The 72089-nt window shown below is 39.2% G+C and overlaps 3 long non-coding RNA genes across 4 annotated transcripts; 2 read left to right on the top strand and 1 right to left on the bottom strand.

The window, feature by feature from the left end:
* The first annotated feature begins 13697 nt into the window (after positions 1-13697).
* On the top strand, positions 13698-16314 carry LOC135298194 (uncharacterized). The gene is made up of 2 exons (XR_010360195.1): positions 13698-13957; positions 14520-16314. It is a non-coding gene; the product is annotated as an uncharacterized LOC135298194 (long non-coding RNA).
* Positions 16315-49416: 33102 nt separating this feature from the next.
* LOC135298192 (uncharacterized) lies at positions 49417-52250 on the top strand. The gene is made up of 2 exons (XR_010360192.1): positions 49417-50211; positions 51759-52250. It is a non-coding gene; the product is annotated as an uncharacterized LOC135298192 (long non-coding RNA).
* A 2900-nt stretch (positions 52251-55150) lies between these two features.
* On the bottom strand, positions 55151-69291 carry LOC135298193 (uncharacterized). Of its 2 annotated transcripts, XR_010360193.1 has the most exons (5): positions 69144-69291; positions 67617-67736; positions 55714-55845; positions 55581-55629; positions 55151-55426 (listed from the first exon to the last, which is right to left on the bottom strand). It is a non-coding gene; the product is annotated as an uncharacterized LOC135298193 (long non-coding RNA). The 2 variants fall into 2 exon arrangements; XR_010360194.1 differs by lacking the exons at positions 67617-67736; positions 69144-69291 and adding an exon at positions 57905-57962.
* Positions 69292-72089: the final 2798 nt, after the last annotated feature.

Raw genomic sequence — 72089 nt, 5'->3', positions numbered from 1 at the left:
GCATGCTAATTGTCACAAAAAGTGCATTTTATCAACATGCAGTCCTCTTTCACCTAAAATTTCCAGATGAAAAGTAAAACTTGCACTATTTGTCCAAACAATTCCCTAGCTGCATATTCTGTACTTCTGTTTTTCTCTTTATGAGAAATGTCACTGTGTCTAATGCACAAAAAGTAATTTCTTAAACAGAAGTTACTCCATACAAGTAATTCATGTGGCTTCTAAAAGCCATTGACATTTCATTACTCAGGAACTATTAATGAATTTCAGAAAAGTAAAGAAGCAGGAGAGAAATAATATCTCTTCACTCCCACTTATTCATGTGTTGGTTTTGATGTGGTGATTTTGGTTTGGTTTTATTGTCTGCATGGTACTATGAAGTAACTTGGTTTATTACTCAGAAGACAGAAAGCCTGGAGGAAAGGCAATTTCTTTGTCTACCCTGACAAACCCCTGAATTTGAATTTATATGATCCAGTGAAGGTACCACATAGTGCAACTTAAAGATCCTTCTCTTCATTTCAAGTATATGATGCTGCTTCACATCTGTTTAAGTCCTGAGTTCATAAGGTAGTCAGCAGACTTTGCTTATTACATCAAAATATGCAAATACTATTTGAAATATTCCCTTTCTTAGGGCACATTTCAGTGCAGTGTGCAGGTGGTACATCCAATGAGCTCCAGTTTTGATAGAGTAAAATGTTTCATGTGAGCTGGGATATGTTTATTGTGGTTTGGGATACAGAGCTGACCTGCTGGGCTCCAGAGCCCCTGCTGAGTGCCAGCTGATAGCAGATGAGAGCTGCTCCTTCTTCTAAAGCCTACCTGGCATTGGCAGCATTACAGGAACAAGGGACCCATCTGGGTGACACCTTCAAAATCTATGTACTCAGCTCCCATTCATAAGGGACTTTGAAGTCCCAAAAAGTATTTTACTAAAATTCTGGAATATTCTGGACCATGAGTCCTATTCCTGATGTGTAGAAATTATTTGAGTGATGTTAATCTCACAAACAGTAATTTATGACATATTTTTCCTAAGATCTCTATGAAATTACTGTAAAAGGTGGCTGCCTGAAGAAACTTTGGACCTGTACTTTTCTCAGGAGGATATTTGCAGTGTTCGGCTTTAGTGGTAGGCTGTTAATGTCCTGTGTGTGCCAGTGGAGAAAAGTAAACATAAATTCCAGGAGCAGGGGAGTAAGGCATACAAAAACCAACACCCTCTTGCTGGGAAGCAGATACAGAAGTTCATGTGCTCAAGTGTTCTCTCCCCCCATCCCTGGCCATTATTATCAAATCTACCCTGAACACAAATTTGTAACTTCTGCTCTTTTTTTGTCTTGCCCCTAGATCTACCATGAGGTCCTCTTGAAATGTGGTTGGTGGCCACATGTTGGCCTGAGCAGCTTTCCTCTGAGACCTAAAGGGAAGGGGGTGCTAGCAGCTCAAATTTTCTGCCCTCACCCCAGCAGCAAGTCCCTAAAAGATAGAGTGTGTTCATCAGCACCTTGGCAGGTTTACAATGCCTGCAGGAGGAAGGGGTTTGGAAGCACAGTCCGATGTGCAGAGTGGGTGCCTTCAGGAAGCAGTGTGGTACCTTAGGCTCCTGCTGGTGAATCTGGATAACATGGGGTCAAATTCTTTTTGACAGAAAAGGGAACAGGATTTTCCAGCCTGGGAATGTGCCCTCGCCTCATCTGAAACTTCAGTGAATCTGACTCCTGTTCCTGGCAAGTTTTGAATTTACCAAAAAATCAGTTAAAATTTAAAAAGGGTAAATACCAAAAGTATAACTAAAATCACTGGACACTTTGTAAAACTGGAACAGGGCTGAATGACTGTGTAGGGGAGGAATTCTGATTTTAACTAAATCATCCTTTATTAGCTGGATGTCTGTGGAGCAAACAGTGTGGTTTGATGTCAAACCAATTTTCCTCCTCTGCAATCCTCTCAATATGCCAAGTTCTTGCAACCACTGTTTTAAATTTTCTTTCCCTCTCTTAAGTCATGACTTAGAAGTGACATAAGCATTCAGACAGAAATCTGTTTAAACTCTCTTTGCAATATCCTCATGTCATTCATGTTGTCTGCTGTACTGTTAGATGCCTGCAAGGTAGAAGAATGTGCAGTACAACAGTACCTGAACATGACAGAAGAATTCAAGGCAGCTGTAACATAAAAGTCTTCCTTGTTTTGTTCCCTGTTTTTGTGGCATTTTAAAGGTCTTACTCTAATGCAGCAATCTGTGGTTAAAATTCAGTTGATTTTATAAGGTAGTAATAAGAAACTCTCTCAGCCACACTTCACATGCTGGATGGGGAAGGGTAAGACATTATATAAGTTGCTTTTTAATGGCATAAGAGTTGGGATTTCTGGGATCCCAATTCTATTTAGTTGTGAAGTTGCATGGTGAAATTTATAAGGGAAGAAATGTCTTTCTGCCAATATTGATGAGATTTATCTTCAAAATGTGTGGAAATGCAATTGCATTGCCTACCTACATAGAGGAAGCTATGATAACACAAGATTTACTGAAGGGTAAGTTACAATCTTACAGTGTAACTTCTAATATTCCTTTCTGTAGTTAGTAGGAACTTTAGCAAAAGTGTTATGTTTTGCATAAGAGCCCATTATAGAGACTGGCTAATTTCACTAACTGTGTGCTGTCTGGCCATTTTTAGGGCAAAAAATATAGTCAAAGTCACAGCAATGTGCTTTCAAATTCACCCAGATCATTGGTGAAATTTTTTTTCATTATCACCTCTCTGAATACTTTCAGTATACCCTTGAGAGGAATTTTTTTTTCAGTATCTTTCCTGTTAATTCAGTCTTGTGATTTCTGTGATGCCACAGTCAGTGGTTTCTCCACTAAATTTTAAATACATTGCAGAGTTTCTGCTTATGAAACCAAAGTCTGGAGCCATCAGCTTCTTATGCTTTCTTCATGAGTCTTCAACCCTTGGCTTTCATCAGTCTTTCCTCTTCTCTTCTATTTCAGCCCCTTTTTACTCAAATCATGCAGTACACACTTATTTTCATCAGTCTGCTCTGCACTTGAAGGCTTTTCATCAGTTTTTCTTCTTGGGTTTGATCCAGTAACCTTGTCTCTTTGTTTTTGTGGTGTCAACTGTCATGCTTTGATCTGCAGCTTTTTTCCATAAGTAGAGTGTGTGCTTTGAAAAGGTTATAACTAAAAGGGGAAAGATTCATGGAGAATCATACATCACAAGTGTTCCTCAAGTATAATTTTGACATGAGAGAAAGAAAGGAAGAATTTTTCCTATTGTTATAATTTTCATGCTCATCTCATTCCAGATGTGACATCAGAATTCAGCTGCTTTTCCATGTTTAAATATTTCACTGAGACACAGAGATTGATTGTGTGGCTTTAGAGTTAAAATTCACAGTCAAGGAGACAGAACCTTTTTTTTTTTTCCCAAGGATTTTCCATTGCTTTTTCCTGTAGGATCTCCAGACTAATTCTTGCCTTTCTTGTACAGATTTTATACAACCTAGGAAACTGGTTAAATTGTATCTATAACTATTATATGGTAAAAAAGCAAAAATGCCTAATAATTTTTGGGAAAAGCATTGAGCAATCAATGACAATGCTCCCCCAATAGCTGCAGAGAGCTAATTGGACAATTTCCAACAGAGTCCATGGAAAAATGCAGATCATATCAAGCAAGCATCAATTGTGAGAGTATCCAAGGTTAGAGGGAGACTCGTGCTTCATTTATCAACCAGGATTAAAGGCAGCAGAGAATGTTCATTGCAACTGTGCAAACATAAAACATATTAAAAGGCCAAGACACAGAAAATGTCAACCACTGCTGTTCTGAGGCTATCCATCACAGGGAGCTGGGAGTCATCACTGTATCCCGCAGAGAGTCATGAGTGAAGCAAATGTTACATAAGCATTTTTACCCACAGGGATTTCAATTAACTTTCAAGATAGAGATGCATTGTGTTGAATGTCATGCTGATACTGAAGACCTCCACAATGTTGTCGTGCCTGTAGACATTTTCAGATTATTTAATCAGCTTTGTCTGGAAGGAGTAAGGCAATGGGACTCTCAGATTTAAACAGCTTTGCTAAAGCTGTAGCTAGCAGCCTCCATATGCTGAGCAACCAGCCACAGTTAACCTGATAGTCACTGGTAATCCAGCACCTCATGGTGTGGAGAATGAACCCACAGCTTTGTGGCGATGATAGCATTATTCCCTTCTGCTCAGCCACAAGAATGGACCTTACTGGAGCTCTATGTTGTTGGCAGCTTGAAATCTCACTCTATCACATTCCCCAAAAGGCTGTTTCACTGCACACTGAGGGCCATGTGGGCTGGAAGGTGTTACTCATTCCCCTGTTATGTTCCCTTAAGCTATCAAGGGAATAATTTGAGGACTTAAAGGACTCAAGAAGAAAGTTCTCAGCTGAAAATCATATAGTGGGCATAAGAGGCCTTATCATCAACAAACACTGGATGTAGTTTTGAAAGAGTTAACTGAAAAGGATGCTCACCTATCTTCATATAGGGGAGAAGCGTAAACCTTGACAAGAGCATCACTTGACAGACTGGAGAAACTTCACGGACTGATGGACATGCTATTTTTTTATATGAAGCAATAAAAATGGGTTACACATCTTGATGTAATAGGAAGTTCAAACTCTACTTTTCTGAGCACAATCCCCTTACATCGTTTTTGGGTAGTGCTGCTGGTACTGCATCAAACCTTAGAGGAGGCTTCTTAAAGGCACTCTCAGACAGAATAAGTGGTCTGATAGTACATTTTCCTTCCCAGAGCCTTGCTTTGCAAGTTCTAAATATGTGGTGAGATTGATCCCCTTTGCATATCAACTTGAAGTCACTGAAGCAAAGAAGTGATAATTTTAACCATGTCAGTCTCGATGTCAATCACCTTCACTGTCATTACTGATCCCTGAATTATGACCTTGTGTGCTTCTCATGTGCTTCTTATCTTTTTTTACTCAGCTGTTGTCTTTCTCATTTTCTTTGTTTATTCAGTCAACTATCTCCTTTCTCCTCTTTTCTGCCAGAGGTTAGGGCATGGAGGAAATGGAAAGGCAAGATTCAGGGGCTAGGGCCATAAACTAGCACCTTCCTTGAGCATGCTGGATATATGCAGCAGTAGCATTAGAAAGTAACAAAGAAGAGAAGAAACAATAGGGATCTTCTAAACTAACAGTCAGTGGGGTATAAGGTGGTTATATTTGTGAGGAGAAGTCTGTGCAGGGCACAATCTGACTAGCTGTAGAGGTATGTAAGGAAAGCTCCATGGGAGGCACATACTGTAAATGAGAACTGCAGAGTTACAAGCAAGGTGTAAAATACCTGTGGGCTGCTAATCACAAGGTGTGGAGTTTTTTTGGTTTTGTGGTTTGTTGGGGATGTTTTATCCCAGACTTTCAAGCATCTACCAGCTGTTTCATTTAAGTGTAAGAGGGATCTCATTAACTCTTAACTTTGATGATCAGAGCCTGATTTGGTCCACTCACAATATTTCTTAATAAATTCCAGTTTTGAAAGAGTTTCTGTCACTGAACTTTTAAAATCAGTTTTTGACAGCTGATTGTGCAAACAGATTGCTCATCCACGTCTAAAAAAATAGACAATGGAAATGCCACACAAAATGGTTTTCTGGATAAACAGGTAGCTTAGAATGTCCAACTCTATAGTAATCTGTTGTTGAGATTTTATCTCTCCTCTTGTGCAAATTCCCCTGTCCTTTTGTGAGCATGAGAATAGACAGAAAACACACATTCCATACAAGAAAATAAAAACTTACATTTTTATGTGTTCCACATCTTTTCATAATGAAGTGCTTGTAGGCAGAATGTTGAAATCAAGACTGGAAACAACAACGGCTTGCAAGCACATGCTAGCACTATGCTGAAATTGAGTGTGATTTGACAATTCCATTAAGCAGTGAAAATTCTTCTTAGGATTTGCAAGGTAGAAATAAATGTTATAGGCTTTCTTATTAGTTGAGAAATAGCAGTGGAAAAATTGTTGCTTTTTCTATTTCAGGGTCTTCTGAATAACAGTCTCAAAATACACTTGAGAAAGGGATTTTTAAACACTTTTTCCTCAGGTTTCTCTCCTGATTTTAATTCCAGTTGAATTTCATACAAAGATCAAAATATTCTATCCTCAAGTACAGCAAGGAAGCCTTTTAGATTTGAATTCACTGCTTTAGCTCCCTGATGAAAATGCCTACTGCAGGGAGGGTGGAAAGAAAACAATCTTTGGCTTCCTAAGGAATGCATTAAATGGGAACTGCTGAAGTCTCTACAATTGTAACCATGTCTGACTTCAGGACTTTAAAATAGTGCCTTCTGTACTGACTGGAACTCTACAAAGCACTCAGATAGAACAATATATCAGTGAGCGAGTCAGCAAATCTAGAGAGGAATTCAGAGCATCAAGTTGGCCTTACCCTACAATATTTCAGCATTTTTCCATCATGACAACAGGGTAGGACTGACCCCTACAGCTGAGGTCTGTCTGCACAGATGACCATACAGCTGCCAACAGCTTTGAGACATACACAGGGCTTGATATCACAAGTTTTTCTTCCAGATTCTTCTGTTGTTTATGAAGTCTCCCCCTACTTCACCAAAGTTTTCATGAGTCACATCAGCATTATTTTAACCTGGAAGTCAGGTTAAAATGCACACATACAATCTCTGACAGATTGTAGCCCAGGAAAAGATGTAAACTTCTTAGTGCATCCAACATAAAAGGTCTAAAGGATGATGTTGTAAAATGTGATTTCACTGTGCTATGACAGCAGTCAGCAGTTCTGGGGGTAAGAGTCAGTGTGGTTGCCCCAAGGGTCATACTGCTGACCTGTCCTCCCACGGCCCCACATTGCTCCAAGTGCCATTCAATGGGATGAATGCCATATGGACGTCAGTTTATGCCAGACTCTGCATGAATACTGCAGGGAAGGGAAGGAGAATCAGCGGATTACTCTTATCAGTACAAAGAGAGACAACATGCCTCAGAAAGCTAAAGAGATAAGTGCACAAGCTGGAAGAGAAGCAGGGTAAAGCAGAACTGCCCTGGCAACCGTCCACTTTAAAAGCAGACATAAGGAACTCACTTATTTACTCTTTGAAATAAGTGAAAAGCATACAGAAAATTTCACCTAGATACCCTGCTGATTTTATCTTCTGTCTTTGGCAAAATTCTGTGCTTTAACTCAGAGTGGCATCAGATAAATCTGCCTGTTGACTGTGATTCCTATTCAGTATATGAAAAAAGGCCTACTAAGAGAAACAGTTTCCAGTGGACAAAAACAAAACCAAAATAATCTGCTTTCATGGTGTTAATTATGATTTTTCTCATCAATTTGAAATATTACAGTATAGATCTTTAGCAAGTCATCTATATATTCAACTAAAATTCAGATGGGAAATTAAAATAAAATGCCAGTGTTATTTACTGTCAGATTCAGTTTTGAATTGGTACATTTGGGCTACTCTATTTTTGCCTTATTTCCTAGTCTTTCTGTGTTTGTCTTTTATTTTACTTATATGGCAAATAGAACACGCATCACTGTATCAAAGCAATAGCCTCGCATCACTCCTGTGAGAAGGGTAACATTAAATTGATGGGGATAGGCAGAGGGACCAACAAAACAGACAAAATTTAATGGGCATACTGCAAGTATGACCCATGAGTTAGAGCCCCTGCTCCACATGACCTCCAGCAAACACAAGCACAGTGAGTTCAAAAGTCACCGCAGCAAGAACACAGAACAGTCTGTGTCACCCACCAGACACCAAATGCCTGAGTCCTCCTCACTCCTTTAAAACAAGATCTTCCCTGACTGAAATAAAACACAGAGACATATATCCTTGAGGTACTATTTGTAGCCTAGAGGATTGTGTGTTCCAAATAACAGCAGTTCTTAAAACATTTCTTCTCAAAAAATGTTCCCTTTCAAGGACCAAACAAGCAAATCTGTTGCAATGATCCCCAGATATGTGTATGTGCAACCCATGTGATTGTGTAAGTGTATTGGAATGGTGGCCTGCTTTTCATATCGCTCAGATGCTACTTTTTATTTTTAATTAAAATCTAAAGATATTATTCAAGTGGTCAGTCATTATGGTCAAGGGAGCTATGACTCATTTCTGACAGGGAAGTAAAGACTCGATTCTCCCAAGCCCTCCTCCTGTTGAGAAGCTTTGTTTTGGAAAATACTTTTCACCTGCAAGCTCCATAACAGTAGTAGAAAAGAAGATCATCAGGCAAGAAACAAAGCCCTTGGGGTGGGAATACTTGCAATATATCTTCAACCAGTCTCATTCATCTTTGTGCTACTTTTGTTTATTTCTGTTGTAACCACAGCTGTCAGTGGTTAGACTAATAGAAAACTGCATTTTGCAGTATGCAAAAAGGAGGGACTGATTATCCCCAAGGGCAAGGAAATTATACCACACACTTCATTTTGAAGACAAATCAGGGAGCTGGGCCTGTATTTGACAGTATCTGCAGTGTAGAACCACAATGTTTATGTGACTCCCACTACAGCAGCTACCTACACTTGCTAGCTGTATAATCAAGAACAAATGACAAAATCAACCAAGATGTGAAAATTAGACCTATTGCAATATAGGCATTTTGGGTTGTTTCAGAAGTCCATCACATGCTTATGTGGCGTGTGACAGTTAGACACACGTGTGCCTCTCACTGTGATGGGCAGAATTCTGTTTTACAGACAGCAAAGAGTTTTAAAACATATAATTCCTTCTGAGAGTATTTTATTTGTCACTTTCAAGGATTAGATTGGATTGCTTTAAGAAAGCTAAAGAGAAAAACCCTTCTAAATAATTATATTCTTCTAAACACAATGTGGTTGGTTGAGACTTCTGTCTTCTCAAGACCCTTGTTTAGTAATTGAAAAGAAACTGTTGGCAAAGACTCAGAGAAAAAAACACTGTATATCTAATGTCTGGTCTTTCTAGGTTTCCACTGCACACCCAGTTTCATAATATCTCAGGACTTGCATGATATTAAAAAAAGTTAAAAATTGTTTGTACAATCCTGGGACATTTTCATAGGGCAATCAGTTAGAAATTCTTTCTTATTTTTCTTTCTTTTTGTGTCAAATGTTCCAAGGAAGAAAGCTTTTTCTCCTGCAGTTGAACAGAAACCTTCACAAAGCACAGCCTGTTCGCGATAGAAAGAGCCCAAATTCAACTCAGGTGAACTCCTCCCATCTGCACACTGGGTGACTTGTTTTGCTCTGCAACAGAGGAAAGCTATCATGTAGGGCAGAGAGAGCTGCCTGGCTTCTTGTCTTTAAAGCCAGCTGTGAGGTCAGTCAGTTGCCCTTCTTGTACTGCTGTAACAGAGCTGGTTTTAACATGTAGGAAATGTTAAATATTAAATGTATTTGTCCTCCATGAGTAGAGGTAATAAAACCCACAAACACAGAAGCTTTCCTGCAGTTGTTTTTCACAAGGGTGCCCCAAGTGGAGCTCAGGGCAATCTGGCTGTGGATCTGGAGGCATCAGGGACTGTTTGAGCAGGGGATGGTTCGGCAGTGATGCCAATGGCCTGACTCCACAGCGGGGACAGACAGCACAGCACAGCGGCCTCCTTCATGGCTACGGCCAATTCTGCTTCTGAGAATAGTGTAGGTGTACCTAGAGAGTCCGTCAACCAAAGCACATACTCCCACCCCCACAAAACCCACGGTAAAAGTTTTTCATATCTGAATATGTCTCTGTTATGACAGGAACTCCTTCTGGTTGGTTTGAGTACCCAAAATGGCAGAGTCTGCAGCCCTAGACCAGGCAGAAAGCTACCTTGCCCTGTATCTTGCATGTTTACCATACCAAGCCTTGAAAGGCTTGGAAAGCTCAAAGCAGAAAAAAGCTTGAAAACTTGCAGGTCTTTCCTTTGGAAGGTTTTGACTAATGGTTTACAAAGAGCAGACAGCCTACTACACTCAAAGAACTGTTTCTTTTATCAATAGGAATGAAGCATTCACAGGGGAAAAAAATTTTAGGTGCATAGACTCAGTAAAGTTGTATTGTCTTTCATCAATGATTTGTGCAGCCTGGCTTCTCTTGACACTGCCAAGAGGCCTCTCTTGAGCTATTTTATTTTTTTTTCCTCGTAGATCCAATAGCCAAAGCAATACATTCAGCTACTAAACCTCCCAATTACAACATTAGCAAATACTAATAAGAAATTATTTTGGAGCACCTCTTTTCATTACATGTGTTACAACAATAAAGTCTGACATCCTGCAGATTTGAAGAGCTTTATGTTAGGTGTCCAGCAAAACATATAAACCTCAAATCTAACCATGGAAAAGTCTCTAGTAGCTAATGTTTGTCTGACCTTTTTATATACATTAAAATCTGGTTTAGATCATTGTTAGAAGTTTTTATGCTTTCTTCTGACCTCATATAGTTAGATGCAAGATATTTAGAGTTTTACAGTGAGAAACATAAACAAATAAAATTGAATCTCCTCTCCTCCTTTTCTTAAAATACCTCCAAGTAATTTTCCCACTGCTTAAGTGACAGATAGTGAGTACATATCTCTGTGTTGTAAAGAAGATGCATGACTTGTTTGGAAGGGCCGCCATCTCATTTTTTGCTCATTCAAACACTGTCTAATTTTACTCTAGGTTTTCATATAAGTGTCAGGCTCATTTATCCTGTCACAGCACTATAAAATTCTCCTGTGTCTGCACATTCTATATATATATGTGTGAGTACACACACTTATATATTGATAGATGTGTGTATGCATTTGTTTACATACCTTTAGACAGATGCATGTAAAAGTTCTGCAGAGTACAACCATGACCATCTTGTCCAACTTTAGCTGGTCAAAAAAATTTTATAGGGCTTGCAGGAAAAGGGCAGTCAAGAGTAGTGCAGCAAAATCTCCTTTCTGATCTCTTTCCTCTGGCTCTCAGGCTTCGTTTGTTTGCCATGTTCAAGCTTTGTTCTAGTTTTGTAGATTATGGCAGAGTGTGAGATGGGTGAGAAGTCAAGAGACTGCAGGACTTATCACAGTGTAGCAAACTGATGTGTCAGAGATGCACATTACAGAGCCTGAAAAGAAAAAACAATCCCTCAGGTGGACAGTAGATATTATACACATCCACAGTACAGGCCTAAACATATAAGCCCCTGGAATGTCACCACTGATATTGTCATTTGCTCTCCAAAACCCAAATAATATGATGTGAATCATGAGAGGGTCTAAAAGATTATCTTTTTTTTTTTATATTGCTGTGCTTTGGGCTAGAAATTAACGTTAGTGAGACAGACATTCATTGCCCAGAGAGGACACAGGACCGTTATGACACACAATGTGCCATGAGAACCACCTTGCAGGGAGGCACACAAACAGTCCCCAGGTACAGCTTACCAATATGAGGATGTGCACTTATCACAACTGGCTCCCACCCAGGCAGATTCTGACCATTCCAGGGGCAGGGAGAAAGGCTACAGAGGGCTGCCCCAGCAGCACCCAGCCCTGCCACGCCAGCCGCCCTGCTGGATTGCATCTGCCCTGCCATGAGAGCCTGAACATTTACTACCCATCATGGAACAGCAGAAAATCATACAAACCAAAGGCTGTTGGGGTTTTTGCAAGATGCTTTGGGATTATGAAAGATACACAAAACCTAAACCAATGAACTACAGCAATTCACATCGGTGGTTTTACTCCATTGCTGCACAGACAAATTTAGTTCTAATGGTGTGGAAACTTTGCTAATTAAAATTGTTTGGTAGGTTGATGAGAAAAGGTGGTGAATGATGGCAGCAGAGTGCATGTAATGCACCTTCTGATAACTAGGGCCAGCAAGAAAGCTTTTGTTTGTCAAAGAGCTTATTCAGCACAGTTAAGCAATGGGTAAACACTACACCTACTGTATTTGTTAAGAGTGTGTTTCAATGGGACCCCCGGTGTGTCATCAGGCTTATTCACAGAACTTAATGAGTGTAAATTGGTATTTGCTAGTGTAAAAATACTTTCCCATATGCAGATAAAAAGAACGGATCTTTTAATTGAGCTTTGAACTACGTTACAATTGACAGTCCTGAGATGACAGCATGCAAAGTTAATTAAGTTGACAAAGATATTTTAAGAAGCTGAGACTGGTTTTGTTGGAAGGTCTTTGTCATTTACAAATTTGAGAGAGGTGTTGCAAAGCCATGGGTGATGCTGGCACAAACAGAGAATGAAAGAGAAGTAGTGTTATCTCCGTCTTTGTTGTGGGTGAGGATCATCTCATTCCAGCTCTCACAGGACTTCTACATGATGCCAGGACTAAAAGCAGGCTTGACATCTACAAAACTTAATAAAATTGCTGACCAATGGAGGTAAGTGAAGAAAGCAGACAGAGGAATTTTATGCTATCTTCTAAATTTGGCATGTGTTTAGCAGAGGAAAGGAGAAAAAGAACTAAGGGAATTAAAACAAAATAAATAGAAAATATTAAAATTGCACTTCTACTGATACCTAGATTTTTTTAGAAGTAAGGCCCTAAGTAAGTATGCATTCCTTGAACATTTTCCAACCTTTGCTTCCTTCTTCTGTGCTTATGTGTTTAAAAGAATTAAATTATATTGACTTTATTCAATTAATAGAAATATGTGCAGAATGTCTTCTAAAGCAGCCCCACTTCAAGACTATAATTTTATTTCTAAGTGTGTCTGAGTGAATGTGACTGCAGGGGTGTGCCCCATGAGAGCAACATCTTTCATGAGTAAGATAGTTGTCAGTTTGTGGTTGGATAGAGTTATCTTCGAGGGAGAGTCTCTTCTCTCGGATGGGAACAGCAACTGCTCTCTTTTGTTTTATTGTCCTGTCATAAAAATACAATTTTTGTCTGGATCATTGTGAAAACATACTTTTTCTTGGAAATACAGAATAACAACAATGATGTGTCTGTCCTGCAAATCCTTTGTGTCCAAAAGTCCTTTCAACTCACAGGAGCTTAGGGAAGAGTATGTTTACAAGGTTTATGGTTAAGATAGAAGTGGTAAATCAGTAAGAATGGAAGTAATGGAATTTTTTTAGAGAAGTTTTTGTAGAGAAATTAAAACACCAGAAAAATGTAAGGACTATTGCAGAAACCATGGTTTTGCAAGTCAGAGGCCAAAGCACAGTAAAATCACGGGATTAAAATGAAAAATTAGTGTTCTGAGTAGTTGTTTTACAGGAGTGTCAATAATGCATGATTTAATTTACCCGATTTCTCATCAAATGGCCCACCTTTACAATGGAAGTATTTTTGCGAGGGGGATGATAATTTCAATGACAAAAAAAGTGCTGTAAAAACGTTAGTTTTGTGAATACTTGATTGCAATGAGGGGCTGGGATAACTTCTGTAGGAAAAGGCAAAAAGTTGCAGGGAATTTATTTTGTTTTCATAGTTAACAAAGAGCCACCTAGACCTTAATGTGAGAGAGAAGCCTTTTTCACAAATGTTAACAGACCAGTGCTGTTACATGTCTCAGTGAATACAATTATTAAAGATGTTCGAAACACAATCTTTGGACAGCTTCACTTAGAAATGAATTTAGCACATTCAGATAATACTAGTCCCTTGAGCTCCAGGGGATCAATAAATTCGTGTAGGTGGAGGCTGCTGGTGATGCACAGCAGGAGCTGTTTCCCAGCTGTATCACTGATTAGCAGGAATCTCACCTTGCCAAGCCTTTAAAGCCTTGCAGAAAATGCACCAATTAAGTGTTCAAATCCTTCAGCCTTAAGCCATATGTCAAGAGAAAATAATTCACTGGCACAGGGCTTTGGGTCAAGCTTCTTAGCCCAGCAGTTGATGTGATAATGCTTTAGTATTGTGCTGCTTGCCCACCCAGGAGGAAGGAGAGGGAGACCTGGCTATTGTTTCTCTCTACAGCAGTGCTCTGAAGAATATGAATGTAAGTGTGACTCATTAATAATCTCAATTTTAAGGAAAGGTGATGGAGGAGGAGTGTTTAAAGTATTCTTGGCTCAGTGAGTATTCATTGAAAAAGTACTGCTTTGCTCTGCCTCACTGTTCTGCCTGCAGTTCAGGGACAAATATTAGCTCTGGGAGCTCTGCTGCCACTATCCTCTGCTTGCACCAAGTAAGCATCAACTTTGTGGGTAGATTTTGGGGAATGGGAAAGGAAACCACATTTACTTACGGCAAAGAACAGTTGAATTTTTTAAGGGTTGTGAGTGAACATTTAAGTGTTCACTCAGGATAGCTGCATGTTTAGCTGCACAGTAAAATAAAACAGTCACTAAAAATCCATGGGAAGATCCCCAAATGCTGGAACTGCAGACCAAGATTGACTACCTCTGTCCCAAGGACACAGGCTGTAGAATGAGGTTGCTAACCTATGAGGAGGCAAAGGAAAAGCCCAGGAAAGGGGGCTAAAAACTCATGCTCCAAGATACAAAAAGCCCCCCCCCCCCCCCCCCTTCCTGAACTGTAAAATTTGTTGCTTTACGCAGGGCAGAAAGGGCAAGCACCTGTCCACACAGTCAATGCAGTGTTGCCATGAGATGCTACAGCCTCAGCTCCAAGCAGCAAGAAGAAGCCCAAGAGCTTAATTGAAAAGAAGCTAAAGAAAGCTAAGAATATTCCAGGCATCCTCCTACAGGAAGACAGTTGCTTCTGCATTGAGATAAATACTGGATGTTCAAATACCACGAGGCAACTCTTGCCCATACACCCTCAATTCTTGCAGCTCAGCATCGCTGAAGAGACATGCATCAGGGTAGGAAGCAGCACAGGGACCTGAAGGTGGGACATACCAAGTTTTAGACCTACAAACTAGTTGATAAGGCAACCTCTCCCAGAGCTCATATTTGTCCATGGAACAAATTTGTGAGGTACATAGCAGCTCTATCTCTAAGCAGAGCCAAGTGTGAAAGGGAGAAAAGGAAGGAGAGTAATGTAAATTTTGTACAGACACAGAATAGAGAGATTAGATATTGTGAACAAACAGTGGATATGAGTTTGTTTTAAGCTGAGTTTCTCCACCTGCCTATAGTTTTCTCATACACATATGACCAAAATACTGGGCATGGGTTTGCTTTTACAAGGTTTCTGCATAAATGTTTATGTGCTGTGAATTAAATCATGCACTTAAAGAGGGAAGAGGATGAAATGGAAAACTTGCTAACCCTAATGATGAATGGATTGCTCATTACTCATACTAACGAACAGCCAATCCAGGCAGGAAGTTTCCATCCAGTAAATGTATCTCTCTGAAAATTTGCCAGGTAGAGGTAAAGAAAAATTTTACTTTTGCCACTTTGGATTATTTCTTGAAGGATTCTGGACTCTTGCTGCTGGAGGAATAAAGAAGAACCTACAATACTAAGAAATACTAAATCACTGGCATAATTTAAGTTCAACAAACCAAACTTTTCTGTTTGTATTTCTCTATAACCTCTTCTACCTTCTTTCTCTATAACCTCTTCTACCTTCTGGTCTATCAGCTAGAAATATTTTATAATGTGTGTGTCTGTCTTACTTTGTTAAAACTGACAGTATGAATTAGCCACTAAGGTAAAGGCTTTGTCAACATATGAGTAGTGTAAAATAGCCAGTTTTTCAGTCCTCTCTGTTAAATATTTTATTTATTTCAGTACTTTGGAAGACAAGCAAGAGCTGTACCTTCAGCCAGCCCTTTTGCTTTTAATCTTTTCAAACATATAGATTTTATTTTTTTTTCCAAATTCATCTGAGTTGACCCATAGCTATAAATGTTCTTTGGATACAATTTGTTTGAAGAAACCCATAACCCACAGCTATTTTCACCTCTGTGTGCATGTGTATTTGTATGGTATCTTCACATCAAGAATTCACAGGTACAAATAAATGCTCTCTGCTCATTCTTCTATGAGCCATCTTTTTGTTATACACATACAAGGGGAGCCTGTTCTATGAGTAGCTTTTAGGTGAGAAGGACTAGGTGGGAGCAGGCCAGGTTTCACACATCATTAAACTCTTGTAATAAATTGATAAAACTCCACCCTATGAGAAGTTGAATTCTTTGCCCAGACTTCATCTACTGGAAGATTATGGAAGAACTAAGCTCCCATATGTCTGTTTTTTTCACAGACATTTCCTGTTTTTCTACCTGAATTTTTTTCTGGGACAAATTTCCAGATTCCTTTTGATGTTTTTTCAGGATTTCTGGTTGTCTGGCAGTCTGAACAGAGTGCTGCTCACTTCTACCCATTTTCAGGCATTACTGCAAAGCCCACATTAGTCAGCTACACAGAACTGGTACCATAATTATTTTAAAAATGCTAAAAATAACCATCATCCTGAAACTCCATTTATCTGAAGACCCCAAATGTTCAGCTAACACAGGACCCTGAACCTCAGTGTCTCAGGAGGGTTATCAGGAGGGGGACATAATGCAATCACAGCCTGTGCTGCACAGCCTGCCCTGGGGTTAGCCCACACCCTGAGGGGTGTGAGCACCTGCAGCACATGGGGATCCAGCCTACATGGAGTGGCTCTAGGGAGGGGGACTTGCCCCAAATTGCTGTTGCTACAGGGGAAGATCACTTTATCCCCAGGCCATGGGGTTACAGGGGAAGAACAGTCAGACTGAACAGTACATAGGGATCTAGAGGAAAACTTGGGTAAAAATGAAGGAGTTGGCTGGAAAAGAAGTCTTAAAAACATGAAGATTTGCAACTGGCAGGAGAGATCTTGGGGAAATGGCAGCAGCCTCCAAATGATATCTGATGACCCATTTTATCAGTGAGATGATGTGTTTGGTCTGATCTGTGACTCCACAGAAAAATTTTAAACAGATACAGAGAAAAGTATAAGCATCACCTTTGTTCCCCAATTGATAGGGCACAATATACGCAGGCACCTATGTGTATGTTTGTATCTATAAATCCACATAAGATTGGGGAAGACTCTCTTACTGATGTATACAGGGCAAAACAACAAGATTAAAGTTAAGCAGAAGTTAAATCATAGTTAAAAAATAAATTATTGCAAGATAAGTGGTAGTTCCAGAAGCATAACTGTTGAAACTGCACACAATGCTGTTATCTAGCAATGAAATTTGGACCCAAATCAAGGCATAGGATCACTTTTCTGTGAAATTTGGCAGAGCACATGATACAAAGTTTACTCTGGCTGTATGCTTTCCAGATATTTTTATGCCTGGCAGTGTGGTGAAAGTTGGTACCTGATTAAGTTTGAAGACTGTTGTAGCAAAGATAATCCATCAGAAGTTGCATTGGTCAAGTGGGTTTACACCAGACCAGTGATTTTTGTAATCTCTCTTTGGTGTTAGACATTAGAAATATAAAACTGGACTTGTACCATTGAACTGTGGCCTGAACCTGGTGAGTTCTGGCCTTCACAATTTACCCTGTATGTGAGTCTGAAGTTCTAGCAAAAGAACTGCTGAATTTCTTTACTATCTAGTATTTCTGCCTTAATTTTTTGGGGGTCAAAACTTGGTCTAAGCAGCTCTTTGAAACGGCAAATTAAATAGTTTGAAACTTGAAGCAATCAGTGCTTTTGATGCTAAACATCCTCCAGGAGGAAGATTGCCTTTATTTTCTAAAGATGGTCAGAGTCACTATTGAGTCTCTATTCACAGAGAGGTTTTTACAATGCTGGATTGCCTTCAAAAAATTTTTGAACCTGCATCTCAAAAGCTTTGTTGTGAGCCTCAGTGGTTTGCAACTGCAGCAGGCTTTCATTCTCCAAAGGCTGTAAACTGGCATCAGGAATTACCTGGAGCTGAAAAAAGGACCTGAGCACTGGCCTGAAGTGATTACAGTGATCTAAGGCAGGCAGATGGCCTCCTTCTGCCACATCTGGAGCCGGCACATTGTCTTACTTTTGGCTTGGGAAGCAGAAGGCTGTTAATAACACAGCCATCAGGTAACAAATGCAGAGGATATTGTGGCCTCAGCAGGAGGAAGGGATGAAACTCCCCATAAAGCTAAAGATGTGAGAAGGTATTTTTGGGAAGGTGCCCAGTCATCCAGACCCAGTAAGGAGTCAGATAAGACTCCAAGCCTTCATACAACCTTAACAAAAAAAGGCTTGCAGGCCTTTAATGGGAGACAGCCAGTTCACTTCCATCAGCATCATTTCAGCTTTGCATAGGTTCAGGCTGAGCTCTACATTTGATTAAAACTGGCGGGCAGGAGGAGTTTCACATTTCATTTTGGTAGCCAAAATTTCTACTGTACTGGTAGAAAATCATACACAGTGCTAATAGAAACAGTTTAGCAATTTTTTAATAAGTGATCATTTTCATTCTAAGACATTAATTCCCTGAGACTTCCTGTGCCATTGAACTCCACTTTATTATGTGGAGCTTCAGTCTAATTTTCTTCCTCACAAATTCTTGTGCAGTCATAATGACTGTGTAGCTCACATACAAAGGAGGTAGTCAGAGTTGTGCTGAGTTTTGTTTAATTTCTGTGTGAAAGAATACTGGTCTGGCCCAGCCTGATGGCTACCTCATTTTTCTCACATTCTTGAGGAATGTCCCATCCTATTCCATAGGAATTGTGTATACTGACCTGAGAGCATCAATCAGGTCTGGTTTAGAAGGTATTAATCCTGAAGTCCTACATGTTCAGAACTTTGTTCCTGCTTTCTCTCTGCTGCTAATTCCTGGCACTTCTAAGTGAACTGTTTATAATCCTAACTGCAAAAAGCAGCCTCTGTATTAAATGTGTATTAGGGTATATAAATTGCACATACGCGCCCACAGACATTTGTTTTAAATGCAATTTTATGCTTCCTAGCAAATTCCAGTTTTGGCATCATTTTCAGTTGCTAAGGCATCAGATCTAGCACACTCTGTATTATAAAATTTAAGTTCTTACATCTTTTTTGGGTGACAGAACTAGGACTAGTCTATTGTCATCTCTGTTATATTTCTCATGTCCTTCAGTGCAGGTTGCTTTCAAATCACTCAGCAGCTCCTGTTCCAGTTTTTCCTCTCTTCTTTCTTGCTAGTAGAAAAACAAACCCACTGTACTTGCTTAATTAAAAGCCATGTTCATGTGTGGAAAATAGAGCATTAAAGAATTTGAAAACAGGGCTAACCTGACCAACTGCTGCAGTAGTTGCACTGTCCAGGAAAACATCTGTAGTCCAGTCTTGGGGACCTTGGAGGTTTCTGCTGCCATTCAGGAAGGAGCTGATTTGCCTCTGAGCCTGGGATCACAATTTTTCTGACTAGGAAGGGGCCTGAAGCAAAAGTCCAGGCACATGTTCATTGCTGCAAAGTAAACTGGGTCTTTAGATAATGTAGTTTAAAAAACAAAAGCATGTAACTGAAGTGATCCATATTTAAGCTCCACTCTTCACAGTTACTCTTGTAATTACAAAAATTTGCTAGAATGACTTCTACACTCCGAAATTAATGGCTTTCACTAAAACAGAAGATAGCAATTCTGAGTAGCTCCTTGTTATAAAATTAAAAAATAAGATGGAACTAGAAGAATGTGCTTCTATAAAAGTGTAATTTTTTGAGCAAGTATATTTCTGTTTAGAACTCAGAATTTCCACATGTGAATGGAAAAAATGTATTCCCTTTTACTGCAGACTCTGGGTTTTGTTTGTATCTCTTTTTGTATTCCCTTTTATTGCAAACTCTGGGAATTGTTTGTATCTCTTTCTTACTGAATAGGTAATTGTTCTGATAGATAATGGGGCTATATTCCAGTAATAGCAGCAATTTTTTTAAGAGTCTAAAATCTTGATAAGCAGTACAGTCATCTTATATTGCATGCATTTTCCAAGTATGGAAACTTTTCTTCAAATATTGTGTGGCTTGTGGCTTTGGATCCATAAATAAAGGTGTTTATGCAGACCTATGAGTAGGTTTTGGTAACAGTTGATGACACTACGTGAAGGAACAATTCTGTCCTTAAAATGTGACTCTAATAGTCACTTTATCAGAGCCTGTTTTAGTGTTTCCCCCTGAATACTTACTGCATTTTCAGCTGAAAACTTTCAGTTTTCAAGCTAAAACATCCCCAAGCCCTCCAGAGCTTTTATTTAATGCATCATCACTGACAATATAAATAACATGAGCCAAATTATACTGTTACCTCTATGTCTGTAACATCAGCTGTGGTTGCAATATGCCTTCAGTAACATCTGAAAAGCCACACTGGTTTGCAGTGTGCTTGTTGGGTACATGAGATGGTAAGACTTGACTTGACTGCCAGATCTTTGTGGATTTGAAACTGAGAAACCTCTGTTTGCCAGCTGAGCAAATTGTATGGTGTAACAGATGAGAGTTAATGAACCTGCATCCATGAATTCTCTAGCTAGGGATGGAAATTTTGGCAGGTAAGCCCCAGTCCAAGTTTGGCTTTCATTGCAGATGATGTTAAAAGCATGACATGCATTTTGATCAGGTTTTTTTAAGTGATGAAAGCAAATAGCTTGGAGATCTTTTGTAATGTTTTAATAAAGGAATATAACAAAATCTCCCTAGAGAATACTTTCAACATATTTATTCTCATGTCCTCTCTCTTCTCATAAGTTTAAGTGTCACCGCATGTTGTTTTTTAGGTTCATATTATGTGCCAGTCAACCAAGTAATAGCTCATTTAATTAATGAGAATTAACTCAAATATCAGGTCAGGAAACATCAGTCCAGTCAGCCAGAGTTGCACATTATGATCTCAGGGACAATAAAGGCCTTTTTTTCTTTTTTTTCTTTTTTTTTTTTTTCGGGGGGGGGGGGGGGGGGGGCTTTGTTTTGTTGGGTTTTTGGGGTTTTTTTTGTTTTGGTTTTTGTTTTGGTTTGGGTTTTTGTTTGTTTTTTGTTTGTTTTTGTTTTGGTTTGGTTTGGGTTTTTTTTTTTTTTTTTTTTGTGCATTTCTGCTTCCTTAACAAATCTGGCTTCATACTAAATCAAAGGTTTTCACTTTCAGACCAATGCAGTCTTTGGATGTTATTCCAGGATTTCCTGTGCACTCTACATGGCAAGAGATCAAGTCTGTAGTTGCATTAAATTAAACAGGTAATCGAAATGAGATTATGAAAATAAGTGTGTGGCATGTATTTGTACAGCAATCACTGCAGCCTAATCAATACCTCTAGTTAACAAGCACCACAGATTTTCCCATAAATTTAGGGATGAGCTGACATGAACTTGGGTTCATTATGTATTTCAGTATCCCAAAAACCTGTAAAGGAAATACAAACCAATGAGAAAAAATTTATTTGGATGGATGGATGGATGAAAGGTTTTGTTTGCCTTCAAAGGTGCAGTCCTTATCATTTGCCCTGACATCTTGTGTGCAAACACTGGCAGGGTCAAGCTTAAACAATGGGAAACTGGTTGTAAAGGCTGCCCATTGCCATGTCTTCCCTTAATGTGAAAAGAGAACTGCTAAAAACGGGTGCCTTGTAAGTTGCTTGTTAGGGCAATAATTCTGCTGACAAACGAGCTCTGAGTTGGATGGGGAGGAAAGAAGGGGAAGTTCCCTGATCTCTTTTGTCTCAGTACAATGTGCTGGATTTAATAGAGGCTGGAAAGACTGAGCAGAACACTGCTGCTGCTTTGAAAAAAGTAATGGTTTATTTCTAGCAGGGTTGAGCCAAAACAAGATGTAGTATTTCTATTTTTTTTTCTTTTTTCTTTTCTTTTCTTTTTTTTTTTTTTTTTTTGCCTCCAGAGAGACTTTAAAATTGTGGACCTCAGAGCTGATAGGCACCACTACACAGAGGTTTGTCAGTTCCCACCTGCATGGATGCTTTATCTTGTGTTGTCCCCTTGGAATCCTACCTTTTGTCTGCCAAGTGGAACTAAGTTAAAATACTTTTCTGCTGATTTGGCAGGATTAAGAAATAAATTAAAGCACCCTGACTGCCTAGAAGTCTTGTTTTACCAGCTGCTTGCAAAAATCTACTAATGATTACATTTTAAGTCCTTTTAGCACTTTGAGTTCAGCAGGTTAAGCCTGCTGGACCTAGTGGCATGGGAGTCATGTGTCTCCTGTATCTGAGAGATCAATGTTTTATAGTAGGTTGGCTTAGCAATAAACAGTGAAAAAAGACCATCACTTTACACCTAGTTCTATTAAACATACAGTACTACCTTGCCGAGGTACCTAAAGGCTGAGTAGTCTCTCTGGCAGCCATGGTCACTTCTCACCAAGCCAGAGCTGTCATGTGAACTCATGTAAATCTGTTCCATTTGTGGAAAATGAAAAACTCAGGAACCAAAAGAACATAAAATGTACTTAGGAAGTCATTTCACCATCCATGAGGGGTTACTTCATTAAATTTAAACAGATCTGTTCTCTGATTTCACTTAAAATCAACTTAAGGGTAGAATGATTTAAAAAGGTAATAAGGAAAATAAAGCAAATATGCTGAACAGATATTCTTAAAAATATATTTCTCTGTTATTTTGCCACAGACTCCATTTTTGCCAAGAATGGACTGTGGCATTTGATATAGTAAAAGCAGATGCCATTTTGTTCAAGGGGAATAAAATTTTGAAACAAGACAGTTAAATTTATTGGAATTTGAAAAACTTGGCACAAAAATTTATTCTTTGACTCTAACCAAGTTTGCATGAGCTTACTCAGTTGTAACAGTCTTAGCATCTTTCTCCAAACTCACAGTCTGTCTTGGATCTCTCCATGCTCAAATTCTTACACTCTAATATTTGATTAGGACTGAACAAATTAGATGGAGTTTGTGCTGAAAACTGTTTTATTTCAAGGCAGTTTTGTCAAAATCAACTATCAACTGCAGTATCTTTCCCTTATGAAGTTAACCTGGCTCTGAAAAGGATATGCATTATTTCTTTGGATCTCTTAAATACCTGATTTTCAGAACGAGGATCAGTTTGGGTATATTTGAGAAACCTGAGTAACATTTACTAAAAACATTTCCTGATGGCTTAGTCTTTCAGAATATGCTAAGCATCCCTTTAGGGTTTAAGATACCCCATGGCTTACTGAAGCCCACACTGATGATTATCAGTTGAATGGACCCTGTCAGGAGAGATTTTGACCCATGAAAACAGGGACTTCCTAGAGAATAGATAACAAAAACCAAAGGTTCATCCAGTCAGCTCTGCTTCTGTAGCTTACAGTAAACAAAGGAGCAATGTGCTTAGTACCTCTTTTCTCTCATTTTTCCATTTGAATTACTTATGGAGGGTTGGGTTGGTAATCTGGTAGGCTTTAAGTAATGAGGCTGCTTTTCTCTAGATCAGAAGCAAGATGTTCTAATTTGCTGCCAGGATTAAATGATGGCCAGTCTTGCCCATAACTTTCTGCCAGGGCAGTCAATGACTCTTTTGAGTGATTTACTGACCTGGGACCCAGTGAAGCAAAGGATTACAGGATAAAAATATACAGTGCATAAAACAGGTCATATGTCACCAATAAAAATACCAATAGTCCGGGTTTTTTTCTTCACATTTTATATGGAACTACATCATTGATTTAAGACTGTTCCCTACAAACTACTGCACTAGCTGATTACCACTGTGGTTTTCTGTAACAACCTTCTATTGCTGTAGCCCCATACTTCAGTAGTCCACCACACTTCAGTAATGATGCCTGCCTGGTAATACTTTCTCAAAACCCCTTTATTAATAATAGCAAACTTCGGTTTCTTGCAGATGACTTGTAAGTAACCCAATAGGGATGATGTATTAAAAGAAACCAAAACCTTTCACTGCAGATCTTTGCTCACAAGCTTGCATCTGCAAAAAGGGTTTTCTGCATCTGAACTTGGCCCACTATAAGAAGTAAAGATTATTAAACTGCTCAGACCTGAATGTTGTCAGTGTGTGGTTATATGCAAACATGGAGATTTAGTTTTGGCCCAATACTGAATTCTCAAGCTTGCTGGAATTGCCTTATCCAGTGTCAATAAGTTTCTCTACTAGAAAAATGAAGTAGTACTTTCTGTAATCCCATGTAAAATAAACCAGTCCCTGTATTCAGTATGTTGTATGGTTTTTCTTCAAAAGTGAGGGAAAGTCATAATTTCATATTCTACCGCATTCAGTATTTGACCACCTTAAACAAAATTAAATCCATTTTGCATTTTCACATAATTTCCAAATGTGTTAATTCCATTAGTTTTTCCCCTGTAAATAGTTGAAATGAACTCCTTTGTGTTATGCAAAAGAATACTGTTGGGATTTTTGTAAGATTCATTTTAACTATGAATTTAAAAAAATACGGTGGTGTTGAGAAAAATATTTCCTGTAGCAGCAGGATATGCTTTTTAAAAAAAAACCTGCAAGTCCCAAGCTGGGCTGGAGCCTGTGAAAATCAAAGGCATTTTTTAAAAGATAGAAGACCATGCAGATTTGGCATACTGACAAAATCCCACTTATGGAATCCATTCAGTGTCTTAGCCACAAAAATTGCAGAAGGAACACCAACAAGATTTTTAGTTTCCAGAATACTGTATTTCTTCCTCTCTTCTCCCTTCTCTGTACTCATTTCCTGAAAGCTGGCTCATTAAGGAAAGGAAATGGTATTTTTTTTAAAGAGCAAATAATTAGCTGTTCCTGAAATTCCATCCCATGGGTTATCCCACTGTCTTTGACATACCTACAGTACAATAATATCATCTGAAGAACTGATTTCATGAATTTTATTTTCATGTATTTCCAAAAGAAAGACGTCCTTTATTTTTTTTATTTTTTTACAAAGCAGATGTGTTTAGTTTAAAGGAAATATATTAGGTAATTGAATATTTTCTAAAAAGCTGGATCTTTAAAGTCAGCCTGGGATTACACTAAATAGTGAATAAACAACCAGAAAAAAATCCTCCAAATGCTTGCACATCATTACATTTTTGAGAGATTTTACTGAGCGGATAAAAATAACACAGAAGCATTTTAAGGGTAAGCAAATGAAAATAAAGGCCTGATGATACTTTATATTCAGTATATCTTGCTCATTTACTGACTTACTCCTGTAGATTTTGTGCATATAGCCAGGCAGCTTCAAATCACTTGCTCCCTCTGTTTTCATCTGAACATATTAGGAACTCTGTAAATATCACCAGTCTTCAGGTCCACGAGCTTTTGAAGCTGGAATAAAGTGGAATGACACCCTTCCCCTACCCTGTGAGGCTTCCTCCCATCCCTTGCCAGAGACTGGCAGTGTTTTCTACAAGGTTTCTTTGCCAGACAGGATCAGCTCTTGGTAGCTCCAGGGCTCTGAGGGAGAACAGTGTGAGTCTCTCAGCTGTATTACTGCTTTTTTATCCTTGGTGCTAAGCAAAAACATGCACGGACACAAGCCTCCCACCATCTAATTTTACCCACAGTGCAAAAGCCTGAAGGTGGGGGAAGGATAGCAGTAATCAGATCTCAGAAGCAGTTGGTCCAAATTGCACAAGAAGCTTTGCTCAAACTTGGCAAGTGTCAGGCGTTCGCCACCGCCAGCTTATTCCCTTCCCACTGCCTGATGGATAACGCTAGATGGCTGACCAGACTAATCAAATACAAATGCTTCCAAAGGGGTAACAAGAACTTGTGTGGGATGCCAGTGTGAAGTTGCATGTTGATGGCAGAGGTGTCTTTCCTGTTGCTTAGCTTTTCATCCTCGGTACTTGATTACCAAAGCAGTACCACATGCAGTGGAACACGGGAGCAAAGGATGGTTCTGTCAAGAGATGCTGTACAAAGTGCCTGTGGTCCTCCTATATCCTTGACTACAGAATGATACTGTCTTGGTTACTGCTGTTGAGGGTATACATAGAAAATTGAGCCTATAAATGAGTAATTCAGAGAACAGTGGGACCAAAGAGGCCTGATTTCCTGTAAATTCTCGTGTTAGGTTTTATAGATCTTTGTCCTTTAGTTTTTCAGGTGGTTGGAGCATGTATTTGGGCTCTCTTCCATGTGGATTCTCTGGTGTCTAACAACATTTGAGCTCACATTACTCTCCATCTCTCACTGGTGGCATTAATAGGGTTTCTCTCCTCTGCCTGCCACATGCTTTCAAAAAAGTGGGTGGAATCTGAGACTCTGAAACCTCCACAAGTGTGGTTGGAACTGTGCTTCCTAACACAAGGTTTGAATTTGTCCACAAACGTAGAGCAGTTTGAACTGGGCAAGGGAGCCATAATTCCACTGACTCCAGTGTGGTTGTTGAAAGGGCCAGGAGGCAAGATTGTACATATGTGAAAAATCCCAGGATTTTAGGAGATGTTACTTTCAAATTGCAGTAATAAGCAAAAAACACTAAACCTGTTTCATGGAAGTGAAATTCTATGTTTTTTACAAAACACAAATATTTAAAGAAGAAATAAAAGGTGTCTCTGAAGCTCTGAGTGGTAGGAATGTGATCAAACTGGGAATCTGATAATCCTGACTCCTACTCTTCTGACCAGGGAACCCTGACAGGAGTAAGGTATCTTATACAGGTTGGTCATATCTCTGAAGAGCTTGCACTTTTCAGCCAGGTACAGCAGTTGCTCCTAATTCACACCGTATATTTATGAGTAATGTCAGACCCCAATCAGTGCCAGACCCTGTTGGCATCTTACATGATAACTTAGCAAACAGGAGAAAAAAAGGATGGTAACAGAATACTAATATTAGCTTTGTAGGAGAGAAAAAAGATCTGTTGCACATTGATCTCATTAAGTAAATGATTTACTGGAATTTCCTCTTGCTTTGCAACTCGCCTGAGAACATATTCAATCTCAACTATCTCAGGCCTGGATAATTTCATCTGGTTCTCTGCCAGCTATGACACAGCCATTTAACTCTGTCACTTTTCTTGGCCACCTCTATTCAGTGTTTGTTGTTGGCTTCTGTTTCTAAAGTAACAGGACAGTATTTTCCTAAGATACCAAGGACATGGCCAACAGGAAACTGGGAGGTCTCATCTGGCTCTGCTTAAAACTGGCTAATCATTGAAAATTTGGTCTGAGGTTGAAAAGGACAGCACTAGCTTTCTGTTCTTCTTATAAGATTTGGTTTTATATATCTTGGGGGTTAAAAAAAAATCAGGAGAAACAACAGAAACTACATAACTGTGGATAAATCAGACTTGATTAATTTTGGTTATCTTAATTCCTGTCTTCAACTAGTTGGACACAAGAAAATCTGTTACCAGTTTCCTTGCAATTTGGAGCTACTAGAATAAAATACAGGACTAATGAATGATGAAAGAAATTTCTCAAGGAGGTGATTTAGCATGAAAAATAATTAACAAAATAACTTAATTATGACATTGAGACTGCAGTTTGATATTTCACATTCTCATGTTTAATTCCCATGAATATATAAATGTGCATTTAACATTTGTGAAGATATAATAGGGATTGCAGGTCTGCAGGGAGGGATATGCACATGCAGTGCATATGTGATCTCAATATTGTGATTTCAGTCCAGCTCTTTAATTACTAAGATTCTGACATCATGATATAATGCAGGCATAATCAAGATACATTAGAGTCACTTTGGGTATCTGAACATGAAGCTGTGGGATGCCAAGAGTTTAACAAATTACCTCATATCTACTAATTTATCACTTGTGCATGTTATTGGATTACAAATAGAAACAGACCTGACTACTGATTTGAGAATCAATAATGGTTTCTAAGGCAGCAGTACCTGCTGATAGTAGAGGGAGTCTGACAAGCCAGGGTTTGTGAAGATTGCTCTGTCTGCATTTGCTAGTTAAAAAATAAGAGTATTATAGGAAATGGCATTTTTATCACCAAAAGGAGATTTTTATGACTTGTAAATATTGTATGTTGAACAGAGGGCACATCTCTACTGACAAATGTATTTAAACAGTAAAAACACCTAATTAGGTTTTATAGTACCTGTATTTGTCTAGCAGAGAGACCTGATTACAGGAAGATCAATAGACAGAACCACTCATTCCAGCAACCTAAATGCATTGGGGCCAATGGGTGATTGGAATGAGCCAGGAATGTACCTTGACTCCAAATGTCTCAGTGCTGGAGATTGCTGTCCCACATCCAGCACTCACTGAAGTATGAATGCATACTATCTGTGTACTAACTATGCCATTATTTCTTACAGACATCAGCTCAGAGGTAAACCCAATGTTTGCAAAGATCAGTGTGCAGGGTGCAGCTGGAGTGAGGCTGCTATGGGGGGGCATATACACTGCCCCCATTGTGAGGAGACATAAAGGAGCACATGGTCCCTGAGAGCTTGGACCTGGATGCTCCATGGCCTCACTGGGACACCAGTCAGAAGAGAGAGGTGGGATGGACAGTTTGATAGAGGCTACTCTGGCCTTCTGGGCAGCAGGGTCCTTTGAAATGTTGCAGGGGACATCTCTTGACCCCTGCCCTCCCTGTGCTTTGGGCTTCCTGTCATTGTCAACAGCACTAGGTCGTTGTGCTGAAAGGGGAAGGTCTTTCCCTCTGTCCTTGTTTAGCACCTTTATGCACCAGGCATAATTCCACCCTACATGTGCTGATTCCAGAAATTAAAAGCTGTGGTATATATGCTTCAAAGTAGAAGTGTATTTTTTGCAGCCTTTACTGTTGCTACATCAACTGGCTTAGCCTTGGGCTGTGTAGCCCCCAGATGCACAACTGCCTTCTTCTGTATCACTCCAGCCTGGAGCATTAAAGAGATCCACTTATAACTTCTTATCAGCACAGCATGAAGACAGGAAGAAAATCACTTTTAAGAAACAGCATGCCTTTTAAAATAATCAGCTCAAACTTCTGGTTCAGATTAAGCACAATAAAGCTTGGGTTGCACCCGTACTGTATCCTTTGGGGAAGAAAACACCACAGAGGCGTTGTTCATAATAATGGATTAGGCTTGCAAAGATCAGTAACTAGTATAATCTGGAACCTCAATTCAGATGCTTTGTTTTTTAAAAATAGGGTTCACTGGGGCAAATGTATGCCAGATGTAACAACTGTGGCCAGCAAAACTAATTATTTCTATTTAAAAATTCCATTGCTAACACAAATGCTGCCTGGAATGGTGTGGGTTCATATTTTCAGCATATGAAAGGACTCTGCAATTGCTGACATCTCTGGAAGCAGTTTGACCAGTAAAGCCAGGAGTCCTCTGTGGAAACGAAAACCCTCTGCTTCTTTTATTAAGTGTATCATGTTTTTCCTCAGTGCATGCTAGGTACAGTTAGGAGCCATGAATGTGGGAGAACAGCCATGGATGTGGGAGAACACCCATCGATGAGTCCATCATCAACTCTTTCAGCTATGTAGAGCATATGAAAGGGCATTCCTCCCATAAAAATGTAAATTACAGTGGAGTTAAAGTATTCCTTCTGTCCACAAACTTTTTTCAAATACTCACAAGTTGTGCTTGTCAGCACATGCACATGCCTGTGTGGGCTCACAGGACATGCAAACACAAGTTTATGGGGGGCAGAAGTACTGCAGAGTTTTATACTCTGTGCGGTAACCCTTGCTTCTATTCCCATGCCACACAATAGTACTGTGGGTCATAAAATCCCTTCTTCCCCCTCTCCCCAGTTCATCCTGAGGCTATTCCTGAGTGCAGAAGAAAACTTCTTCTTGATGTTGACCATGCATTGTACAGCATTGCAATGCATAATTAAAAAATTGCACTTACAGTTCAGGTAAGTGAACTATGAACTTCCCAAAGTTTGACTGAAAGTGCATCTGGAGCCTGTATGCACTATGTTTCAGTGTGATTAAACTGGCTAAGCTTCACTGAAGGAAGTCTGGATCCATGAGCTGGCTAGTAGGCTTGTAGATTTAGGCCCAAAGACCCATCCTAGCCTAACAATTTAGGCTTGTTTAAAGACACTTGAAATTGTTATGGTCGGTTGAGTGCCAGATTTTCTTAAACTGTTTTCTCAGCTGTATTTTGCACAGAGGTAGGGCTCCAAAACCATCAGGAGTAGGAATTTGTGTGGTTTGCACTTATATACTCATCATCAAGGGAGCACAAAAGTTATGAAGAGCATCAGAATTCAAGATACAGAGGGGTTTTTTTTTAAAGTCTTCAGTAAAATACATAGTTTTAGAATACTATAGAAATAGAAAAAGAGACTGAGAGCCATGAGAGAGCAGCTGTATGAGCCATTTTCTGTAGTCTACCTCCCATAATGTTTCATGAGTGAGGACTTCTGTTCAGCCCTGTTGACAGACATCTGCAACGGAAGAGATACTGTGTGCATGGCCAGAACACAAACAAGAAAAACTTGATTCCAGTTCTATTGTCATTTCCCTCAAATACATTTGGACAGTGATGAGAAAAGTTCTTATCTGATTTACAAGACGTTTCCTCTCAAATCAACAAAATGATGTCACAATATTAAGAAACCCTTTACTGATCTGCCAACAAAATTATTAATGTCCCATGAATTCTTACTCAGACCTTGAATGGAAGTTTTATTTCCTTTTACTGCCATTTAATGTAAATTCTTGCCAGATTTTTAAGTCACTATATGCTTTGCATTGCATATTGCTGTTCCCACAGGGAACAGTCTGTCACTGTCAGCCCGAGTGCAACACCTCAGGTTGTGCTGATACAGCTTCACTGGCAGCAAATCATAAACTAAGTGAAGTGGTTGGACCACCAGAGGAATGATGGATAGTCCTCAGAATAACCTCGTTACCTCCCTTTAGAAAATGATGATGAGGGATCAAGGCAAGGCGCATTTTGTTTGTGTTCTTTCTTGACCTACCATGACCCAACAAAGAAAGTAACACAAATTTCAGAAAAAGGCTGATGTTACCTGAGAACAAGGAATACTACTCAGAAATCTTGTGAAAAACATTTGACCAGGGAAGAATATTCTGAAATACAGAGTTGCAGATTTGAAAAACAGCCCCATTCAGAGTCTGAAATGTTTTCCAAATGAAAAAGTTAATTAAGAAACCTAAATCAGTTGACTGTAAAAACTATGATGCATTTAAATTACTGGATTTTATTTTTTCAGTGAGTTGTTCACATCAAGAACTGAGATTAACTCTCCTATCTCTCAAGGATATCAAAAGAAAATATTTCAGCCCTTATCCAGAAAAATCCAAGATCTAGATATCAATTTAAAAAAACAGCAGAAATAATTCCTTTCTATGCAATCCCAGTTCTTGAAGTTTATAGAACATCTTACAGCTGTGTGATTTTTATGAGATAGAATGTCTTTGTGCATCTTAGCTTTCTAAGTTTTGTCAGCCAAGGAGACAAACAAATATTCTGGACACTGAAGAGAATGTGGTCAACAATGAATGCAGCACATCCTCCTGAAATGACTCTCTGATCTTCCTGGTTTGTTTTTGTTTTCATACAGATGAAGCATCACTCAAAAACTCACTGGGGACTCCTGAAAAAATGGAACTCCCATTCTTATGTGAGCAGCTGTGCTAGTGGGGAACAAGGGTACAAATCTATAGTGAGGTCACTGGACATGATTTATGGATTAACTGGATGATTTTGCTAAATGCTTCAATAGCAAATGCATGAATAGCTCAAATGAAGTATTTCAAGCCATGCAGAGATTATTTATTTGGAAAAAAATTAGTCATTATTTTAATCCAATGATCTTTGAATAGCTAGTGAATGAAAAGGAAATCTCTTTGCCTTTTCCTTCTCTTCATTTAAATCCTTATTTTACTCCTGCTGACAATTTTATTCCTGAAGCGTGCATAGCTTCCATAGGCTGGTAGATTTCTTCCCCATGGCCCTTCAGGGCAAGTGCTAATAATTACATGGAAACTACAGTCCAAAACTCTTCATAGTACTTCATATGCAGAATAATGGGCTAATTAATTTTTGTTGGAGTAACAAAAAACTAGTGGATAAAACTAGTGAATGCATAAGACATCAAAAGGGTTTTCAAAGCTAACATTTAATAGACTGTAATGTTTCAAAGAGTAAAGATTTACAGCAGTGCCCAACAGCAAACACTTCTGCAGCACACATCCCAAACATTCTGCACATTTTCCTTAAAAAGAAAAAAAAAGAACTAAAATAGTTTCTCACTTCCAGCATCTCTTTCCAAGGTGAACATACTTCTTTTGCAGTATTATCTCATTTAAAATAAATGTTACTGACAGAAAAATTTAATCCACAGTCTCTATGTGGACTTCTGTTTCTTACATAAAGGTAGACCAATGCAAGGCTGACATCCTTAACTGCTCAGATTTAAAAAATGCTGATACCCCCATCAGAAGCCTGGGGAGACAGCCTTTTTTTTTTTTTTTAAACTCAGATGTAGACTGCAAAATTCAAACCTCTTAAAATCTCCTTTTTACAGGAATGATGGCCTGGCCACTAACACTCTCAAACAAGCTTTATACTTTTATCTCAGTGCCCACCCCCACACTGGGAGGGTCCATTAAAACCTGAGAGAACTTCCCTGCCAAACTTTGATCATGCTCTTGAGCTGCATAGTCCAAGAGCTGCATACTAAGAAATCTTCAGAAACCACTTTGTAGCTGGTCTATTATGAGTTTTGCAAGAACTTGCTCCAAGTCTTCAGGCGCTGAAGTGGAATCTAGAGAAGAACACTTTGACAGAATTGATCTCCAAAGACATGTATCACAGCATCTCAGGTGACCTAAAAACTGTTTTTAATGTGACACTCAATTTAACGTGTGGTAACTGTGTAAATGTTACAGACTGGAAGTGCAAGCATTTATTAGTAAGAGCAGTTGTTCCTGAAAGAAACCAGAAGGTACTACTCCTGTTAAATTTCTAATTGGCAAATTCAGAAGATTTGTCTAAACTGGAGAAAGTGCATCACCTGTTTTTGTCATTAATAAATAACTTAAGGTCAGATCCAAAGTCTGTTAAAATTTATGGAAAAGGCTCCCAGTGATTTCAGTAAGCTTTGGATAAGGGCCTATGTATCTATACTTCTTCCTCAAAGCATTTTGAGTTAAAGGGTGTCGTGTGTCATTGTCCTTATTACTTTAGTATACCATAAAAGTACATTGTCATCCCAGAAATTCTAGCAGCTGAAGGTAAGCATGGAGAAACCCTTTCATGCAGTACAGGGGCAGAAAAAAGAGAAATGATCCAGCCAGACCTACTGTAAACTTCCAACTTGCTCTCTCACTATAGGAATGATACTGTCAAGTTAAAATTATAATTGCTGATGGGATTTATGCCAGCAGTTGACCCAGATAGTGAGTTGATCATCAGCTGAAATGGGGATGTAAGCCTTAATAAGAATTGAAAGAACAGAACTGTTATGAGGAATTCCCCGTGGAGCCCTTGAACAGTAGACAGTGTTATCTTTGCAGCTGTGCGTAGGAAGAAAGCACAGACTTCAACAATTCTCTGGGCTTCAGAATGCACACAATGGTGTATTTCACATGAATGCATTTCTCTGTTATGGCTACCACTAACATGGATCCTTGCTCACATCTGGTGCATCTGTCCCCTTCATTTTTTATAGCTGATGGGAAGCTTATGCACTAACAAAGATGTTATCTGAATTTTTTTTTTGCATTTTGCATTTTGAAGAGTATTACAGTTATGCCTTCATATACACATGAACAGCAAGTGCTTAGTGTATGGTTTTCTACTTAAATGTGCTATTTCAATGAATAATGATATCTAAAAGGCTTCCTCAGACACAGACTGTTTTCTCTTTTCAAGTCAGTCTTCAGTACACCCACTGGTATATAAATATAATATAAATTGGTAGTCTCCATCACATTGTAGAATTTTAAAGGCAGAAGCTTATTATAAATTAAAATTATTAGATATCAGAATATAGGTAACAAAGATTATGATTCAAGTGTATTATAGAGCACACAAAATGTCTTAGTGGGAGGCAATTGAATACCTTTTATTAGCAAGAAATGGAGAACCAGATATAGCCTGGCTGTTTTCCACCACTGCTGAAGAACAAATATGTCATAAACTGAGGTTAACCAACAATTTAAACTGGTTTGCATCACTAGAGCTCCACAAAGGAGTCAAGTTATATTAGTGAGCTGAACCCAAAGTATTTAAGTAAAATTTCAGAACAGTGTTTGAAAACTGATACCAATACACTCTCATAAATATGCAGCTTTGCTAACTTGACTATCAATTTTACATAATACACAAATCTGTTAGTACTGAATTTAAGGTCTGTCAAGTTAGAAGTCTTTAAACGCTATTTGATTTTGGTGGTATATGAAAAATTATTTCTGTAGTGGTACTTTCTTATTTTAAAAATATATGGATTATCTTGTGGAAAATGTAATGAATAGCTAAAAAACTTGTGAGAAGAATGTGAAAGATATTAGCCTGGTTGGTTTTCCACAGCCTCAGTCTTTGGATAGTATGAACAATTCTTTGGGCAGAACTTATCAAATCACCACCTTACTGTCACTAAATATTCTGGATTTCCTGAGCTGCATGCAGCACAAATCAGAGGCATAGGAGGAACAGCCCAGCTATCTTTATATGCCCCCCACTCTGATTATGAGCACTATCCAGTTATATCCTCAAGATAAATTAGAACAACTTCACCGCTACTTTATCTCAGAAAGCCCCTCAAGGGGCTGTTGTGCTCGTCAAAATTCACCAGAGCTCCAAATCCTACTTATCTCACTGAAGTCGAGGGTGGGCTGATAGGAAGGCAGCTACACCATCTTCCTGTTAACTGGAGATTTCCTCCGTCTGTTAGCACGGGCAAGGAAGACTGAGTGGAGCTCTGATAAACAGTATGCAAAGATATGAAAGGTTGTTGCAAAGAGGAAGGGAACAAGCTAATTCCAACATGCAAGGGAGATAGGGGAAAAAAATTATATGTTTTGAGTAGGAGGATCAAATATTGTGGGAAGAAGGATTAGAGTAATGTTTTTGGGACAGCATGTGGGAAGGGAAGGGAAGACAACTGCAGGTAAAGCTTGCCTAAGGCAACTGTGGAGTCTCTGCATGGAGATCTTTAAAGACAGGTAAGCAAAACCTCTGTTTGGAGTGAAATGGGAATGCTTTATCCTGCCTCACGGTTCCTGTCAGGTCTATTTTTGTCACAGTCCCTTATCACTGGGGGACTGTGTATACGTCTAGCTGGAGATCAGCGACCCTATCTGCCAGCAGTTCCCTGGGTAAGTCACCAGGGTTACATTGGCTAATCCTTGATTTTCAATTGCTTTGTGGCTGCAGCTGCAAGGACTTACACAACTTTCTACGGGCAGAAAAACACACCCTGTCAACAAACTCAAGCATTACTTGTCCTCCCTTTGACAGGACATCTGCCACATCAACAATTAAACTATTCTATATGAACATATTTACAACAATACCTTGTCAAGAAAAAATTGCCATGCAGCTGAGTCTATCAAGAAAATAATTACATTTGTGAAAATATTTTCAGATAGAGGTTGAAAATTGCCATTAGAGTAGGCTTGGGACTTGAGACTTGGTTCTGAAGAGAAAGGCTTAAGTTTGGAAGGTCTTCTCTTACGGACCTGCCAGGCAGGTTTGGAAAGCTTTCAGTGCTTGGTAAAACCAAAGTACAAGGTGAATGGGATGAGAGAAACACAGCTGATGCTATTTTTCACTCATGAGCCTAAAAATAAAAAAATTAAAGGACCACCAAGAAACTTGAGGACTGAATGGATTCCTCGTCAATGCTGGCAGAAATATCAACTTGGATGAAAACCTGGAGGTTCTGTGCTTTCAGGAAGAGGTTTGTTTGCTTTCCTAGTCAGTGCTACTTGGACTTTTTTTCTTCTTAGATAGCTGACATCTGGTCACAGATTTTGTTAATATTCAAGTCCAAATGTGAATAACATCTGATAATTAAAAATTTTGAGATAAACTTCAGCTTCTGGGTGTGCATACATCTGGTCCCAAATATGAAATGTATTTCTTATTCATAAGCTCCAAACTAAATAACAGAAATGCAAGTTAAAAAAAAAAAAGGAAAGAAAAATAAGTTAAATATATTCCTTTTCTCAATTTTGCTCCTAATTACAAAGCAAAGGTACCTTTTTATAGGTAAGGATAACAAAAATAGCAATGTGAGGCCCCAGGTCTCTGAGTGTAGACATTTTGTAACTGACGAAGCAACTGGAGTGAATGGAAAGAAGTGGGAAATGCCTTCTTCCTTTAGTCAGATATTCAGGTTAATGAATCAGGCCAAGTGAGTTGGGATTTCTTCTAACCAAGGGCGCTGGCTGCATCATTAATTTTTTATCTCCACCACCGACTGAGTCTTAGCTTTCCCTGTCCTCCAGCTGCCAGCTACCACAGCAAACCTTCCCAGAGCCATGTCCTTCCCTTAGCCCACGGCTGCTGTCCATCACTGGCTTTGGAGCAAGTTTTCCAAACCTTTTCCCAAACGTAGGTCTCCTGCACGGCACGTAGCATAAGTTGCTACTAGCCAGGATGTTTGGCTGCACCAAAAAGGTAAATTCATTCCCCAGCTGCCCTCAAGAGCCTTGATAATGATTCCCACAGGCTTTCTCAGTGCTTAGCAGGAAAGCAGAACTGAACAAGTGCAGACCTCCCTGCTGCTGGGCTTGGACAATAGGGCTGCTCATAATACCAGCAGATGTTTTTGCTTTTGAGGCCATACAGGGCAAATTTATTTTCCTCTCAGGAGCAAATATGAGAATAGCCAAGACTAAGAAATTCAGAGCTAGTTTCTGGAAACCCACTATTGACTTATGCTGCAAAGCAGTACTTACACTTAAGATCCATCAGTAATGAGGCTCTTCTGGTTAGTACACGGAACTGCTGGCTCAGCATAAACTGATGTGCCTTAAGCATCAAAGCTGGGCTTAATTTTATACGCTGCTCTGCTTAAACATGGTGCACCAGGTAATTTCTCTACGGCATTGTGTCTCCTCACCTTAAGGCGTTGAGGTTTGAAAGCCATAGCACTCTGAAGACCTCATTAGCATCATAAGGATCCGACTAATCTATATCATTTTTTTTTACATTTATAAAAAAACCCAGCACATTATAAACTTTTTTTGGTATTTCTTCTGCTTCTTTGTGCTCATAAAAGTACTAAAATTAAAACAGAAACAAAGGGGGAAACACATTAAACTGTTTAAAGTTTTTAGTTCACAAAAACTTTTAGTTTTATCTGGATTTCTTGTTTGGATTCAAAGAGGCAAAACATAAGACTTTGATGTTCTTCATTGCCTGTTAAAAGAGAGCGAATGAGACCCACCAATAGGAAGAAGTTGGCATGAAGCCCTCTTTGACACAGCAAGCACAATGTAAAGGATTAAAGGTCTAATCTAGAAGATATATTGCACACTAAACAGCAGAACCATTTAGGAGAACATTAAATGGCACTTAAGCTAAACAGTTGTCCTTGGGAACTGCAGTTTATGTGTGACTGCTCTAATATCCATTTTAAGCTTGCAGGACTTTGAAAACAAGATGTCATTGTTTAATAAAAACACACACATTTAATCTTCACTTGTGAGGCTGCTCTTGAAATATCTGGCTGCTGGACTGGCTAAACATTTCGGAGGAAACAAACGGGGCTGGTGTCAAAACTAGTACTGTTGAACTTTATTTCTGAAGTTATTTGCATGTGCTCAGTTGATTATTTTTTTCATCCAAATAAGCAAACCACAAACTTTTTCAATGATAAAAGTCCCATTTAATTTTTTTAACAGTATTCCCACTGTTCTGTAAGAAAATAATAATAATAATACAGCTTAAGTAATATGAGAGCACCAAGAAAGTGGTCAGTTCTACATTCACTTGTGTTCTGCATTCTTCATAAATTAATATTTATGGAAGTATTACGAGGCTTCAGCCAAAAATAAAGACCACCCAGAGCAAGGTTTCAATTTTAGTATTCTAAGCACAGGTCATTAAAAAAAAATCTTACAAAAAAGCCTTCTTCTGTAACATGTATTTTCATGCACATCACTCAGTAGGCGTGTGAAGCATATTCCATCTCTAAAAAATTACAATGCATGCTTTTATAATTCATTTATTATTTCTCCCTAGGGCAAAATCATCCTCTCTACCATGCAGGCGATGAATAGAAAAGGAAAAAAAAGCAACAGGGAAAGGACTGTGTCTTGCAGAATTATATAGACCAGTTCAAATCGTCCTACTTTTAACTGATGATCTAGAAAATGAAATAGAAATAATTATAAAAAAATAAGTTGAAGCCGTATATTTGATACCTTGAATACTTTTTTCTCTATCAATAATGATATCAGTCCTTGGCATAGTGACTAATCAAGGGTATCCCTTAGCTCAAGTCATTATCCCCAAAAGCTATCTGAGCAATAAAGTGTCATTGTGGTCCTCAGGGACAGTTTTGGTTAACTGAGCTAGTGGTCTTCAGACAGCTACCAGGAGACAGGCAATCCCAGGTGGGTGCCTTGTTAACTGCTCCAGAAAGGAGCCCAAAAGCAACATGAGTGAGGAGAGAAGCCACCTCCTGCAGGGCCTGGGCGGCCTGAAGTCACAGGTGGCTCAGGATGTCAAAGGCACTGCAGGATGGACTACACAGTGTCACAGCCATGGAACAAGCAAACAGGTACCCTCGCTCTCCAAGAGGCATTTCAAGAGGATTGCAAGAGAAAAGTTAGCAGTTCTCCTATAATAACCTCCTGCCGATGTTCTCAGGCACTGAACCAGGATGCCTACCATCCTTGTTAGCACGGGATTAACTGCTGCAGTATGTGTGAAGCTGCTGCTCTCAGGTTGGGTAGGAATCCATTTAGCTCTTGGTTAATTAAAAGCAGCAGCTGATACCTCATGAAAAGCATTCTCTGTCCCTGCTACATGTCCACCATTGTTCTCTGTCTCTATTTGACATCATTGAGAAGATTTGTCCAAACACAGCATTGAGATATGCAAAGAGCAACAGCAGTGCTGATGAAGCAGAGCACTAAGGCAGTTTGGCTAGGCCTCAAGCCTCAACAAAATGGTGTCCAGGGATGACATTAAGACCCTACTAGAAAACAGTTTTGTGTGATTCTAATTTTAAGCGGTTCTGGTCTGAAATTTGTCAGGGGGTAGGATGGTGTTGGTCCAAGAAGATAAAGTATTTTAGTCATTCTCCTATCTTTCCCTTGAGAAGTCTTCCTAGGATGGTCTATTATATTCTGTCCTCCTAGATATCCATGCCAATTATCACCCCATTCCCAAGGCCATAAATTTCCTTTCAAGCAAGACCTTGTCCCTAGCAATGGTAACTTTTCTGCTTAGAAAAATAGGAAATAACCACAAGTAAAAATAATATGTTTGATTAGAACAACTAATATTCTCAGAACAAATGTAAACTTGCAGGCACAAGTAGCCTTTCTTCAGGTCTGAAAAAAAATTTCAAAATGAAGATAACATGATTTTTATTCATTGTGATATCTTAACCTGTAAGACAGCTGGGAGAAAATTATTCTTCCTGTCTAGAGCCAGGTGACTACTCTATTTGCAGTCCTTTCTCTGCTTTGTAGTGTCTTACTTGTAGTGTCTCACACACAGACAGCACACACAGACAAGTCTTACATGTTATTTGTGTTTAGGACAGCTCAGGCTGTTCTTTTTTTTACTTTTTTGTTTTAAATTTTTTTCTATAAATGCTACCTTTTTGGTATTTTTGATGCTCTGTATCTGTCCTGCATCAGAGTGATCTCCATCTCTGAAAAGTGATAGACCCAAAAGTTCTGGAAAGAACTGAAGGGCTCCATTGGGTAAAAGAAAGATTTGGGGCTAAAGATTCTGTTGGAGGAAAACAGGTTGGCTTAAACCGGTGTAAAATTATGGCACTTAAACAGAGCTTATTTAGTCAGAGTTATTCATTGTACGTGAAATAATTTGGGACATTGAACTTTAGAGAAGCTGAACAATCTCAGAATTTTTCCAGATCTAGAACATGGTAAACATTGGAGCTAAAATATCTGTAGTGCACAAAACTTACTCCCAACTGCAGTTGGCTGCTCCCATGCTGGAACAATGCATACCCACAAATAGCAAGTAACCAAAACACTTTCTATTTCTTAATAGGCTGTCTGCTGTTAATTATTTTAGTTGCTTGCTGGGAACAATAGAGGTGGATTGGAAATGATGGTTCAGAAATTATGAGAAATAAATAAGTAGCTATTTTCAATGTTTTGGACTTTACTAATATATAGTGTTTCTCATTAGAAAAGGGTAACTATTAGTACTGTACTCAATTTACAAGCTAGTAGAGAAGGACTAGAAAGTTAGGAGGGTGTTTAACTTTGAACAGGGCTCAGGGATGGCTTTTGCTGCAGCTATTTATAGAGGATTTACACGACTGCAGTGTTTATTGTGTCTTTCAATAAAAAGCAGCTGCAGAAACATGCAGCTGGCAAACTTCAGTACCTGTGAGATACCAAAGACATTATCCAGAAAGCTGATGCACAGGTACAAGGAGGTTCACATGCTCTCTGCAGCAATTTAAGTGTTGCTTTTCTAACAAAAGTCTGAACCAATTTTAAATGTTTATGTTGTTTATGCTCAAAATTCTCTTCCTCTGTCCATTTAAAGCCAGATCCTCATCCTGATGTAAATCATCCAGCCACATTGTTCAAGTTCCTCAGATAGGTGTTTGCTGCATAGTTCTGAGGGTCTGGCACAGGTATTGTTTCTAGTGAGCCTCTCATCTACACACTGAAATATTTCTTCAGGGTTAGCAGCACTATTGACCCAGATTCAGCTATACATATGGGCTAGAAGCTATGTACTGGTTGTGCTTTAGCTGACATGGGACCTCCTTTCTCATGAGAAAATGGTGCAAATATTGACTCTATGACCCCTTTCAATCCACTTACAGACCCATCCTCCTATGAGGTCATGATGACCCTCACTTCTGCACATTAGCAATGTAGGCTCTACGCTCTCTCTGTATACACATCATGTAAGAGACATCCAAAGAAGAAAGGATCAAAGATGCAGTCATAAGCTGAACATCTGCTTCTGCCCAGGATCTGTTTTCCTTGACATTTTCTTAACTCACATGCCTTTCATAAACCCCAGAACTTTCAAGCCAGTCCCTCCTGTTTTCCATTGCATTATCCTGGATTGTGCTAAAAGAAAAAACACAATTGAATGTGTCTAGAAATTAAGACACCATGAAGAGCTCACAAAGGAGATGTGACCACTCAAAGGGCTGAAACAACACTGTTTAAATTGCTGCCTAAATAAAATGTGGTAAGTTTTGTGTCTCTTCTTATAGGTTTCTGTAGAATTCTATAGATAAGTTTGGGCTTAGAACTTTACTCTTTAGGCAAATTTCTTGTGAGAGGCTGCATAAAGGTCAGCAAAACTTGCCTTATTAAGAAAGAGTGGAGGGGGGATCAAAAGAGTCTGGAGATTATTTGATTGAAAAGAGCATGTTCAATTTCAAAATTATATCATGTCTTTTTATCTGGTGAGGCAGTCACTTCTGTGCTCACTGACTCTATTTCAAATCCTAATTCTGAGATTTCATAGTGGGACTCATCTAAAAGTCATCAGAATCACTTCTACAGTTTTCTGTGAGATTTGGACTGGACACTGGCCCCATGTATCCAATTAAAGTGGTCACTCAGATTCTTGAGATCATCTCCCTTTCATCCTCTTGCAATAGAAGTTAGGGTTTCTCCGGACAATATGATATCCACTCTCCATCAGCAACACTAAGAGTAGTGGATGCATTAAAAACCCCCCAGTCAACACATCAGATTTTGCCATAACTTCACACTGTGTTCAATCCTATTGATGTCAGTTCTGTGCAGTGTTTGGCCCTGGATTTTCCCACAATGGGATCCCATTCTTCTTGCATGAGAATATGTCTTGGACAAATTGCCATGTCACATGCATTCAAAGGGCCATGATAAAGCCTCCATCTTTGCACGGACTCCCAATTACATCAAAGGAATTTCTGCATACAAAACAAGGGTAAAATATGCCTCTAATTTAAGGTTAAATTATACCGTTAAGACATGGGCTGAAATAAGGGGCAGCAAGGAAGCTGAACCACATTAGGGAGCACATCCAAAGCACTGTCTCAGAAAAATGCAATCCTTTGTACTATGAGCGTTTGTCTCAAATGGGGAAGAATTTGTGATGTGCCTTTTCAGGGAACAAGCTATCTCCTTCCTTCCAGACAGGCCCAGTGGAATTCAGGCAAGGAGAAGAAATGAATTATTTAATATGCTCTTTACCTCTCTCTTCACACTGATTCCAGGCAAAGACTGGGCCTGGTCCCAGGGTCCTGCACTTCAGATACCCACAAAGACTGTGAAAAGACAAGAATGGTCTTACTCTCTTCTGCCTTCCACTGTATGTGTGCTTCTGTGATGAACAGTTTACCTTGTGGGGGGAAATAATCCAAACCTGGTTTAGCAGTGAATACTCTGATGACTATGAGGTCATATGGAAGAAATGCACCTATGTGTGTATGTTCCTTGCATATGTAAGTATGATTACAAAAATAAAGATGAATTGTCTGTAAGGGTCTAAGATAATAATCTGAGTAGAGGCTGACAACAGCACAGGCTTCTTAAACCAGAATAAAACTGGAAATGCAACTGTCATCTGGAAATAATTTGAAAATACAACTCCTAAGAAGAAGATTCTGTAGTGCCAAATATTTGCTGCCACTGTTTAAATATTTTGAGCAAAGTGAAATTAAAGTCAAAGATGGCAGAATCAGCTCCTTGGTCAGTCTTCTATTTATCTTTTCTTTCATCTTAAATCTGTAGCCTAGTTATCAGTATCAGGTACCTCAAGAGTTCACCATTGTCACCCTCACAAGTAGCACTGTGCTGGGAACTGCTACATTTCCATCAGGTTGCATATTCTGGAGTAAGGGAAAGAATCACTTAATCCCATGAGATTTTGGAACTATTCATTGTAACTCAGTTTTGCTGATTGCTATCTACACAGCTATCAAAACCACAGTGATTTGAAAGATTTGGGATAGAAGACTTTAACTTGTGTTACAGGAGGATTTTACAGAGGACTCAGTGAATTTAAATAATTTATGATTGCATCTGACCATAATTGATTATCCCAACATCATACATATAAGATATGATGCCCTTTTACACAATTTTTGTTTTATTAAAATCTCCTTGTATAGTTCACGTCAGTTTTAACGTTTCACAAGGCACTCACAGACTAGAATCATCTTCCTTGTGGGCCTGCTAATGGAAATCCCCTCATACAGTTATTAGTCACTGTCTTACAATAGCTTCTTGTCTCTAAGTACTTTGATGTTGTACATAAGAGCCATGGATCAATTACATTCATTTTTCCCATTACCAGGCAAATATTTGGACATTTTCTGTAGAGTTGATTCAAGGCAGAACTAAACCAAAGAAGTTGCATACTGTGCAGACATTTCTAACCTTCAGAAGCTGAAGGTTTTGTGACCTGGGAGAATTAATAGATGTTTATTCTAGCAGGGTAAATGGAAAAAGACCATTTCTATTTTAGGGAGATAAATGAAAAGCAGGGAAGATGGGTTTTGTTATGACAAAATCGTTCACAAGTGGCATGTTGAAATGAGGAAAAGCAGTTATGTATTTATATTACAATTCTCGGGTATGTTTGTCAAGAAAGACTCAAGTGGCAAAATGCATTAGTAATTGTTATGTTTCCTCACTTGTCAAAACAAGCATTTGCCCTAAAATTAGTCTGCTAAGGCTGTCTCCATTGCAAAGATTCAAAACACACTGACCTTCTGCAGTGAAAATCCAGAACTTTTTTATTACCATGTGATTCCTCCCAACAAGGAGAACACATATAGCTATTTCTTCTTGCCTGTTTCAAACAATAGCTGTAAGTCTTCCACCACTGTGTCAGAAACACATTTTGAAAATGTTTCACTCGCCAAGATTCTTCTGCAGAACAGAAGAAGGAAGGCGAGCCAGCTGGCATGGCCAGCAGTGGCAATCTCAAGTGCTTACCATGCTCAGGAATGTTAGGAAGCATGAGCAAACGGGAAGCATTCTCCAAACATGGTGCTGCAGTTACCCCTCAGCTGGTGCTGCTCTTCTAAACTTACTCAAGTTGGCTACAAACACGGAGGGGAATTTTGACTCAAACAAGGCTTTCATTGAGAAGAGACTAGTGCTCAATTTGGTCATTGATTCTTCATTAAACCTTTTTTTCAGCAGACAGCACAGATTCCCTGAAACCGCTTTTTCCATAATCCGTAAAGGAATTTTTGTGCCTGTGGTATAGACAAACCCTCTGTTAATTCAGCTGTATTACTGCTGTGGCTCTGAGGATCAGAACATGTCAGCTGTGTGGAAAGGCAGCTTGCATGGGCTCCCCCTCTTCCTTCAGAGGTCAGGAACTGCCCAATGATAAGAGTGGTGAACCCTGAGAAGTAACCCCATAAAAGGATTCCTCCCCAGGAACACTTTCCATTCGTCTGTGAAGCAAAAAGACATTTCTTTTTTGTCTAAAGATTAAGGAAAATCAGATGATGAAATTATTGTCAATATTATCTTCTTTAGATAATGGTTAGGTAAAGGATTTAGAGTTGTTCAAAGAATGAACATGGGAATGGATAACATACTGGATGTTCATTGCAAAGTCAGGATTATGCTTTCTTTTCTGATGGGGTTTTAGTATTTTTTTTAAGTATTTCTGAAATAGTATGAACTACTTCTTGAGTATTTCCATTTACTGAAAAGATAGGATTTTGACAAAAAACCTTTGAAAAATATTAATATTTCTATCAGTCTGTAAATTATTTCATTAACATTGTGTGGTTAGAATAGAAAATTAGTCCAGTTTAACCCCGAAAAATGAAAAATTATAAACTTATACATGCAATTGTTTTCATTTGTACGACTTGATAGAAAATTATCACATCTATCACTCCCAGGAGAATATCTTGTGTCACAAATGTCAAGGTGTTTCAACAGCAGAAGGCAGAGTTCAGCACTATTATCTGCTGTGACTTCCAGGAAAGGCATAAATCATGGTTATCTGAAGGGCTGATGCTGCTCCATTTGTGTAAATTTGAGTTGGGAGAAACACCACTGTAATCAATAGACTGTTCAACTGTACAGATAGCAGGACAAGGGTGCCCCAAACTTATTGTGCTTTGCGCTTTTTATCTTTCTTTACTCATTTTCCTGCCCTCACCTCCTTTTATTTATTCCTTAAAATGAAAGATTGTTAAGAGATGCAACTGGAAAGAGTCTTATCACAGGGAACCGCCCTCAAATCAATGTGTCTTTTATTAGGCATTGTCTTGAAACTCCCAACCACAACTTGAACTGAGGACAAGAGAAACTGATGCCTTATTGCATTAGGCCTATTGTAATTTGTAGCTTAAAAAGCATTATTTAATTTTCATTTGAAACGGATTTGCAGCATATGTGATTTCAAAAAATAGGATGAAACTTACTGTCTCTTTCCATTTATGGCTCAAGCACTTTGTTGGAGGCATTGTCATTCATCACAGTGTCATCTCATGGTTATTAGTTTGCCTGCTGGGTAGAGGCATTTCAGCTAAAAGTGAAAGTACCAATTGTGCTAACTGCAGTTATATGTTAGCAGCATATTGAAAAAAATAGATGTGGTCTGAGACTTAAGTTAAAAGCACAAATTCTGTGGGGTGCTGAGAACATCCTGCCAGATGCTGTGCAACCTCAGTTCCCATCCAGGGTGACAGAAAGCTAATGTGCCCTGTCTTTTTCAGGGTCAGACCACTGGTGATTAAACAATTCTAGCAAACATGATCTCATCCTTATTTGTCTGGGACATTATGAAACACAACATGAAGGAAGTTCAGATGTGGTAGCAGAATACAAAGCACTAACACACCCAGCATGATGCTTGAAATGTGTTCCTTTATAATCCTATATTTCCCAGACAAACACTTGTAAACATTGAAGTAAAACAAAACACATTTCCTTTTCATGAAAAAAATGCCTTAAAAACCACAGGATTAACAACACCAGGGAAGGACAATCCCCCGAAGGGCCTAAATCTTGTTTCCAAAACTTGGGCTGAGTTAACTGTGTTCAAGCTGAATTTCTTCACGATAGCACATGGAAAACATTTTTTAAAAAAAGAAAAGTATCACGGTCAAACAAGCCCTGAATAGATTCTGAAGTGATACCTCATGATTTGAACACTTACTGATTACATTCCAGTGATGAGGGTGGGAAATGGAACTCACACATACTGGATCTGGTTTCTGGCTTGGCTGCAGGTTTTCCTGCATACACAGGAGCAAATCAGTTTCTCTGTGCTCTGTTGTGGTCTCATAACTAAAGAAAACAGATGATATTCTGCTCTGTTCAAGTCAAAAGAAACACAAATGGGAGAACTTACCTGCCATTCCTGTTCCCAAAAGCAAGACCACTAAACATATGCTGAGGTGATAAGAAGTGATAGTATTATTTATTTTTATTTTACACAGTAAAACAAAAAACATTGTGGAAAAAGTTCACTGTAGTTGTTTGTTTTTTGGGATTTCTTTTTGTTGGTTTCTTTTTTTTTTTTTTGAATCACATTATTTTTGAAAATATACATAAGATTATGACATTATTTAACAGGTTTTCATTCAAATGTTGCAAAGAGCTCCTCCTTTTTTCCTGCCCAGGCTGTGTCCCATCACCCAGTCAGAAGAGAAAAACTATCACAAAAGTGAACATCCCTGGAAATAAGGAGAATTATATAGACAAAATGCCTGGTTCATAGGGTGAAAGCATAAGTAATATAACACAGGCCCAGGCCAATGTCTCTTTGGTGGTGTTTTATCTTTGGCAGCAGATTCAATTAAGACAGAATTCATCCCATATACTTCTGAGAGTCTGCCCTTCATCTGTGCCCTTCTGAGAGCTGTGCCCTTCAGCTACTTCCCATCTTCCAGCATTTAGCCACATAAGAACTTTCTGAGCTAGAGGTAGCGTGTAAATCACCCCTACAAAGCCTCTTACATTCACGAATTTGCCTAATCCAATAATTTCAGAGAGATAAAAATTACTTGTTTGTCCTTCACAGCATCCATCCTACAGCAAGGATGATTAAATGATGTGTTGAACAAAAAAACCTCTTCCTTTTCCTATATTGTCCTGCTGTCTAGAAACATGGTCCTTAGCTTCAGTACTATTGCAAAAATTTCATATCTTCTTAATATCAGATATTTTCACCACACAAACATTTCAGTCACCACTCTTGCAAATGGAAGGGCATTATTTTTTTTAGACTCATTCACAGAAAACACCACTGATTGTTCTTGTTCCCCTTATCTATACTTTTCATGTTTTCCTAATACTGGTGCTGCTTTCACCCATCACAATCACAGTTGACAAATTCATATTTGAACTCTTTCAACCCTCCTGTGTGAATACTGCCAATTATTACTGATCTGTTGTCCTACTGATTTACTCTAAATTAATCTTTGACACCCCAAAATGGGAGTTTGCCCAGCCTCATTCGGTGTAAAGAATGACCCCAGTGTGAAAGTCTCCCACCTCATTTACAGCAGAGACCAGTGCAAATAATTCATTTGGCTGTTCTATGGTGTCTTTATCTTCCTTTGCTGCTTCTTCTCATTCTGCTAGCTTTCCAATCATACTGCTTCTGATGGAGATACAAAAGGCTTTACTCTTAGCTCCCATAACTTCTGCAAGTTGCTTTCACTAATATTTTAGCTAGCTTTGCTGTGGTTTAACATTTATTTTGATGGGGATTATACTTTTCCTCTGTTTTCTTTCTTTGGATGCCACATCCATATTTTGGAAGATGTGTTGTCATTTTGAATAGTGTCTATTACACCACTCTAGCTCTGCCAGCTACTTCTGGATGGGGCTCATTCAGAGTCCATTTTTATTGATGCTATTGATGACTAGCACACATTTACTCTTTTAAAAACATGCATGTGGCTTGCAAATATTTAATTCTTTTAACTACTATTTCCACACCTACCTCAAAGAGTTTTGTCACTTTTATACAATTTCTCAACTATTTATCTGAAGTATTTTTGTGGTGACTTAAATGTTACAACAAACCCAAGTCTCTGTACTGCTTTTTAAGTGTTTACTAAGGATAGAAATCAGACAACAAAGCAAAATAATGAAAGATAAGTTGTCATGAAAAGCTTTCTCCATTTGATTCACATATTAATGCAGAGGTTAATGCTCCCTCAGTGTTTGTTTCATAAATTGTGCATGTCTACATTAACATCATCCATGGCACCATGGGGGTGAAGCAAGGGAGGAGAGGTGGAGAGGCAAATTTATCCTAAAGGTACTACAGTGAATTCTTTATTGTCTACAAAATGCTTTAAAATTATCTTTGCCAAAACCTCGTAGTGTAGTTAGATCCTGTTGCATGGCTTAATGGAAACATTAGTTTGATTGCAAATATTTCAGTGTGGTAAACATCCTTCCTTCAGCAAATCTGTAAGTGAAGACTACAAATTAAGCCACAATGGGTCCTAACTACAGCTCCCAAACTTTGGGCAGAGTCTTAGGAAAATCTCAGAGAGTTTTTGTGCTCTCTCTCTTAGCAAGGTATACAAGAATCTTCTCAAAGTAATAAATGGAAAGGGAGTCCTGTTCACATTAAACTTGGGACTTGCTAGGTGGTTAAGTATTTCATTCTACTTTTCACAGGAATATGACCATGTTTGTGCCATACTAAATTTCTCATTGTAAATGTAAATAAGTATTTATTAAACTGTACATTCCCTCTATATTTTGATCTGCTTTAAATAACGAGTAAATATATATCTCTTTTTAAAGTCTTGTTACAAGTCTTTGACAAACAGGAGAATGTATGCAGATAACATACTCTATACATACTATAAGTTTATGCAAGTATATAAATATACATTTTTAAGCTTGCTCATGTTCTGCATGCCTAATGGTATAAAACAGATGCTTTTTTTTTTTTTTCATTTTTAAGAGCATAAAATCCCTGCCAATGGGAAAGAAGAGCTGAATTTATTTTTTCTTTTCCAGACTGATATTTTGAATCCTGTAAGAAAGCCAGTCATTTTTTAAAAACAGAAGAAATAAACCAGGAAGACTGGAAGATTGGAAAAACAGATGTCATTGTAAATGACAAATAAGAATACAATCCTGTTTTTAAAAAGGCTCTTCAGAAATTTTCCAATCTGATGTGATTTTCTTTTTGTATAGAAGCCTGAATAGAGTGTAAAAATAACTTAGAAATAAATCTCACAACTCAAATACTGTATTATAGATTAAATCAGTTTATCTTAAATTTAATTTTAACGTTAGTGGGGGTTTTTTTTAATTTAAAACACTAGAAAATACATGAATAAAGGAGAACTTTAACCAGACTTTTTGTAATAAGCCTGCTCAGAGTTGTGAACTCTGGGAAGCAAAGTGCATAGCCCACAGCAGCTGACCTAGAAATCACTGCTCTGAAATGATCCAGGGAGAGCTGAGGTTATTTGTCAGTGATAGTAGCGTTTGGGGCGATCAAAAATTGCTTTAAACCATTTGGTCTATTTCTGTTTTTGTTTCTCACAATAATATTGAACCAACTTGTCGTTACTACAGAATGAGTGAAAAGCAATGAAAGAGCAAAGGCAGACAGACCTGTGTGCTTAGCCAGAGCCATGCTTTGTCATTTTATCATAGAGATCATGTCAGCTGGCGGCAGCATGAGTAATCTAAGCTTCAAACAATATCATCCTGCAGATAAATCAATGAACACAGACAGAAACAAGCTAAGTCTATTTTAGACAGCCTAATGATCAGCAGTTTTTTCTAATAGCTTGTCAGACTTCAACCTGTCAAGCCTGAAGATTTAGGGACACCGATTCACTGGAGATTTCCTGATTGCATTCCTGCTGGGCTATCTGTGAATCACAATAGGAGACTCCTAGGAAAGGGGAGAAAATGGATCGCCTTCAGGCCTTTATGAGGCACAGGTTATTGTAATGCCTCAACTAAATCCTAATTACTCTGATTAACAATGCAAGCCTGTCACTGCTCATGCATAATAGTGAAAAAGTTTGCAGTAATGACTATGAAATTCTGCTACTTCGGCTCAGGCCTCCACACGTGCCTTACTGGGGCTTTGTGGGCCCTGCGTGCCATTCACCCAGCTGCTGTTTCCAAAATAAGGGGGTTGCCAGGGTGAGCTCCATTTGCAATGCAGACCAGACCTGAACATACTTGGTGAGATCAGCTGGCTCACAAGATGGGCTGCAGGGTTTGAAACGTTTTGAGAAGTTACTGGGCCTGCAGATCAGATTTCTTGCTGCTTCATATTAATTTTCCTGTTAAAATCAAAGGCCTATGGTAGGTCACCATTCAAATTTAATGTCATCTTCTCATAAATATTATCAGTACCCGATCTGTCTCAAAGCTTTGTCACTGCTTAACTGATTTGTCACTGTATCTCTGAGGTATAGTGGAAATAATGTCTAGGCAGGTGTCTGCAACAGCATATACACGTCTACTAGGAAGAAATCTCCAGTTTAGTGAGAGGTATAGCACTGCTTTCATTTGAGGGAAGAAAAAGAAGAGGCTTTTAGGAAAGAGGAGAGACTTTATTTCTTGAGAAAAAAAGTGTCTTTTGAGATGCAGAATCTAGATTGCAGTCACCTATAGAGCTTTGGCAGTCCCAGGACATTTGCCCTCTCAGCTTCTCTTAGCTCTGCAATCTGATCCTGCCAGTATCAAAACTGACTGCAGCTTGCAGAATTAGCCTGGGCTGACTCCATGCTGACATACAGCATTTCTTACCCTCACCTCCACACCCATACTCATTAAACAGTTGCAAAGTGTTGGAGTGCTCAGCAATGAAGCCTATAAAACTAAACCCTCAGTTATGCTTTGGTAGGAAAATTAGGGCATAATTAAAACTCTTTACTTCTTGTTTCTCTGTAAAGGACTTATCCTACTACTGTGTTCTGCTTTGCCATGTTCCCCACCAGAGCCCACAACTCTGCAAGAGAGTTTTGTCTTGGAAGAGCAGAAAATGCTGCTATTTCTTTTGTGGATGTGTGCAGGGTCTTCTGCTTCACAGTCAGTGCATTGATTAGTAAAGATTTGGACTTTACCATGTGATCAACTGAAAATCAAAAAAAAATCAACTTTATTGTCCCTGTTTAAAGCAAAATTTCAAATTAAAGTATAAAAAAAAGACCCCATGGTAACGATCTGCTTTGAAATGATAGAACTGTTTCCCTGTCAGAAGCAGCATGCTGCTTTCATTAAACTTTCTCTGGAAGCTCCCCGGGCAGCCTGGCCAGCTGGCAGCCCTTTGGCCCTGCCTGGATACTTGGTGCCCTTGGCACTGGGTGCCCAGGCTCCACACAGCACTGCCCAGCTCTCCGGCAGGCACAGGGACAGGTATTCAGAAAAGTTGATGTTTCCTTCCAGGGCAAACAAAATGAAATGTTGACAACCTGGAATTTCCCAGAAAACAGATGTTTCCTTTTCTGGCCGGCTCAGCCTACACACACACACACACACACACACACATTCGCAGAATTATTAACTGCTATGCAATTACACCAGACTGTATGCCCACTTCAACTGTGTGGTGTGGAGGGAATCCAGCCTTCTAATTCCCATGTCAGAGCAGCCACCAGAGAGCCACAGAGGCTGGGAAGCAGTTAGGTGCCATAACTCCTTCATGGAGCAACACGGAGCTTTGTGCCATGTCACAGTGTGGAGCATCTGCTGTGAAGGAAGGAGAGCACTGATGTGTCTGAGTAGCCCACAGAGAGCCACAGCCCGTGGCTGACAGAACAAAGTACAGGAAAGGCATCACTGTTTGGATCAGCAGTGGCTCCATCCCCTGGGAGCCTTCTTTTTTTCTTTTTTTCTTTTTTTCACAGGAGCAGTTGCAAAGTGCCAAAAGCTATGGGGAAGCCTGCATTACATCAGCAAGCTGTGTACTGACCTTCTGAGCCAGCCCACAGGGAAGAACAACAGGAGGGAGATTGCAGAGGCAGATAGGACTACTTAAGTAGCAATTCATTGTGAACCACTTTTCTAAGCTGTTGATAGAAGCATCAAGTGTGAGAGAGGAAGGGGACTTATCTTCTTGCCCAAGCAGAACCCTAATGACTCCATAATGACTGCTAAATAATGTTGCCAATAATCTCCATTTAATTATACAGCTCTAGTAAGTCCTAAAAAGGAAAGAAAACACAAAAGGCGTCTGCAGTCCTAACAGATCCAGCAGCTCCTCAGCCTAGTTCTGTAAAATGCATGTGGGTATGTAGTAGGACTTATCTCCTGGAAGAGAATTGCCATCCTTCATCTCATCTCAAATAGTCACTCATGGGAAATAAATTTGCTCAGCTCTTGACGCAGCGATCAATAAACTCTGTCTGTTTCTCTCTGGCTCGTGAGCATTCAGGTAGGATGTCCTCAAGACAGAAATATATGTTATTTCACAAATCTCCTTTGGAAGGCTCTTCAGAAGCATTTTATCTTTGACCAGAGGGCACTACAAAAGCAGGGTGTTTAATGAACACAGCACCATTTCATGCGAAAATTTGAGGAATATTTTTCAGACAGATGCCTATTGTAAGAGCTGTTGACTTTCACAATTGGCTTTTTAAAAGCCTGAAAATATGAATTCCCTCTTTATCATTATAAATTTTTTTACAGATGCTGAAAGTCTGAAAATAGGCTGCTCCTGGAAATAACAACTTAATAGTATACTCTGTGTACAACAGGCTAAGGAGAATATTTAAGCACAAAATTCTATTTTTGGCTTAACATTCTAAGGCTTTCCTAATGCTCATTTCACTGAAATATTTCTTCAGGCACAGCCCAGATTCTGGCCAATACAAACACTGTTTTCATCTGGAATATTCAGCAAGAAAATTGATAAAAAACATGGCATAATAGGTGAAGGATCTGTCATTTGACTTCCACCACCAGCTCAGGAGACTTACTGTTATTATAAATAATACAAATTAAGAAAACACAAAGAACCAGGTTTCTAGTTACAGTGTAGAAAGAGTGCCAAATTCTGGATTTGGGGATTCAATTACAATTTGCAAGCCAGAGAAGCAGGAATGAAGAGCACCTCCAGAACTGTATTTTTATGAAAACATAGTGTGACTTCATCCATCAACTAGTGCACATTTAATTTTAGCCACATGTGTTAAATAAGCTGCCCTTAAAGCTCCAGCTGATGAACTTTGTTGGGTGCTCATTTTGGTGAGTTCACACACCTGTCCTACCTCCCATTTATCTGTATAGAGTAGAAGTGTGAGTGGGAAAATTCACAAACCAAATCTGGTATTATCTTAAATGAGATGGGAATTATATTATTAAAGGAAGGAGAAGTTGTGTTAAGTAGCAGTCAAAAAAAATTGCTACTGTCTTAGCATCATATAAATCTGAGGATAGGCACTGATTCCAAAGTGGGAGAGATGTGGTGCAGGGAGCAGCCCTTCCCTGCAGGAGCTCCCTTTCCTGTGCTTCCATGGCCAGGGCTAATCACCATTAGGAAGGGTAAAAACACAGGCAGATGCTGCACCTGATTGTAATATGAACCTGAGCTTTACAGGAGCTCTGCAGTACAAGAGGCACAGCCACGTCTACTCATCCCACTGTAAATACCTCAGAAATCTGAGCAGGTCACAGCTGATGGCAAACTTGAGCAATGTGAACCAGCCTCTCTGGATCTCTGAATGAGGTCTCAGGGAAAAGGGGCAGGCAGCAGGCTCCTTCCCAGCACCCAGGGGCTTCATCTCCCTCTGCAAGAGACGGAGAAGGAAAAGAAAAGCAAGCAGAAGGAGATGCCAAGGGAACAAGCTGAGTTCAGAGCAGAATACAAGTCCCAAAAGGTGATGGGAAATGAGGAAAGGCTCTATATTCCTCCAGTGGAAAATATTAGAGCATGAGCACAGTCTGGAGTGCCCTTATTAGACAAGCAGCAGCCACTTCTTTTCTTCTAACCTCATTTTTTTCCATTAAAAAATTAAAAAAAAAAATTGGCCAGTTGATGTGATTCAGCTCCTGAACTGGCTTTTCTAGAGGTAACGCTTCCTGTCTGAGGTACTGTTTCTGGCTCACTGGATTTCCTGGCTGAAATTTTCAGTCACCTAGGGAACCTGCATGTTCACACATGTACCATGAATTTAAGCAGGAAATGTCATCTGAACCCCATGAGCAGATGTGAAATATTCTGGGATGTTGGTTTTTGGTGAGTTTTTTTTATTTCTCTCTTTTCACATACTTCTGATTTGCTGCATCTTCTATGAGTCTTTTTGCTTCTTTGTTCTTTCTTCTCATAGTTTTTCTTTCCACTAAGACTCCTCACATTTCACTCCCTACTGATTCATATTTCTCTCTTTTTCTCCTGCAGCTACTAGTTTCTTCTGTGGTTTTGACTTTCTTTTGTCTCCAGATGCACTCCCTTCATCTTCACTCCTTTGTGTCATCAGTCTGCCCTATCTGGCCAGTTGCCCCATATGTAAAAGCTGAACCATCTCTCCTGTTCCCAATACGACTTATAAAATGGAAATTCACTTCAGTACTTCCTCCCCAGCTATACAGATCATCCAAGCTCCGTGCAAGAGCCTCCACATTGCAGAAACACCCTCTGCAATATTCTATGGTATGGTGGAGCAGGGAGGGACACAGGGTGAAGAGGAATTGACCTACATCTGCTTTTCTTGGTCATAAATCACTGCCTATAAAGTATTTAAATGGCTTTGAACACTGATACCTGCACCAGGCTGTTCCACAATGTCCCAGATTTTCCACTGGCATCTCCAGTGTGCTGCAAAGGCAAATTCAGGCCCTAACTGGGCGGGTTCAGACACCTGTCTGTCCCTGAATTCCCAGGCATGCTCTGTATTTGTCCACATATATGCAAATGCTGGTGTTTGCAGCCACTCTGTACCACTGATTTAGAGCTTCCTCTCCTGTATCCAGATTATTTCTGTGGTAAAATAGGAAGGTAGAAGCTGTCCCTGTTCCAAAGGCCTGCAACTATTCTCCAGAATACATCTGTGTCTTTAATACTGTTCCTAGTCTGGAACACAAGCATACTGAAAACAACAAAAATCAGCTAGCACTTCTGCTCCTTTATTCAATATAAAATATGCTCTGATGTGGAGCCATGCGACATGTGATTATGCATTTGGCTCCATAGGCACAATAGAGCATCACTTTTTGTGTCTACAAAAAATTTCTTTTAAAAATTACAATCGTAGAATGATTTCTAATGGAAAAAAAGGCAATTAATGTATCTTGGTATATATTTGAGAAATTACACTTTTTAAGTCTACATTTTAGCCTATCACCCAAACAACTGCACAGCTTTTTACTTTAAAATATTTAGGTCATTTGAGGTCAGGCTTCTCTTTGCAGAACTCACTTACAAAAAGCTATTAGAGTCTGCCAATTCTGCAGTGCAAAATTTATAGCAACAGGTCAAAAGACAGTTCCTAGAGGAATCCAGCAGCCCTTTGTAGTAAATCAGCAGTCATGTCTTTGATAAATGTCTCCTGAGTCCAGCAGTAACTGTTCCTCTGTGCTGAAAGATAAAACAGGGGACTCGTAGAGCCATGCAGTCTAGGGAAAGTCACACAGCAACAAGGAACTGGTAAATGACTTCTGAGGAAGTAAAGGTTAACCCAGCACTCTTAACACTGAACTTAGCAGCTCTGGAAAACAAGATGGAAGCCTACCTGGGCACGTGAATTCAGGTGTGTTGCTCAAGTATAAAATGTGCAGCACCTTGGAGGAGAATAAGGCATTTGTTCTAATCCAAACAAGAGGTATAAAACTTTTTCAGATTGATAAAACCCACTCCAAGTGTACCTATTTTCATGGTGTCATGAACTTCTTTGTTCAGCCTGTTACTTGATAATTCTGTTGGACTGCAGGTCCTACAAGCAAAGGGGAGAGGTTCCTCCAGGCTCCATTTTAATGCTCTGAGGGCCAATCCTGCATCTGCAAATGACATGAGCAACCTCAGCTTATAGGACCACTATAAGCACAAAGCTCTTTTTTGCCTTTCATGGCCACATCTGCTTCCCTGATCAGCCACACTCAAGCCAGTGAGAATATTTTCCACATCTGTAAACTGGTCCATGCAGAGATGCCGCAGGCTGAAGAGGCACCAAGGAGCCACTGGCTGGTTTGGAAGGATGAGGATGAGGTTTATAGGTCAGTTTTCACCCAGAAGAAGCAGTGCTCCCCTGGGAGGTGTCATAGCAGCCCAGCATTTCAACACCATGAGAGGCTAGACTACATCAGAAGCCACAGCAGCCTGTTTGCAGCCTGTCAGTGCCTCATCATTTTAACCTCAGGGCAAGTGAGAACTGATTAAGTCACACACTGCCAGGGGCAGCTGGGGCTCTGGTGCCCTCAGTCCTTGGGCAGGGTAAGATTTGGAATGACCAGAGTACTTTGTTGCTGCGGTGCTTCACAAGTTTCTTCCCCTGGAACAGGATAGCCGAGGATGCCGGTGACTGGCGCAGAAGGAAAATGAATAGCTCACATAATTTTTCTGGCTGAGATTTATGAGCCCATCTCATGAAGATTAAATTGGTGGCGTGGTCTCAAATGAAAACTAGGTGTGAGAAGCAGCTTAACTTGACAGCATGAAAATTTGTACCCTGCTGGCAAAGAAATCTCTACTTTTTCTCCTAAAAACGCCCCCAGTCTAGTAAAAAAAAATCTGGACTAACTCCCATCCAAGCTATCAAAAAAGTCAGTCCAGTCAAAAAAAAATGGGTTAACTTCCATCCAAGCCATCAGATCACAATTCAGGTACTGGAACCATGCTAGTAAAAATATTATTTCATATTCTTTTCTTTCCAACTCAGTATCTGGCTTCTTTCCACCAGGAGAAGGAAGGCCTCCCTCTGAGAGGAATGGCACCAAGCCCTCAGCAATTTTTTTTGCACTTTTTGGGGGACTGCTTATTATGATTCCTTTTTTGGTGACATTTCATCTCTATTATCTTAGGAGTAAATGCCTGTCTAGACTGGTCCACTAAGGATTTTCTGAAAATATCCTGGGATTTTTGGTAATAGCCTTCTGTACCTGCTAATGAAGATGTGTCTTTACAATAGGAAACAGTTCTCATCACTATTTCTGAAACTATTTCATTAGCTGTGCCCTTACAGCTGAGACAAAATTACTCACATGCAAGCACTGGATGTAAGTATTCGGGGCTAGGAATTTACACAGGGAAGTTCCTCCAGAATAATAAATTATATTAGAAGAGAGATAGAGAAATCATTATTTCTGGAGCAACAGCATTTAAAAGTTCCCTCTGTGGATTCACACTTAATACACTTGATACAGGAGGAAGCTATTTTGTGGTCTGGAGAAGGAGAAGTTTTAAAACACGATAAAGTGCAGGACTAATGAACCACTGAGATCTGCAGGGTCTCCTGCCTCTTTACATCTCCCATATTACTAAATACAATACAGTAAAATTTCATGCACAGGGACCAATGAATAAAGACATAAAATGTATCATTATGTTGTACTCTAAGGACATTTTAAAGTCATTTTTGTCGGTGTAAAATAATATAGACTACCTAGGACTATAACTAGACTGTATGGATAAACCTAATACAGATAAATCTAAGCTTTATAGGGGAGAGATCTTGTTGTCTCTACTTTGCAGATGCTTATGAGAAAGAGCTGGTTATTATGGTAATTCTGGTTCTCTCTAGGAGGAGGACACTCAAATCTGCTGTTCTAGTGCACTCTAGGCTACTAATTCCCCCCTCCCCACCAATTCCTAGAGGAGCCTCGGAGCCCTTGCTCTCTTGAGATCCCAGATGAAATGCTGGAGCTCAGCATTTCTGCTGCCTCTTCTCTACCAGTAACACCATGGCATGTGTGGCAGCAGCTCTCTGACCACACAGAGAAACAACTTTCCCAGGCATTGACCTGGGGAAAAGTCTGTGGGAAGATCAGGGAAAAGAATGAGAAACAATTCTTATCTTCACTTGTTGTGAACATGTGGAACGTGCTATGGAGATTTATTTACCAAAGGGTGGTTTCTTAATTAGCCAATGGTGATGGTGTTTGGATTGGAGGACCAGTTAGGTCCACCTGTATTGTAACTGTCTATAAAAGCAATGGGTTTCTTAGTAGTGATATAATAGAAAAAAGATTATTGATCAGCCTTCTGTGACTCATGGAGTCAATGCTAACTATTACCTGGCTGGGGGCCTGTGACAACAGGCATGTACCATCCTATTTTGCCCCAAGAGTTCCAGCTGACTCAGACAACCATTCTCAGTGGTGTGGAGGAATCAGACTGGGTTCCTTCAAAAAGTAGTTCTTCCTATCTTCTTTATATGTCTGCTCAGGGATAATAGGAAAGGGAAAAAGGAAATAAAAATTTATTTCAACATCTAAAAAGCACAAACTAATCAGAACTCAGGCCTGTTTATGGTGCCACCATTCTATCTCAGACCAATGCAGCCTGCTTGCATGAAAATTCACAGCAGTCAAGTGTCCCTAAATCATCTGCTCTGTCAAACCATTGGTACTACTGCCATTAGGAGCCTGCCAGGCTCCTAATACACCCCCAAAATAACACCTAGGTTCCCATCAAAACCAAATATGCTTTAAAAATCTGAACTAAACCCTCAGCAAGTACATCTTTAGGTATGTCCTAGGAAGACAACTGTGCTTTTCTTCCTAACCCAGCTGACAAAAGCTGCATTGAGACAGTGCTCCAACTCAAAGATCCTTGGCTGTGGATGTGTTTCCAGAGAGCAAATTAATCCAGAGTTTGAGCACCTTGAGAGGCTTTTTGGTTAATATTCTATCAGGGAAGAAAAAAAGACCCCACAGAACAAATATGCACAAGGTGCACCACTATATAAACAGGAAACCAAGCACAAAATCTTCACAAAGACCCTTATAAACCTTCCTGTGCCTACCTGATTAACCTCTGCAGCACTCTGATGTTGTGCTTGGGGATACTAAAAAAAGGAGCTCTCAAGTCGATGGAGTGTGCAGTTCAGTACCAGCTGGGGCATGGAGGAATGGCAAGATCTGTGTTATAGCAGGTTCCTCCCACATTTATGCCCCTAACATTTTACTTATGATGGTGGCCCTCTACATAAGTAGGTGAAATCCCAGCCTCTTCTCCATTATGGAAGTGTCTACAAGCTTGGCCATGTTTTTTTAACTTTTGTATTTGATAATCATAGTGTTTTGTAGCAGAATTTCCACCATCTGAGCCTTGAAACCCACAGGGAGACTGCTGCAAATAGCAATCCCAAAGGGAGCCTTGTCCCCCACCTCCTTCCCTGCAGTGCTCCCTGGGCTGGCCTAAGCAGTACAAAGTTTGCTTTGGGTCTGGGATGTAGCTTATGTAAAATTAATTTATTTCTGTCTTCCATAAGGTTGATCCCATACAGCGGGAAAGAATAGATGACAAAGAAGGGATATAAGGTCAATGGAATCTTGAAATCCACAGTTTTAGAAGATTTTTTTCAGGCGCTCCTCTTCCTCCCTTCTTGCCCCTTACTCCCTCACATTTCAATTTCCTTTGCAGCACATTTCTCCCTTTTAACATATCTTTCCCTTTCCTGCTGCTTAGGAGGAAAGGACTCCCATAAACTGCAAGACAAACTAATTTACAGCCAGGTTTTCTGGAGTGTTGATCTCCCATCCAAGTTCTCAAATACCTGCCAGGTTCTCAATAATTTGTGATTGCTGAGTTTTGAACAGACTTGCTAAATCTAACATATAACTAACATATATTTAACTGGGATATGAGGTCTTTCAATAAATTAGTTGTATGCTGGGGTCATGCATTCCCCTGACTAGAACTGATGACACACAAAAATTGGGAAGAGCAATTACTTGCAAGTTGCTAACAAAGCAGTAGCCTAGCTTGTGCAGACAGAAGTAGAGGTTTTGGCTCTTCAGGGGTTTCTTACATTCATCTACTATTTTATGTAATTTACATCAGAAATAGGCCAGAATGAACTAGAGAAATAAGTTTGAGTGGACCTGGCAGAGAAAATATTATTTGCTCTACCCTGCTAGTAGCTCTACATTTTTTAAATAACTGCACTTGGGTACAATAGTTTTGTTGCAATTGTTTATCTCCACTACTCTAATGATCTCATTAGAATATTTTCTTCATGAAGAATGCTAAGCAAGGAGAATATAGCTTTCTGTAGCACTACCTTTTAAATTTATGTATGTCATGGCAGCTATCCCAAATGTCATGCTGAGAAACATCTCAAGTCTCTCAAAATCATGAGATTTTAAAAACACTTAGTCACCATTGACTCTTTACTATTTGTCTCCTGCATTTGAAATCCATACATTACCAAGTGCTTGTCCACTTGCAAGTCTAGAAACCTTAGGAAAAAAAGAAACCTGGGTTTCACAGGTAGTCATTCGAGTACAGAAAATAAAGATTTACTTGTGAGGCTCGCAATAAAATCCTGAGATCTGGCAACATTAACAGTGTGATTGTTACTGCAATTAATGGCAGCTTCAGGAACTCTCATAGGAGATAATAATTCCTCTGTGTGCAAAATATCTTTACCCATAAAACTGTTATAAGGCTTAGCTTTGCTTGTAGCTGCCAACATGAATTAGTCAAGAACAATTCATATCAAACAGTCCTATTTCCTATTCTAGTCAGGCAGAGATTTTGTGGGCAGAAAAGCAGCATAAAATGCTATATTTCTACTTCATAAAATTATTGAATTATAGAATGATCTGGGTTGGAAGGGATTTAAAGATTATTTCCAACTCCCTGCTATGGGTAGGGACAACTTCCAGTAGACCAGGTTGCTCAAAGACCCATCCACTGCCAGGGATGGGTCATCCTCTGCTTTCCTGTGCAGCCTGTTCCAGTGCCTCAGCATCCTCACAGTCTAGACTTTCTTCGTAACTTCTAACATCAACCTACTCTCAGTTTAAAGCCATCACTCATTGTCCTGTCGCTACATTTTACTTGAGAAGGTTTTCTTATACCGTCCCAAATGACACTGCCGGTAGCAAATTAGATAAACAAAATAACAATTGACCCAAGACAGGTGCCTATATGATTCAAAACTATGGAATCTGCTGAAAAAAATTACCTAGAAAGAAATGAGCAGTGGCTCATTGTCAGACAACAGGGCTCTATAATGTGGTATTTCCCAGGCATCCCTCCAGGGCCAGTTTAATATTTTCATTAATAAAATTGCTTCTCACATTTTCAAACAATGGGGAAGCTTTCAGGGCCTGGAGGCACATTGAAGATGATGACTAGTCTTCAGAAAAGGCAGAGGAAGTGGTCAAATGCTCTTGAAAGTACAGTAGTAGGATGTGATTTAATATGCTCAGTGGCAGGGCTCTAGACAGAAATAACCATGTGCACAAATTCAGAGCATGTAATGATCACTTCTGCAGAAGAGAGATAATAGTTTTTAAGCTAGATAGGATGTCATTCAGTTAGAATTTAAAAAAAAAAGAAGGAAGAAAAAAAGGAAAAAATCATGCTGCATTTTATAAACACTTCTAGCAGAAGCAAGTAACAATCCTTTTTCTTTGACTTGTGATGCCAAAATTGTAAGTGAAGTTCCATTCCCAGTTTTAGGTGCTGGGCTTATAAGAAGAAGTAAACTCATATAAAGACAGAATGGAAGAGAAATTATATTAATCTTTAAATATACACATAGTAGCAACAGTCTCACAATGACTAGGACAGAAGAAAATAATGAATCTGAGTAACAACAGTGTAGACTTAGGTTATTCTTTAGCTTCTGGACAATTTCCAATGAAGATAACTTTTATAAGAACAAGCTTTTATATTTAGACCATCTAATGAAATAAATCTCATAAATAGCTATAATATAAAATAACCTGATTTTGTAGTGTACCATTCCTGCTGAATGTCAAATGGATAAGTTCGTGCCACATCAAAAACAAACTACACCAGGAAGTGATTTGTAGTGCAGTTAAACAAAGTTTGCAATTAAGAAGTGATGTAGAGTACTTCAGTATTTGTTAATAATGTGCAAAAAAATCTCAGAGTATCCAGATCATTCTGTTTCCAACTATTGGTTTTCAGTTATTGTTTCAGGCTTTCTCTGTTATGCAGTGACTGAAATTATCTGAGTAGTGATTTGTGGAACTGGAATCAGAGACCTAAGTAAACTAGTGTAGTCCACTTAATGGGGAAAATTTAACTTTATCTATCCTGTTGGATAATTTGATGATTGGTTTTCTTGGTATCTTTTCAATATAAATGCCAAAAAATGGCCCTACTCATTTGGATCTGGAAAAGAAATTAAACAGACACCAAGGAAGTTTTCCAGGAAAACACTCCTAGATCAAGCTGGATATTGTTCACTTTTTCTTAGATAACCAGCAAAGAAAAAAATATCGAATACATTAATTAATCAGGTCTTTAATAGAAACAAAAGGTGCATAATTCCCTTCCTCCTTTTCACATATCACCATTCTGTGTATGGTGGATATAATTTCAACTGAACACTTTGAGGAGCTGAATGCATTGCAAAACGATGGACTCCCACTGAACTTCTTATTAGCATGTCCCTTTTTTAGAGAAATCTAAAAATTTGGCAAGGAAATTAAGAAGTTAATTGAATCTACTCATTGTGAAAATAGCCAAGGGCCAAGAAGATGTACTGATGTTAAATGATAACATTTCATTTCTTTCCTGTCCTGAAAGGTGATATGTGTTGGAACTAATGCCCCTTGGCACAAGAGTTTGCTGGAATGTGCTGGTTTAGCATGGATCAGTGATCTTAAAGCTTTCCAAAGTGGGTGCAAATGTCACTCCACCGAGTAATGAGCACCAGGGAGGATTGTTCCCTACAGGATCTGTCTAAATAAATACAAAAGTGCTAGCTGTCAGTCTGGGAAAAGGGTCAAAGGCTATTTTTTTCAGCTGATGGCTTGTTTGTGAGGCATACAAAACAAGACATAAAAAATAAGGAATTGGGTAAATACCAACCAGCACATGGGAGAGCTTTATGAGGCTGATCAGTGTGTAGAACTGAAATGAATACTCATGTGAAAGTCATGAAAACTAACTTTCTTTCTTTCTTTCTTTCTTTCTTTCTTTCTTTCTTTCTTTCTTTCTTTCTTTCTTTCTTTCTTTCTTTCTTTCTTTCTTTCTTTCTCTCTTTCTCTCTTTCTTTCTTTCCTTTTCTTTCTTTTCTTTTCTTTCCTAGAAAGAAAATATTTTGTTACTGCATTGTGGAAATGCAATCCCACCAGTATTTGGACTAAGAGTATTTTCAAATAAATAATTTAGGAGGATTCAAAAAGTGAAGTCTGTGTAACTGAGTGATGACTCATTTCTCATAAATAGTGGCTTAGTCTATGACAGCAAGGGGTTTTTTAGTATATTGTTATCTGCAGAGCCATAGAAGTCTATATACTACTTGCTCTGTGAGGCTGTGAGAGCTAAGAAAGCAAGAAAAAAATATCTTTTTGAGCACAGAGTGCTATACCTTAACTAGATGAATGCTAGAGAACCAGATGTGGAAAATATTTGAAAATCACTGAACTGAACTGTAATAAATAGTTTATAAAAAATAGAGTTTGAGATATACTGGCTGAGGAACCAGTTCATCTCCTCGTGCCTTTAGTGAGAGCTTGGATGACTCCCTGGTTCAAGGCCTGACCCATTGGAGTCAGTGTGAGTCATTCACAGACTTCAGTGGACCTAGCTGTATTTGAAAATCAGTCATTTTATAAAATATAAATTTGTTTGCAAAATGTCCATTTATATATAGGAACTAAGTTAATCAAATAAATATTTTGTTGTTAATTATTTGCCCTAAATCCAGTGCTTACCTAGTTTCCCTCAAAACTTCTGTATAATATCTGCAAACCTACACTGTAAACTAAATGGAGTAACACTGAATTCCAGCATTCCATGGAGTTCCTTTTGAAGGTTTTATATGCTACATATACACTATATTCATATTTAAAACAGCTGTTTAACATATGAGGATTTTACTACTTAGTTTACTTCTACCATTTTTCCATTAATACATTCACCATATATGCAGGCTTACATACTGACTAAAACAGACCCAAACATTCTAAATACCCAGTCAGTTCATTAGTAAATGATAATAAAGAAAAGGAAAAATACAGTTTTTCTATTCATGCTAGCTGAAAAGATCCAGGAGAAACAGACTGATCATCCAATTCCACAGACTACAGAATAAAAAGATGTAAGCCGTCATCTAGGAAAAAAAAAAAAAAAAAAAAAAAAAAAAAAAAAAACCCACCAAACAAATCACATATTTCGAAACAGCTTAAAGAAAATTCCAGAAGAAAATAATTAGAGGCACATCTTTTTCTGGTTCTGGTCTTCCTCTGTTCTCAGCGTCAGGTAATGCAGGTGTATTTTCTAAAACAAAAGCACATCCTCATGTTTTCAAAAGTACCTAGGGATCTCCTTGGCTCTACAGAAACCAGCTGCATCATGTCTCCACTCAAACATATAAAAGTGAAGGCACCAAAACTCTGTCCTCCTCAAAAAAACTCGGGGTCATAAAAATGGCTGCTCTCAGATTCGTTGTCAGTATTGAACCTAACAAGCAAAACTTTATCCAGTTCCTGTGGCCTGTGGGCTTTCACGGCCAGCACAGACAAGCTCACCCTTTCCACTCAGGCTCAATGGCAAACTGAGCTGCTGCTCTGCTCTGGGTGGAGATGACAAACAGTTGAGTTCCCACACTTGTGTGCACTTGGGTTCTTTTGGGCAATTTTACATGAATTCAGAGGTCACTGGAAAGTGAACCCTGACAGGATGGAATGCTTAAATTACAAGACAAAAAGCAAACAAACTTGACCCCCACTTTTCATGATGGCTCTGACAATTGTGAAACACAAAAAAAAAAAAAAAAAAAAAAAAGGAAATCACAGAATGTTTGTTAGGGAAAAAAAAAATCTTGTTGTGCAATATAGTATTATGTCCCTCTGTGAAACGGGGAGATTAAAATCCGCCGTATCTTTCAGTTTTTCTAATTCTCTTCTCCCCCTAAAAATTCATGGACTGGGGACAAGCGTGGCACGCACTAAGCATTCCAATTGCTTTTGAAAGGAGCGTTTTGCTAGTGGAAAATGTGCTGTCTCTTTGATTGCAAATGTAGTTGATTGTGAGGAGAATGAAAGGATGACCTATGACATGACCTGCTAGCACAGTAAGGTCATTTTTTTTCCCCCTCCTCACACAAAAGATAAGAGGCTGACTGCTTACAAAGTGTTCTGGCAAATGGACAAATTAGGACTGCCTGGACTCCCGCTCCGGTCAGACAAGTTATTCTAAGTGAAGATAAGTGAAAGTTTGAAATGTTTTGAGGAGGAGGCAGACTGGGAGCTTTCATTCCTTCCCCAAATGGATGGATTGTGAAGGAAGAGAGCTGTGCAAAAATGGCTGGCCCAGGAGTTTCAGGTTTCAGACTTCAAGTTTCCATAGGTGAGCAGTAGAAAGGAGGCGGAGGAGGACAGGATGACTGCGTGGATGCAATGTGGGAAGGCAGCAGCTCAGGACAGGAAGCCTCTGTTTGACTCTCAGCCTGACCATTTGTTTTCTGTGAGGCACCACACAATAACAGGCAGACAAACAAGATCCTCCTTTGAGATGCTGAGGCACAAGCCGGATCTTGGGTAAAATTCCTACAGCTACGTTACCATAGTATTTTATCTGAATAACACCTGTCCATTCAGGACAACTCTGACATTGTGAAAATTCAACTTTATGACTTTTAAATCCAAACTTGCATTGGCTGGTCAGGTCAGGGCATGGGATAGTTTCTGCCCATGTGTATCCACATGCATAAATTGACTCTTGATCTACTGTCAGACCAACATTTCAAGCTTTGTATAAGTCAGAAAAAAATGTTTTCATACCATGGTGATGTGTAATGAGATGAAATTATCTGTGAGAAGTGTTCAAATAGGTTTGTGCTGTTCATCTTTACACCTAGCTAGAAAACTGAGATGCTTTTTTGCAAAACTAGGGTCAGATTTCTATTGAGCTCTCAGCAAGTCTCTAGCTTGGGTGAAAGTCCCCTGATTCCAACAAATAAACAGCCTAAAGCTCAATCATTTTAGCACAGAATTGCTTTGAGACTTGGGGTTTGAACCCTAACCCTCAGTGCAGAATTCCTGAGTATGAACTCATTCAAACCAAAGCCAAAACAAAGGTTTTCATGAAACCCAGGAAATCTGAAACACCAGCTTTCTTAGCAGTGCTACAAAGCAAGCTCCAGAAAACCATGGAAAAGACCATACACCACCAAAAAAAAAAAAAACCAGATGGAAAACGTCATTTTCTGGAAATGCTTATTTCTCCCTACAAAACTTCCAGGTTCTCTAATTTCAGTTTGATCTGTTTCAGAAATATACAGCATGAGTAAAGTTCCACCTGAAGTATATGTGGCACATACCTGGTATCAGCTGGAAATCAAGGAAGGCTCCACACAAAAGCAGAATCTGAATGACCCACCACAGGGTGACAGGTCAGATATGCTGTGTTTTCAGCACATTGGTAGAAAGCTGTCACATGTGGGGTGTGTGATTTCACTTCACAAACTTTTTTTTTTTTTTAATAATATAGAAATGAAATATTGGCACTTCTGGAAAACTTGTAAAATGAGACATATCCTAGCATCACCCTGATGAACCAGATTTGCACCATCCGACCGAATGTCACTGTCAATTAGTTTAGAATCTGGTCCAGGGCAATCTTTAAGCAAGTATTGTCTCAAAGCATGGCAGCAATCTCCTGCAAGGGTTCAAATGTTCCATATGAAGAACTTTCATTAGTGCTTCACAGGGTTTGGAGCTATGTTAAGAGGTAAGTAAGAGGCAAAGCTGAAGCCCATTCTTGCATAAAGTACAGGCCCAAACCTGTCCTTTTCAGCAATTTTCTTAGTAATAAAAATGGGCATATAAATTATCTTCTTAGCTCCATCAAAATCAAATATGTGACATAAAATAATCAATAAGAGCAATTTTGTCCCCCATTCCCTGTGTCCCCCATTGTACATAGTTCCCATTCCCTTCTGGAAGCTGTGGGAAAATTCAGTCCTGTGTATCTGTCAAGCCAATTCTTCATCTGTGACCAGAACAATGAAGACAGAGAATCTGGAGATCATTTCCCTCAACACTGTCTTGGACATGCTGGTATTATCATGGTTCTGTAGAGCATCCATACCTCCTTTGTCATGATTTTATCTCTAAAAAATGCGGGCACAGGGATTCACCATTAGGTTAAAATGAGCAAATTCAAATAGAAACTTTTATTGCCCCTTGTTTCAGAATATAAAAAAAAATGCTTGACATCTGGTCTCTTTTAATGGCATCTGGAGCTGTGTCTAAAGAGATACTGCAAATTCAGTTTCTTCAATTGCATTTGAATTTCAGTATGAGCTATTTTATCAGAACACAAACTTCTTGGTTTAGAGCTAGTTAAAATTACAGAGAAAGAGAAAAGACACTCTCTAAAGTTCCTTTATCTAAAATCAGTGTTTCTACATAGTACACCCTTTGATCTCTGGACAACAAAGAACAACCTCAGCTTAGAGGCAGGATGAGAAAGAGAAGCTGAGGAAATAAAACATTCATTGAAAGGCACCATCAGCCGTCATTCAACCTCAGGGTGAGACACTGCCTGCTACCTTTTCAGATCACTTTTTTGATTTCCAGCTGGCTTTCTTTTTTATTTCAGAGAGTAAAAAACTTACCAGCAGCTTCTGACATGTTTCAGATGAGCCATTTCACCATTTTACAGCCTCTGTGCAGCATTATCTTCTATCTTCCAGCAATCATTTGGAGAGCTTCCCACTGCTGGTGTGGAACCACTCCTGATGGATACAGCACCTCGTGTTAAGCTTTGCTGGCAAAGGGATGGGACAGGTTCAATAGATCTCATGGCTAGTGCATGGACATGGGCTTTACTCTGAAACACCTCTGCCTTCAGTGTAAATAAATAATTACATTAATTATGTGAGCAAAAACTCAGAATCTGACTCATGAGGAATACACAAGGCTCTAGTAGTTAATTCCAGCTCTGCAAGGAACTGAGTCATAACACAGCAATCAGCACATTGTTTGGATGCAGTATCAAAATCATAAAGCTGACATGGTTTGGTCACTAGATGGACCAGAGATATCTATTTTGTTAGCACTGATCAGATGCAGTGTAGCACTGATGCTTCACAACTGGTGGAGTTGGAGACAGAAAAACTAAAACTGAAACTCTCTAACTTTTAATATACATTACATCAGTTTAAAACTGGGACAGACTTAAGACAGATATGGCCAGTAACCAACAGTTCCTGCAGTTCTGCTGCCAGGCAGTAACTTATTAAGTTGCTATAACTCAGCTGTCTGTCTGAACCCTAGCACATTCAGTTAATGAACACTCGGTAATTTTTTTTAACCATGCTGAGATTTCTATTAAAAGCATTCTATTTGGGTTTTTGAACATGGCTGCTGGGCTTTAGAAGGAGAAGGAAGTTATTAAACTTCTTCTCATGCATAGAGAAAAATCAGGGGTTAGAGTTTCTTCTTGTTTTCCTGATTGCTATCAAATGGCTCCCACACTCACTTTCCAAAAGGCATTTATCCTCAGGTCATTACAGACACTCTTCTCATTTAGCAAGAAAAACAGCAGGTTCCAAAAGCACCTTGACTCCATATTCCAGGCTCCCAAATATTGTGAAGCTAACAAGTGCAAAATAAAGGCTTTAGAACATTTAACATGTGGCGACAGAACTGAATATTTGCAAATATATTGGTGCACTGCAAGAACATCAACAGCAATAGGATAAGCTGTATCTCTACTCATTGGGCCAAATTCTGCTGCCTGTTTTCAATGCAGTTACCCCAGTGAAATCAGCTGAGTGACTCCAGATTTATATTCATGTAATGGAAAGCAGAATCTGACTCACCATGTGGAATCAATTTGGAGAGAAGTCTAGTTGCGAGTTTTATCTACAGCTTATTGAATTGTTCATTTTTCTTATTTTCTTATTTCTATTTTTCTTGGTTTACTTGCAGCAGATTGATAAGCAATCTGAATTCCTGCTGAGGACTAAAGTTGTTATTATCAAATATCTGAGTGTAAAGGTACCTAGAGAAATGGATGGTCTATCTTATTTCCCAACCACTTTCCAAGTTTCTTTTTGTTGTTACCACACGGAATTCTGACCCAAATAATCACCAGCCCAAAGCAAAAGTGTATAAATAAGTCATAAAAGAATATTTACCTCTTGAATAGCCTGTCCAGAGCCTGCTGCATGTTTATACAATCACAACTCTTGCAGAACAGGAGGAATTCTGCTCCTTGGGCTGAAGACTCCACAGACCTCAAGCAAGGGGCTCCAGCGGCTCCTGGGCACTGCAGCCCCTGCTCCCAGGGGTTCCACACATCTGGATTCATTCCACAGCTGCAGTGCTGGGTCCATGCAGACCCCATGTCCATCACACAATGGACAATGGACGTCACACAAAGGTTACAATAGACACAGCTGGCTGACAGGCCCATGGGGCTCCATCTTACCCAGGATGCCCTCAAGCATCCAAAGAGAAATCTCGTGACACTAAATGTCAGCTGGATTGCCACACGAGGAATGGCTTTACTGGGCTTCCCTGTTTTGGCAGCTTTGGAACAGAAGACAAAACAGTGATCTACGAATTTCAGGCCAAATTGATGGGCATAAGATTTCTGCTGCCTGTTCCAGTGGAAGGCCTGGGATGAAGCTCATGGCAGCATTTGAGTATTATCAGTGGTTTTGGATTTATTCCAGGGAGAGCATGTATGTCTGGAAAATAATTTTGAACCCATGTTCTTAAGATAAAATGAAGCTTTTAATTAATTCCATCTGAAATCCACAGAGGTAGTATTTTAATTTGAAAGGTGCAATTGATCCTAAAAGATATGGTTGTTTGAGATGATAATCTCTAATGTGGGGTGGGGGCTGGGGGTTATGAAATAAGGAACAGATAAAGTGAGTAAAACAAACTGTTACTACATTTCAATAATTTTATATTTAGAGAGTTCTGTTTTAGGGTTTGTTATAACTGTTATCATTGAATGAAAGCAAAATAATACTCCTTACACAAGTAAACAAGAAACATGATAAATAAAAGTTAAAATAGTTGATTTTTTTTTATCAGTGCAACCTCCTACAACATTAAAAACAGAAAGGGTAAGTGAACTGTCTTCAGCACAACACTAGATTTTCATGAAATAGTGAAACTTTCCAGAAATTACTTGGAGACATACAAAGCCACTCCTATGCAAATATTTAAACAATGTGAGAGAGGCACAGCAGAAACAGGTCTGAATAACTGGCATTGTACTTTACAGACAGAGAAGCAAAGGAAAATTATTTAATTAATGTCAGCTAGTTAAACAAAAAGCTGTCTAAGATCCTTTTCTAAAGACAGAGGTAAGAAGCAACAAATTTGGCTGATAAAATTAATAGTGTACTTTCAGAAAGATTTATGAAAGACATTTTGAGTTAATACCATAATGACATTTTGAGTAAGGAATGAACACTCTGATAAATTTATACAACCTTATGAAATAGCCCAAAGCTGGACAACTAAATAGGTCTGCAAAGAGAAATGAGAAAAGGAAAATCCAATCTAGCTCTACAGAGCTGAAATAAACCCAAGCAGCCGTGTCCCTGCCTGCTTACTTCCTGAGAATGTTGGGGATGACACAGAAGGGCCGTACTTAGGAAAGCAGGTCACAGATCCAGAGTCACCTGGACTGCTGTGTGAAAAGGCACAGCTATAAATCACAGCTCCAGCACGGCCAAGTGCAGGACACCCAGCTATGCAAAGTGCTGCCAAGACAGCACACTACATCTGGCAAGTTGTAGCTCTGGAAATACTTGGGGTCTGGAGGTGTCCCTGATGCTGTGCTACAGCTGAAAGAGTTCATTTATTTCGGGGTTAGATGGAGAAATGTGATACTAATAAACAGGACAAGGAAAGTCACCAAACATTTACTTTGGGAGCTGGCGCCCAACTCTGTACTGAGTACAGAAAAGCCATAAAGAGTGCAGAAAATACTTGGAAAATGAAACAAAGGAATGAAAATTTTGCCTTATACTGGAACACTCAGGAACTCAACAGATTCCTGTGTCAAGGAGAATGTAAAAAGGCAATTTTCTTGGTAACAAAAATTTAAGTCTTCAGAGTTGCAAAAAATCAAATTATAAGAAGTTTAACTGTCTGAGCACTGGAGCTAGACAAATTCTGAATAGTGACTGATTAGCCAGTAGGACAGCTTAATAAGTTTATAGTGAATTCCCACCATAGGCCATTTCAAACCAAAACTAGAATGTTTTCTAAATCAGATGCTTTTTTTGGAACAAGACATAGCTTATGAAAGTCCTGTGTCTGAGTTATGCTGGAGGTCAGAGTAAATGATGATACTCCCACCATCTGGTTTTGTAGTCTCCAAGTAGGAGCCTCTGAATAAGCTTCCAAAGGGAAGAAGCTGGCTCCTAACATCTCTAGCTAGCATTAATTTTAAGTGTTTGGTTCTGATTGACAAAATGCATTCTTCAATGGTAGTCTACAGCAAAGTTATGATTTTCTAATCTACTACTAAATTTTGACAATTAGTCTTTATTCGTTTAGATTTTCTTTAGCAGAAATACTTGTGAGGAAGAAGCTGTCCTCTGAACAGCTGGTAAATTAGATAAATTCCCTTATAAAAGAAACTTAGAACTGTGAGGAAGTGACTTTGTGCAAGATTAGATTAACATAACTATTTACTTCAAAAAGGAAAGAGCTAAAGGACAATGCCATAACTTGTGCATCAAGTCTCTTGTCTCAGTTCCAGAACTAATTGCTATTACAAATATTGACTCTACTCATCCTGCCAGCAATCCAACAAGATGTCTCTTACTACATTTTCTGTGGAATCAGCCCCAGCCCCAGAACTCTATGAGACTGTTCTCCTGGTGTTTATACAGACCCCAGGCCAGAGCAAGTGATTAGCTCCGGCTGCTGCGGCGCCTCAGCAGCGCAGGATGGCTCAAGTCAGACCTGCAGTTACTGAGTTTATTCTTTGCCTCATCCCTGAATTTGCTGTAGGTGAAGACAGACAGAGCCCTTTATTTTTCCAGCTCTCAGAACTTTCGTATTTATCTTTTCTTGGCACAAATGAAGGGGGGAAATTATGCATCATGAAG

The sequence above is a fragment of the Passer domesticus genome, chromosome 3 (genome assembly GCF_036417665.1).
Source record: "Passer domesticus isolate bPasDom1 chromosome 3, bPasDom1.hap1, whole genome shotgun sequence".
Lineage (NCBI taxonomy): Eukaryota > Metazoa > Chordata > Aves > Passeriformes > Passeridae > Passer > Passer domesticus.
This window is presented reverse-complemented; position numbering and strand designations above follow the sequence as displayed.